Source organism: Mucor mucedo (assembly GCF_025094135.1).
Source record: "Mucor mucedo strain NRRL 3635 chromosome Unknown EV154scaffold_51, whole genome shotgun sequence".
NCBI classification, from domain to species: domain Eukaryota; kingdom Fungi; phylum Mucoromycota; class Mucoromycetes; order Mucorales; family Mucoraceae; genus Mucor; species Mucor mucedo.
In genome coordinates this window covers 180,627-248,062 of record NW_026252335.1, presented here as the reverse complement: position 1 = coordinate 248,062, position 67,436 = coordinate 180,627, and the positions used below count along the sequence as shown (strand labels likewise).

The 67,436-nt window shown below is 39.0% G+C and overlaps 13 protein-coding genes and 1 non-coding gene across 14 annotated transcripts; 4 read left to right on the top strand and 10 right to left on the bottom strand.

Moving 5' to 3' along the window:
• Nucleotides 1-1,216: 1,216 nt before the first annotated feature.
• Nucleotides 1,217-2,315, top strand: EV154DRAFT_552061 (uncharacterized protein; the record flags this gene model as incomplete). Its single annotated transcript, XM_051605027.1, has 4 exons — nucleotides 1,217-1,255; nucleotides 1,598-1,740; nucleotides 1,861-2,054; nucleotides 2,122-2,315. The coding sequence occupies 4 exons, from the start codon at nucleotides 1,217-1,219 to the stop codon at nucleotides 2,268-2,270; spliced, it is 525 nt and encodes a 174-aa protein (XP_051457192.1). The 3' UTR covers nucleotides 2,271-2,315.
• Nucleotides 2,316-3,215: 900 nt separating this feature from the next.
• EV154DRAFT_510529 (uncharacterized protein) lies at nucleotides 3,216-4,013 on the bottom strand. Its single transcript, XM_051601709.1, is given in 4 exon segments — nucleotides 3,216-3,277; nucleotides 3,333-3,372; nucleotides 3,379-3,472; nucleotides 3,539-4,013. 2 exon segments carry the CDS (start codon nucleotides 3,739-3,741, stop codon nucleotides 3,379-3,381), a joined length of 297 nt encoding a protein of 98 aa, XP_051457191.1. The 5' UTR covers nucleotides 3,742-4,013; the 3' UTR covers nucleotides 3,216-3,277; nucleotides 3,333-3,372.
• Nucleotides 4,014-11,492: 7,479 nt separating this feature from the next.
• EV154DRAFT_481904 (uncharacterized protein) lies at nucleotides 11,493-15,594 on the top strand (the record flags this gene model as incomplete). The annotated part of the gene is made up of 10 exons (XM_051598441.1): nucleotides 11,493-11,561; nucleotides 11,796-12,040; nucleotides 12,107-12,738; nucleotides 12,873-13,674; nucleotides 13,784-14,499; nucleotides 14,619-14,727; nucleotides 15,262-15,263; nucleotides 15,316-15,341; nucleotides 15,372-15,443; nucleotides 15,496-15,594. 10 exons carry the CDS (start codon nucleotides 11,493-11,495, stop codon nucleotides 15,592-15,594), a joined length of 2,772 nt encoding a protein of 923 aa, XP_051457190.1.
• A 1,089-nt stretch (nucleotides 15,595-16,683) lies between these two features.
• On the bottom strand, nucleotides 16,684-16,755 carry EV154DRAFT_t69. The gene has a single exon. It is a non-coding gene; the product is annotated as a tRNA-Gln (tRNA).
• Nucleotides 16,756-22,955: 6,200 nt separating this feature from the next.
• EV154DRAFT_421523 (uncharacterized protein) lies at nucleotides 22,956-25,098 on the bottom strand (the record flags this gene model as incomplete). Its single annotated transcript, XM_051596033.1, has 2 exons — nucleotides 22,956-23,195; nucleotides 24,451-25,098. Coding segments are annotated over 2 exons (888 nt in total), but the record flags the coding sequence as incomplete, so codon positions are not given.
• A 6,332-nt stretch (nucleotides 25,099-31,430) lies between these two features.
• On the bottom strand, nucleotides 31,431-33,002 carry EV154DRAFT_510518 (uncharacterized protein). The gene has a single exon (XM_051601708.1). The coding sequence runs from the start codon at nucleotides 32,765-32,767 to the stop codon at nucleotides 31,496-31,498; it is 1,272 nt and encodes a 423-aa protein (XP_051457188.1). The 5' UTR covers nucleotides 32,768-33,002; the 3' UTR covers nucleotides 31,431-31,495.
• Nucleotides 33,003-33,762: 760 nt separating this feature from the next.
• Nucleotides 33,763-35,028, top strand: EV154DRAFT_603013 (uncharacterized protein; the record flags this gene model as incomplete). Its single annotated transcript, XM_051607325.1, has 1 exon — nucleotides 33,763-35,028. One exon carries the CDS (start codon nucleotides 33,763-33,765, stop codon nucleotides 35,026-35,028), a length of 1,266 nt encoding a protein of 421 aa, XP_051457187.1.
• A 6,364-nt stretch (nucleotides 35,029-41,392) lies between these two features.
• On the top strand, nucleotides 41,393-42,830 carry EV154DRAFT_481900 (uncharacterized protein; the record flags this gene model as incomplete). Its single annotated transcript, XM_051598440.1, has 5 exons — nucleotides 41,393-41,689; nucleotides 41,746-41,917; nucleotides 42,290-42,366; nucleotides 42,645-42,679; nucleotides 42,767-42,830. 5 exons carry the CDS (start codon nucleotides 41,393-41,395, stop codon nucleotides 42,828-42,830), a joined length of 645 nt encoding a protein of 214 aa, XP_051457186.1.
• Nucleotides 42,831-46,623: 3,793 nt separating this feature from the next.
• Nucleotides 46,624-47,022, bottom strand: EV154DRAFT_589793 (uncharacterized protein; the record flags this gene model as incomplete). The annotated part of the gene is made up of 1 exon (XM_051606856.1): nucleotides 46,624-47,022. A coding segment is annotated over one exon (399 nt), but the record flags the coding sequence as incomplete, so codon positions are not given.
• Nucleotides 47,023-47,335: 313 nt separating this feature from the next.
• EV154DRAFT_564057 (uncharacterized protein) lies at nucleotides 47,336-47,788 on the bottom strand (the record flags this gene model as incomplete). The annotated part of the gene is made up of 1 exon (XM_051605820.1): nucleotides 47,336-47,788. The coding sequence occupies one exon, from the start codon at nucleotides 47,786-47,788 to the stop codon at nucleotides 47,336-47,338; it is 453 nt and encodes a 150-aa protein (XP_051457184.1).
• Nucleotides 47,789-47,843: 55 nt separating this feature from the next.
• Nucleotides 47,844-49,163, bottom strand: EV154DRAFT_564056 (uncharacterized protein; the record flags this gene model as incomplete). Its single annotated transcript, XM_051605819.1, has 1 exon — nucleotides 47,844-49,163. One exon carries the CDS (start codon nucleotides 49,161-49,163, stop codon nucleotides 47,844-47,846), a length of 1,320 nt encoding a protein of 439 aa, XP_051457183.1.
• An 84-nt stretch (nucleotides 49,164-49,247) lies between these two features.
• EV154DRAFT_564055 (uncharacterized protein) lies at nucleotides 49,248-50,996 on the bottom strand (the record flags this gene model as incomplete). Its single annotated transcript, XM_051605818.1, has 3 exons — nucleotides 49,248-50,610; nucleotides 50,667-50,777; nucleotides 50,827-50,996. The coding sequence occupies 3 exons, from the start codon at nucleotides 50,994-50,996 to the stop codon at nucleotides 49,248-49,250; spliced, it is 1,644 nt and encodes a 547-aa protein (XP_051457182.1).
• Nucleotides 50,997-61,800: 10,804 nt separating this feature from the next.
• On the bottom strand, nucleotides 61,801-62,493 carry EV154DRAFT_421557 (uncharacterized protein; the record flags this gene model as incomplete). Its single annotated transcript, XM_051596039.1, has 1 exon — nucleotides 61,801-62,493. One exon carries the CDS (start codon nucleotides 62,491-62,493, stop codon nucleotides 61,801-61,803), a length of 693 nt encoding a protein of 230 aa, XP_051457181.1.
• A 2,222-nt stretch (nucleotides 62,494-64,715) lies between these two features.
• On the bottom strand, nucleotides 64,716-65,706 carry EV154DRAFT_552057 (uncharacterized protein; the record flags this gene model as incomplete). Its single annotated transcript, XM_051605026.1, has 2 exons — nucleotides 65,105-65,706; nucleotides 64,716-64,854 (listed from the first exon to the last, which is right to left on the bottom strand). Exons 1-2 carry the CDS (start codon nucleotides 65,386-65,388, stop codon nucleotides 64,716-64,718), a joined length of 423 nt encoding a protein of 140 aa, XP_051457180.1. The 5' UTR covers nucleotides 65,389-65,706.
• Between the last annotated feature and the right edge of the window lie 1,730 nt (nucleotides 65,707-67,436).

Here is a 67,436-nt window from a genome sequence, read left to right as displayed (position 1 = left end):
AACCGCAACACAACCAACTACGTGTAGTACAATTCCTTCAGCCAACCTACGATTTTTTACTGCATTCAAAATTATGATTAATTTATCCAGCCTATAAGATAGCTTCCACGTGGATATCACGTGATTTTTAAAATATCTAAAACAACGCCTTTAATATTTTTAAATCCAAAATAAGAAAGATATTTGGTTTAGTGAGGTGGTAATAAATTACGTAAAGTCTCAACCGGCCTAGGTTCGAATCCAGCCTAAGGCGTAACATTTCTTTTTTAACAATTTTGAATTTTGTAGTGTTCGTAGTTCTCATTTACCTCCACATTGTATTCGACATAAAACTAAACAACTTATCTTTTAGCAACTAGCATGGGATAAAACAACAATCTCTGAATAAATTGGTTCCGTATATATTGTTAAAAGAATAAAAACTATGGATATAAATTCAACATCTTCAAAGTTGATCGATGCTATTCAATAATTTAGTCCACTATTATTTTTAGCTTTAACAACAATAAATATCTTTTTTTGCATTGACATTTATTCCTCAATTTTAATATTTATAATTGTCATATCTATGATGTGATACAAAAGGCTGCGTTGCGGATCCACGAGAGCGTTTTCTTTAAAACCATCAATTATGATACCACAAATATCCAGACATTCTTAAGCGTTGTTTTTATAGGATGTTTTTGTGATCATTCTTTTCGGAAAAACTTATCGTCAACCGTCTTTAAATAAGTCGCATTCACTCCATGTGCGCATCTAACAATGGTTCACAATAAACTAGTAACTCTGTTTCCTACCCCTACTATCAAATGTTTTGAAGATTTGTAAAAAAAATCAAACTTACAAGACAGTTTTAACCAAATAAAAGTGGGTTTTCATACTACCATAATTGCAGATGTTGACAATACAACGATAGTACACTTATCCAGTACAAAGAGGCTATAAGAAGATAAAAATAAAAATAACATCCAACCCGTTTTCTGGTTTATTAGTACAAAAAAGAGGGGGAAATAATTTCCTTATAAATAAAAATACGTAATCTTTTTATTATTTAAAGGGTCATATCGAATCAATTCTGTCTATAAAATAAATGCTATGTATTTAATTGGAAGTATTTATAAGAAGTATAATTAAGATTATAAAACAGAACAATTAATAAGTCCAGATAGAGCACTAAAAGTAAATACAAAAAAAAAAAAAAAATGGTTAATTCCCGATGCAAAACGGAGGTCGAAATTACCGCAACGAAGTGGAGGTCAAATTTCGGTCACGTTTTGTCTTGGGAATTAGACAACGCCTGAATCGGTCGGCTACTTACTCCGCGGTCTTTACTGACTAAGAGCACTATCCGTTTCTCGGTTGACTAAAATGACAGTGATGTGCTAAGTGCACTATCGGGGGGGGTTTTTTTTTTTTTTTTTTTTTTTTGCCCACTTTCGGTGTTTTTTTTCTTTCTTTGCCTAACCCAGTACACTAACAACACACAATGTCAGGTCAAAACATTGTTATAACAGAAGATTACATTCCTTAAGAAATGCCGAATTATATTAAGACGTAAGATGTAGCCGATTGCTAAATAACTGAATATGATTTTTAGTTCACAATTTGCCTCAAGCTTTACGGAGAGTGGAACAACAAAAATACTCATAGGCCAAAAAAGGACTACACCCCGTTATTGTATGCTGGAGCAAGAACCCATCTAGTCCTCATTGTGGGAACACGGAGAAGCCATCTATCAGGGTTACGCCTAGTGGAGACATAAATTATAGACAGGCTGCACTCGAATATAAACAAGGTCTGATTATCTGCTGCTGAGGTTATAAAAAACAAGAAGACCCGACTTGATTTTATTTGATGTAGCTTATTCAATGGTCAAAAACTTAAAGGGTGTGAAGACTTTAAAGACCCTGGTTTATCTCTTGAAAATCAGACTGATAATATCCTAAAAATACAAAGAACCTTGCTTTTCGAAGAGCAGGGTAGACGATTTAAATGTAGTAAACGTAACGACAATCACTTTTCCGAAGTCTTTATGCACACAAACTCTGTATTCGGTAATGAAGATATGTGTCAAATAAAATGCACTACCAACATCGTCAATTATATTTTTTTTTGTTGTAGGTAAATTGGCTTACAGCGGACACTTTTTGCCGTTATCCGATGCCGAACATTCTGGTAGCTCTTTTATGTTAAATAATTTACGATTCTCATGCACTACTTCACCACCAAAAACCCTTTATTATTTTCATTTCCCCCATTCACAAAAATAAGAGTAAACCATTTTTGTTGTTCGTATATCACGATAAAATAGTACCTAATCCATCGGTTGATTTAAACTTAAAGTCACAAATGATCTTCAAAGAGATAAACAAACCGCCATATATCTTGATTAAAGGAATTTAAATTATGTTTAATAAGTGCACATATAACATTTTCTTGATCGTGATGATGCTGCAACCAAACGTTATGCAAGAACTCCATCTTGATTTGATTTGAACCCCTTTATATCCTTCTGTGCCTTGATTATGTAAATAAGCTGTAGCAGTTTATCCAGTGCCGATGTATGCCTTCTCTGATTTTTGGTCACTGCCCATTATGCGTGGTGAAGTAATTTAATAATTAAAAGAGAGGGAAAAATTACGTCCATTTAACACATAATTATTGATCGACATTGTTATCCATAGAAACGGAAAAGGTACTGGATCATTTATTTCGCGTGTTGGTTTGCCTTTTGTTGGATTTAAGCTTGTTGAATGATTAGAAACCAGTTTCCAAAATTTTCTTTTCCAAACATGGAAGAGGTGGAATATACGACATGAGGTGTAACTGAAGCGTTTTCAGGTCATAACGTCGAACGAGTGCCTTTATCGGTCACAGCATAAGGAGTGCCAGGGGTTGAAATTTCAACGCTGCTTTTCCTTCTATTTTTGTACACCAACCAAAAAGAAACAGCTAAGGAATGACCATCATCGCAAGAGAGTAAGCCAGATCTTGTTCAGAACGACGTTGGTGTAAATTAACAGTTTTCGCCTTTATGGTAGACAGTCAAGAGTTTAACGCCACCAAGTCCTTCTATGTTCGCCGTTTCTGCGTATAACAAAGGTTTTGCAAAAGCGGAAAATAATATTTGAAGACTGCCTGATGTCCTTTTGTGACTTGTCTATTTAACCGCCAACAAAAAAAACCCCGCACGTATTTTATTTTCTCATATTCTCACAAGAAACATTGTAGGAAAGATGTCCAACGTCATGCCATCTTTGAAAACTAGATTAAACAGGTAAATATATTTGTATGGGTGTTCGCAATCCTTTTTGTTCTAACTTCATTTTTAGCTTCTCAAATTTTAAAACACTTTCCGCCGTTTATTAGGTATTTATCCTATACTTTGATATAAGTTTGGCTACTTGACCTTGAGATCAAAAAGCTCATAACTGCAGCAAATCGACAACAAGTTCTTATAATAAAACCATCACTTTTGGTAAAGGATCCCAAGCAACATATTGGAGTTATAGGCCAATGTTAGCGTCAGTCTCTAGACGATGCAGAAGAAGATGAATTGTTATTGAGGATCATGAAAAAATTCAACGTCGATATCCGTTTTACGACGTATTTATTTAAAATAAGCAGTACAATAGGTCTAATTGCCAAAGGAGACCTGGAGAGGTCAAGGTCAAAACATATTGGTGAGTTTAAACATGCAGCAAATACAATAAAAAGCAGCGGATTTACACGAGAGGGCATGTAGAGCACGAGAGGACCGAAGATTACAACGCATACAAAAACCAATATTTCGTGGATAACGGTGTGCTATTCCAACAAATAAAGGTATATTTCGACTTGATGATACGAGGATGATAAGAATAGGAAAATAACGTGTTAAAAAAGTAATGCGGTACGAATGAAAACAAAAGACGTACGTCTACGGTAAATGTACTTCATAATGGCAGGAAAGGATACAAAAGTAGTGTTGGATAAAAGTGTGTAATTGTTTTGATTGTAAATTGAGTTGGGGGGGGTGAAATATAGAAAAATGACAACAGCAATAAATTAGTATATAAAAAACAAAGAATGTGTTTGTTTTGTTTTCTCTTGTTTGTTTGATTCACTGAATCTGAGTTGGACACGAGAGGAACTTTCAACTGTAACCTTAAAAGATTTAATAATTGAATCCAGGTAAGGCAGCTGCTGTTATTTATACAAGTTAATTTGACAAGAGGTCAGTTAGCCCTTTGGCAAAAAGGACAAGGCATTTAAAATCACATTCATAAGGATCTACGATGCGGTAATTATTTTCGTGTTTTGTAGATTTATTTCCTCTTACGGAATTCTCTTTTATGAATGACCAAGTAATGATAAGGTCAACATTGTGAAGCTTTCCATACACGTTCTATAATGAGCACACCAAGTCTCTTTTAAAAACTCCAGCGAACAAAAATTGCCTTTAAGGCTATTTTGATTGATGTTGTTATCCTTATTTTACTAAAAAAAAAAGAATCTTTCCAAAAGTAGACGGTCTACCTCCGGTTAGATGTTGTGCCATAGTCACAGCCTAAGATTCGATACTTTTTTTGGCTGTGCCTAGGAGATCACATGCTGTAGTGGTTGTCCCTTATGCGCCTTCAACCATGCAAAAATAAACAAATAAATATTGACCTGAAACTTTTGAAAGTGTCCGCTCCTTAGCTATCATTGCAAACAAATGCTACCAAAGAGTTCATTACCAATCTATTTAAAGCTTTACCCCCAAACCAACATTAACACAGTAATCATCAAGGTCAAAAGAACATTTCCAAATGTAATTGTACCTATTACAACAAATAAAAACCGCCGAAAATGAGGATTTTCTCTTTCTAAACTCAACCTATCGCGAATGAACGTTTAAAAAGGCTATAAGAAAAATAATCTTTTGGGTAGTAATGGCAACAAATAAAAAAGTTGCGTCTTACTTGTTAATAGCGTACTGAGCAGAATATAAAAAGGATCACAAACACAAAAGTGAAACGTTTGGCGACGAGGTTTAAGGGGATGAAAAATACTTTTAAATGCCTTATCTCAACAGTGAATGTCTTACACGTTCCGGTAGGTAGTATATAAGAGAAAGTGTTGTATATGGTATACCTCAAATGGTGTATACGGAGCCGCTCAAAAATGTTTGAATATTATGCAGCTTTTAGACACAGCCACAAAAACACGTCTTAGGCTATGATTAAGCGTACTTTGGCTGTTCCTGAACGAAAGTCTTGGCGGATTTTCTGTTCAAACGTTCTATCGCAGTTGTATTTTGAGAAATTTAAAAATGGCTGTACCTGCGTCAGTTTTTGTGTGTTTTTTTTTTCTTGGTTATATTTAGTTTTTCAGGTGTGCGATGTACGGTTTCACATCAATAATGAATTCATTTAAAAGAAAGAAATGAGGACTTTAACTTCGTACAGATACATGAAAAAGGTGCAGGCGCTAAAAACGCAATAAGCGGATCCTAATTGTAAACATTATATACCCATAACGCTTTTGCGTACACACATTAAAAAAGTGGAGGGGTATAAAATTGGTAACAAGCTCAAGTAAAGCTCCTTCTAACCTACGTGAAACTGGTTGGGCTTACAATCTTTTGTTACCTTCTTTTAATTAAAACTCAATTCCCCAAGGGTTTTGACATAATCAAAACCCACGTTGGCTTTTAGATTCTAAGGGAACACCTCCCCACACTACATTAAAAAATTGCGTTGTTATCGGAAACAAATATTTTTCCCCAATTTTTGAAAAACGTCACCTGCTTTTTACAAATTGTACAACCAGCTTTTCCAAATTTTTTTGTAAAATCTATTTACTTGACGAGGATAGTTTTAAGAAGGTGGTAGAGGTAGAGCGTAGATGCATCTAGAGAAAAAACATCTATTTTTATGGTAGAACCTTCATTTCGTATGACAACGTAGAATTAGATAGAAAATAAAAACGTTATCTCTAAAAGATGAACCCATGGCATTTGACAGACAGACTCTAGGAAAAAAACACACACAATGATTAACAACTACTACACGGACCAAGAGCAATTTTGCTACTTGCCTTTTTTTCAAGAAAAGCTCGTGGAACCTTTTGAAACGACCAAAGCTGTAAACGTCATTAATCAGAAAGTGAAAAATTAAAAAGATGCCTGTAATCAAAATCGAGTTAAGTCATGCCTTTTTAGGAATTGATCGTCAAACAGACAAATTTGATAACCCCCATTGCAATGATAATTCTATTGAACATCCACAAAATTTTATACAGCACTCTACCAATGTTTGTTTCCTAGAGGCATTAATAAACGCTTTTTAAAACATTGGTTCTAACATACGTTTGGCCATTCAATTTATAAAAAGTAGGGCGAATCAAGTTTTTTTTTCTAAGCAATCTAACTTCAAAAAAGCAGGTGGAAGCACAGTAAGCTGGTAATGTTCTCTTCAAAATCAGAAAATGGGTTTAAGTTATTTTAGTATACCCTATGAACACACAAATGGGTTTTAATCACAGAAAGAAAATAAAAGTTGTTAAGCCCTACGATATTCTCGTAAATAAGCGGTTATCGTTAAACAAATCTCATAAGCTTGTTACTAATTTTATCTTCCCCCCCTTAATTTTTTTTGAGTTTACAAATGCGTAATTGGTATATTATTTTTATTATTAGATCCGCAGCAGTAGTGGTTTTAGCATCTAGCCGTTTTCATGAATAGCTGCTTACACTCGCACTGTTTTTTTTTCCCTTTAAGGAATGGATTAAGGACAGATTTTTTTTAATATGTGTTATTGGCCTAGAGCCTCGGAATAGATATCAACCGTAAACTTAAAAAATTTTAGTCCATTTTTTTTTTTCGTGGGGGGATCAAGCGATGTAGCCAATTACGTCCGTGGCATTTTTAACCCGCGTCAAAAGCATTTTATTTTTCAAAAAAAATTACATGTGTTTTTTATATGGAGGCATGATTGCAAACGACAGACCAGAAAGAGCCGAACTTAGACACATTAATGACACGAATGTCAGCAGCTGCATCAAAGACGAAGCTTATGTCCATTACTTCTTTACACGAAAAGGAATCATCGACAGCAACAGTAGAATGAGGTCTAATGAAGACATTAGCCTCTGCATCCGACAGTGTACCTGGCAACCAAGAAGAAGAAGAACCAGCAACGTTGTGTGCAAATTTGTATCGACGTAGGATCAAATCGCCATCGTCATCAGTTTCAATTTGACCTAACATCAAGCCACTGTTAGTCTCGAACAGACCTGACAGGTTGGCGACCATCTTTGACTTCAAAATATAGTAGCTGTCAGAAACGTTCTCTCTAGCACCAAAGAAATGCTTCTTGAAATCCGGATTATTGTTTATCAGGGCTTTGATGGAGGAACTAGTTTCACCACGAAATAAACAATGACGTGAAATGCCGTTCTCTTTCCATCGCTTGATCTAAAGATACGAAAGCCCACTAAATACCTGACGACAGATAAATTGTTTTCCAAAACGAAATGCAACAACGCGAGACGTATATAATCTATTCGTCATGAAAAGATGCTCACGGATAAACTTGTTGAACTGTTCAGAACTTTAAGTCTCGTATTGAAGATGGCATCCAAACCGTTTGATGTTGTCCAGTAAATGATGCAACATATGCACCTTTGGTCTCAAAGAAAACATGGGTGCATTATCTCTGTTCTTGACCAGGTAATCATCTAAACAGTTCAGGTCATTAGTGAAGACTATAGTAGCATTACTCAACATTTTTTTTGTATTCTTCAAATCGCCAATCAACGTTTCGCGTATAGATCAAAGAGCATAACTGACCAAGACTTGCAAATGCTTGCGTAGAAAGCTTCAGAAGCGTGTTTGGATTTGGAAATACCTTGCGCATAATGATAGACAGTACTTGAATCAATTGCTTGTAATCTCTTCCAACAAATGAACCATAATGGCGAAGATTGTTTATAAATGTTCTGGAGTATGCCTGGTTGTTTCGTCTATTCGAAATAGCATTACCAAGACGCTCTCGCTTTGCAACGGATAGTATCGGCTTAATCAAATAATCTACAAGGTATTTGATACACCCAAGAGGAACAGTACGAAGTACTTCGACAGGACAATCCAATGTGGGGTCGAACTACTGCAGGCGTAGAAACTCTTCACTACCATTTTGAGAAAAACAGAAAATATCAGTGTAGGTTTTGTATCTGGGCTTGTCTTCTTCTTGACACCGAAGTACATCCTTCAATTGTGCTAATGTTCTTCCATCATACCTGTGTAACATGTAAGGCTCCAAGGTGTCCGGATCAGAGCGAAGAATGTCTGACAGGTTTGTTGCTTTTGGTCGGAGACATTTGCGACAGGGAAAATTGGAGCTGGTACCTTTATGTATAGCTAATTTGAGTGTCGAGGGTTGCCCGCCATAAACAAAAGCAAATGAGCGACGAGAAGGATATATTCTTGGTGATCATAAGAATACACTTCAATTCCTTGTTCGAGTTTGGACAGATCATCCACAATTGCACCCAACATATCCACCGCTTGCAGGTTCTTGTTTGATGTACAAATGAACATGGTATTTTCCTTACGGCTTCGCTTCTCAACAGACAAGCACCAAGGTACATCAAATAACTGTCAAAAACATTATATTGCTTCGACTTGTTACCAGATGTGTCATCAGACCAAAGAATGATAGGAGCAACAACGACCTTCAGAAAGTTTGGGCTGTTGAGTGGAGAGCCAGGGACAAGACGCTTATAACGGTTGGCGAAGTTTGTGTCGAACCAGAGGCGAGATAGTTCATCATCAATGCCATAACGAATCAGATCAAAACGGCCTTGATTGTATTTGACAGTGCAGCCTGACCCTTGTAAGTTGGGATCCTTAGGAACAGTGGCAACAATATCATTCAAAGGGAGCATAACAGTTGAATTGACAAAATCAAAGTTGGTGTTCGCACCAGGCAACAATGGCATATCACCACTTTTACCGAATTCGTTACAGATTACTGGAACTGCCTCAGCAAAGACACGCTTTACTGAATGGTCTTCTTCTGTAATTGTTTCTCCCGCAGAAAAATATTTCTTGATCAGCCAGTAGCCATCACATGTATCCTTGATAAGGTCGCCAACCCAAAAATCTTTACTGCCATTGGTAAGCATTGATGTTTGAAATTATTGATGGTTGAGAAATTCGAGAAATAAAACTACGAATTAAGAATAAAAATAAAGAAATTTGACGAAGTAAAATTATCAAACTGCAAAAATAAACTAAAAACTCTATTCTACAATAATTTGGGTTCTTTATATACATATTCAGGACTGGCTGAATATCAATCATCAAAGTGAAACCTGTCAAATATACAATAGGCGTATTGTCAATTAAAGATCGAGCATCTCATGGTACCTTCGAGAATCTTGTTATTGACGAGCGATCATATTATTGGATTGTATTATCTTGAATAAATGTATGACTATTGTTTTCTATATGTTGATGAGTAATCGATGCATAGTAAATAGAGTGTAATACCATGTATTTGATTTAAAGAGTAATGCAATAATGATTTATAGAAAGGTTATCAAATAAGAAAGAAAGAATTGATGATAGAGTTATATCTGTATATAATCTCGATCACAACAATGGTCTCTCCATTTTTCACCATGATTTAGATTAATGCATCGGTCTACCGTAACATCAGGCAAATTCGGCATCTCCTTGATCATATTTGGTGTTGCAGCCAAGTGCTTCAGAAACTCGGAGGGCGTGTTCATGAAAAAGGACTTCAATTCACCCTTCTTGTTCTTTGCCCCATGCTCTACTGGCTCGAAAACTGGGACCTTTGTCTTCAGCCTTTTGTGTAAGTTGTAGATCCTGTCAGGCTTTGGAAGCACCAAGGTGGTCGCCGACGCTTCTTGCAACTTCAACAAATTTTTCAAGAGATAAACAATCTGCTTCACCATCCTTTCAGAACAAAGATCTTCATCACCATAACAAAACGCATGAAGAAGACCTTCTACAGTAGACATAAATAGATTAGGCATATCAGGTAGATGATCCCTCTGTTTCATATGACTTCTCGCATAGTTCAATCTTATCTAGATCTTCTTGAGCCGTTTCAGATGGCGAGCCTCCAGATTGTTGCTCAAAATTACGAGAAGTGGGTAGGATCGTGTTCATCATGTAACTCTCGGTGATATCGTTCAAAGAATTATCATTGTCCCATGAAATAGTCAAATACAAATGTGGTTCTGTAAGTCACATGTATATATACATAAATCTGTTAACTTACATGTCAAGATTTTCTCGTTCTGCAGGAGGACTTTCATCAAAAATTTTATCGTCTGAATCCTCATTAGCGTTGGGATTAACAGTGTAGTAGTGTGCCACTAATTCATTACTTCCAAATAACAAACTAGAGTTGATTGAAATAGATTTAGCATCTTCCGTAGAAAACCGACCAGCTCTGTTCAATATTTAGGGGTTAGTTACGGGATACGCAAATTAGTAAGTATATATTACCTTCTGGTTTGTCGCAAGTCGCGAAATTTGCAATACGTATCGGATCCTAATTCATTTGAGTGTTTTCTAGAAGCGTGCTTCGCAAAAGCAGTCGAAGAAATTTGTCTTATATCTTCAGGACACCAAGGACAAGTAATATCTGATCCACCACCGCAGATTTTTTCAGTGATGAGTAAAATTTCTTAATTTGAGCGTTTGTGTAAGGGAGGATGAAAAAATTGCCTTATAAAGAATTATAGTGTAACGGTTTATTTTTAAAAATAAAATACTAGAATTTCAGTGCTAGTATTGGCAGGTAGCCGGGTTCTCCAGGTTGCTACCCGCTCGTATGGCAGTATCGGTAGGTAGCTGGGTTTTCCAGGATGCTACCAGCTCGGATACTAGGCAAACGGGGACTATCCTAACCAGTTGGGCAGCCAGACACCAAATGTGCCATTTGATAGATTCAGAAACCAGATATAATGACTGGTACATTGATTGGCAAATAAAAACTATACAAGCTTTGACCAGGCAGACAGACGGTTGCAGAACCAAGCAGTACGGCTTACATCCCACTAAGAAAAACACTGGAATTGGATTACATAATCCAGACGGTAACGTATATGGCCAAATTGAATGATCTATAAAACAAATAGGAGAGATAAGCGATCATGACAAACGATTATATTATCTTACATACCTCTACGATGGTTATGTTATCTTGCTTGTCTACAGTAATCAAATTTATATTAGAAAATTTTCACTTTGAGCGATTACATGTCATAAAATACCTTATAAATCATTTGGTCATGGGCCGAACACGAACGTGATTCTCTATAGTGTTAAATAACAATAAGATAACACATTACTTAGATAAGTTATTCATATTTACCAGTTAATTGCAGGTTATGGTCTATACGGGTGAAACGACATTGGACTTTATAAAGGGACATGTATTGTCTTACTATTCTCCTGACATTCTTATAATATTGATCGGAAGCTATGAAAATGTTAATCTATATATTCGGTAGCAGTAGTTGCTCTAAATACCTCGTAATAAGTTCAATCAATGTAAAAAAAAAAAAACGAATGAAGGTTATTGAAGAAAAATTGATAAAAAAATTTTACCTTTATGCCAAAAACAGTCACCATTAAGAGTATTTGAAAGGTCAAAGGCCAAAAAGAGAAGCTGTTCCTTTTTCTTAATTCAAGATGTTCGAACATAAATTCCGTGGAATCAAAAAAACTGAAAAGGCTCGCCAAACAATTTATTGTGCTGAATGCCAATAAACAATAGTTTCACAGAACATCAAGCGTCACTGTCGTACTACTGGTCACCAAAAAGCACTGTTAGCAAACGTCACTCCTATGACTCCCAGTAACATTTTCATTTCTGAAGATAAGGACCCCGAATCAATTGTTGATTTATCAGATGAAAACATTCAAGTATCCGAAGATCTGTTATTGAACAGTATTGAGGATCAGTATAACGAGGAAGATATTGAAATTTCTAGTGAAAACGATGATAATAATTCTGATGATGAATCAGAGTCAGAAAGAGAGCAAGTCAATTAAAGCACACTCGACAACACTGCTGCCGAATTTTTTGTTGGAAGATTTAGTGCAGTTCAAAACGAAGCTAATACTGAAGATGCAACCAATGATATTAATACATTTAATGGTATGGTACCCATTTGGGAGGCCTCCTCTGGTGTTGAATGGAACAACTTCGTTGAATCAAACTATCCTTTCAACACTACCCAAAATTTTGTTTTGCAAGCTCTTGTAAATGGAGACGACGACCAGTTATCCAGAAGACAATTAAAGAAAATGCTTTACACCAAGAACTTGTTGCTCAAATTGAAAGATAATGCTGTAGAAGAGAACAGAAGTTTCGAACTTCCGGCTCTGGACAATCTTTGGAATTATCAATCTCGCAAAGGCAATAATATCCATGTTTTTAAAACGGATACAAAAACTACCACTGTCAAAGCCTTTAATAAGCACCAAAATAAAGATGAAATGGTCGAAAAAAAAGTCTTCTTGAATCTGCCTTCTGAGCATATCAGACTAGCAACGTCGAAGCCAACGAAGGCCAGTAAAATTACCAAGCTTCCCGATCATACACCTGATCAATCGCTTAATCTTCATCAAGATAAAAAGTGGAAAGAAAACCCTTCATTCCAACACCCTATGGTAACTGAAATGGGAAAAGATTACTGGGTTGGAGACTTTGCCTACTTGAGAAGTAAATACCTTTTCTTGGTCAAGTCGTTTCACACAAAGAATCAAATTCGACTCGCTGCAGGCTACCGTGTTTTTGAGCAAGACGATTGCTTTGGAATTTCAACAATTACCATGGAGATTCCCTTGGTCAATTAGGAGGACATTACGAATCCAATGTATGCGGTAGCAAATGCTTTTCTTTGGATGGTGATGGTCAAGGACTGGATTATTTGCATGAATCTTTAGTTCTTAGCAAATCTCCTTTGAAACGTAACAAGTGTGACAGCAATGGAAACGTTGTTCAGAATCAGTATTATAAAGTCAAGGTAACGCCAATTACTTTATTTTCTGATGACTATTCAGGAAATATGTCAAAGCAGCACAATCCGTACGAAAGTTGGTCTATGAGCTTTGCTGGATTGCCTTTTGAAGACAGATGGAAATGGGAAAACACCTGCTTCATTTGGACGGTGCCCAAGACAGATGGAATTAATGCCTTAAGTATTATTCCTTTCATTGTTGATGACTTAAAGATACTTGAGAAGGGTGTACTAATGTATTCAGCAGAAGAAAATGAAATGGTTCTAGTAACTGCGCCATTAATGTTCATTATGGCCAATAACCCAGCACATTCAGACATCTGTGGCATACTTGGGATGACAAAAGTTTTTCCGTGTAGAAAATGTTACTTCCGTAACATTAAAAAGCGCAAAAACGAGATTTACGCAGTCACTCCTGAACAGTTACTCGCCAAATATAATGTTAGAACCAAAGGCGACTATGTTCTCGCTTTGGATCCCAATGCAGTTATCACCAATGCTGTAGAATTCCTTTTTGCAGCAAAGCTTGTGAGCTATCGAAATCTTGGTGGGAGTGACAGATTACTACAATTGGCCAGTTATTATCCTGCAGAAGATACACCAAGTAGAAATTCTTCGCACAACTTTGCTTGGTGTTCGTAAGTATCTCGTAAACCATTTGATAAAGGTTACACTTTTCAAGAACAAATCGGCCATGGGGATCTTGATAACTGCAGTGTAACGCTATGAATTCTGCAAAAATTACAGCCGTAATTTCTCAAGACAGCTCAAACATTGTGGATCGTTTCTTGGCCTAGATTATAAACAATTGCTCCTAATTCTGCCATTGATCATTTCTCAATTATTTGCCGATCCAGTTCGTGATGCTGAAATCGTGGAATTTAACAAGCCGTTGAGCAAGTTGGGTGAGCTGTGCTCATTAGTTTTTGTCCGTCGTGTGCACATGGGGTTTAATAAGTATGTGAATGATGTGCATGAAGTCATACAGGATTTAAAGAAGAGAATCCATGCTTTTAATCTTGCAATCTCAAACCCCACGCCATATCCATGTAAACCTACGATGCACTTCTTGCATCATCTTCGTGATGATCTGATCAATTTTGGGTGCGCTTTACATTATGAAACAGAAAAAGGTGAGCAATTCAACACGTTTTTACGTGAACATCTATCCCACACCAACAGAAAAGATACGTCCAAAAGCCTTGCGCTAAAATTTGGTAAGCAAGAGTTACTTAGACATATTGTCGATGGAGGGTCTTGGGTGAGCAAAGATATAAAGAGGGTCCGGTACGGCTCGAAGCTCAAAAAATATATTGATATGGCAGGTGATGACTTTTTGTTGGAAATGTTTGGTAGCTCCCGTGAGGTTGCCGATAACAACTACTCGGGGGTAAAGACCTTTTCAATGGGTGTTTGTGATTTGTTTTCTGTCTGCATAGATAACAACACATCAGTATTTGTAGGTGAGATCACCAAAAGTAATGGTAAATTGGTTACTTTGTAGCGATTTCAACCTGATGTTACTGGTAGAACCAGACAGCCGATTAGCTGCACAAGTGATGGGTTTATCAAAATTGGGCAGATAAACTTATTCCAAAGGGTGCTCTTGATATGTTCAACAAAGATGTCAATGGAAACAAGATTATGAACCCATATAAATTTAACACAACTATGCTCCTGACACAGCCTAAGTAAAGAACATCTAAATATTTCAAAGACAGGGATTTCGTGCAACAAACACGCCTATTTATGAGCATTCTAGTTGTACACGACCATTGTATTTTTAGCTTTTTTATTATTTTCTATTTTTTTATTTTTCAGCCAATCAGATCATGAGGATACAAAAATTTACTTATAATCCACTAAAAAATCCGCGGTGGTGTCTGTTATTGCTTGGTCTTAAATTGATAACACCTGTTTGAGGTAAATGGTTGCTGTTCATGTTTTACTTTTAAAAATGAGAAGTAGTAGGAGAGCTAAAAAAAACGCCAGATGGTAGGCTGTATTTATACCCGGAAGTATGTCATGACGGACTTAAATTCTGGCACTATATTAGCCTGTCATTTTACATCGTCCTTTTTTTTTCTCTTTCTTTCAGTTTTATTTCGTTTATTACAAAGGTAAAGTAAAAAGAATATTTTTTAATGTCCATACTGACTGGAACGTTTAGCTTTTACTACCCAAGATTCTTGAGGTGATCATACATTGATGGTTGTTTTGAATAGAGGTAAAGCAAATACATGTTCCATATTGGTTATTTCTAACACATTCTCTACTAGTCAAGGCGCAAAAAATCTATATAAAAGTAAGTACTTAACAATACCAAATTGAAAAGGCATCAGTATCTAAATCATTGCTATATAGTTCCCAGCTCTACCACTACTATCGATATCATTTGAAACTAAAGGTATGTAAAATTTATTACGCGAATAAAAGCAGAAACTGACATAATTATCTAGGTAAGTCCCTCCATCGTAACTTTCTCTGGTATCCGAAGTACTATGCTTCAACGCGTAAATAAAAACGTATCAAGCATGTGCAAAATTGCGCAGCGTTAATATACTGCTGGGGTGTCAGGCCGTAATTTAGGATAGGGGTGTTAAAGCTCAGGTCACATGATTATAGTTTATGCTACTTAAAGTAGTCAAAAATATATTTTAATAAAAACAACTTTCTTTTGATCAGAAGTTACTTGAGACTCACATTGAGACCGACAGGGGCCATGCTTTACGTTATAAGCGCTAGTTTAGTGTCAAATTTTGCTAGCAATATATAATATTTTAAACCAATAAAAGCCAAACCATTTTTACCAAAAATTCATTTTGCATTCAAACCCAATTTTTAATGATGAACCCCCAAATATCCACAGACCCCCCATCAACGGTACCCCCAATCCTCCCAGTTGTCTAAAAGAGGAAGGAGAAACGGATGTCAGATATAATTTTATACTAAACTCCGTACAACTTCAATTTAGATATAACCATTTCACAAAACTATAATTCAATAAAGATCATCTTTCACTTAATATATTTAACTTTACATAAGCACATATATTAAAATTACTCTGACATGGACAACCGCCAAATCGCTGATACAATCTGGATAGTGATTGCGATAATTTTATTGGCAGAGGTTAGGAGTTAGATAGAGCAAGAATATAAATAATGATTTATATTTCAGTTCTTAAGTGAGCACCACGTTATTTTATATAAATACTTGAAAGATATATATGGTAACGAACCAGTAAAGATAAATAGAATAAATGGGATGTTAGATTTAAGTATTGACAGGCAAGATATGGTAAGAGTTTATAAGATAAATATAGATAAAAAGCGGAATAGTTTATTTAAGTATAATGTTTTTATTGGTTTATATAGTTGTATGTTGTCGCAAGGATCGGTAAGGATACCCTTGAACAAATGGATAATAGATAACTAATGATATAATAACTAATGAATTTAAAATAGAAAAGGAAAAGGTTATAAGCTATTGCAACACAATGCTAAGAGTTAGCTTAATAGATAATAAATTCGGTTGAGTATAAATTTTAGGTTTGAAGTCAAAATATAGCTGTGGGAAATCCGCATTGTAACATCGCTTCGGAAAATCAAAAAAAAATCCTTGGGCGTGATCGAAAAATGAAAAAAAGGTCTCACCGAGAATCGAACTCGGATCACCGGATTCAAAGACCGATATGATAACCATTACACTATGAAACCAAGTTGTTTATGTCAAGCCCACAATTGTTAATGGTTCTGATGCTTTTCTAAGCCACATTCCGACCCGGACTCTTGAACCCGACCCGGACTCTACCATGGACGTTGAAATGCCTCTGGAGATCGAATTACGATTAAAGAAAGCTAAACTTCTAAAAAGGAAGTTTGTACCCAAGATAACCAATGCCAATAGAAAACGGCCAAAGAAGTAACACCACTTTATTATAAATATCACAACACTACTTCTACATTCAATAACCTGATTACTTATATTTATCACAATCAATCTTTATATCTATCACCATACTTTTATTATATTATCACCATACATACCAACATCATATTATCACATTATTATCACATTCTATATATTCCCCAAACTAGTATAAATAGCTCCTAGCTTGGTATCAAATAAACTTTATCTTCTATTTTATATATTAAAGTATATATCTACTTATTAACTGATTAACCACTGAGAGTTGAATCTTAACCCTATTAAACCTGTTACAAGACTGATATATGTCAAGCCCACAATTGTCGATGGTTCTGATACTTCTCTAAGCCACATTCCGACCCGGACTCTTGTACCCGACCCGGACTCTACCATGGATGTTGAAATGCCTCTGGAGATCGAATTACGATTAAAGAAAGCTAAACTTCTAAAAAGGAAGTTTGTACCCAAGATAACCAATGCCAATAGAAAACGGCCAAAGAAGTAACACCACTTTATTATAAATATCACAACACTACTTCTACATTCAATAACCTGATTACTTATATTTATCACAATCAATCTTTATATCTATCACCATACTTTTATTATATTATCACCATACATATCAACATTATGTTATCACATTATTATCACATTCTTATATTCCCCAAACTAGTATAAATAGCTCCTAGCTTGTATCAAAAAAACATTATCTTCTATTTCATAATTTCAAGTACTTGCTTACTTACTTACTGATTAACAACTGAGAGTTGAATCTTACATACACTACTTAACCTATTACAAGACTGATAGTTATGTCAAGTCTGTAAATGTCGATGGATCAGATGTCTCAAAGATTCACGTGACCAGCCGGTTAGTCCGACCCGAAGTCCGGACATTGACGTAGACATGCCTCTAGAAAGCAAACTTAGGCTCAAGAAGACCAAGATCCAGAAAAGACGATTTGTACCACTCAAGAATAATCATATGAATCGGAAAAGGTCAAAGCTGAATAACACCACTTCGGGTTCACCTATTTCATATCGATAACCTGTTTATATTATTCATAATAATTATCATTATCATCATCATCATCATAGTTATTATTATATTTTTCACATCACCTATATCTTTACATTTAGTATATATATCCCTTAACATTAGAACAATAAACCATTATCCTCTATTTGAATATTAAATACTTCTTTACTACTTTGCCATTCTAATTAACCACTGAGACTTGAATTAGAATAACATTAAACTTATTTTTTTTTTTTTGTATGAACTGTAAGTTTATTAAATTATGTACAAATTATAAATTAGCCCGAAGGCGTGACTAAACTAATCTTTGGAACTGTTGACTTTGCCAAGGTCGAAGCAATAAGAACAGAATGGTCTTGTTGGAACATGTTAAAAGCCGCGTGAGAGCTCCATAGGCCATCTTCCATAACACACTGCCAATGGTATTTCCAAAGTGTACTAAAAGCTGAACCTAATAGAACCAGAATATCAGGCTTTAGACGTTTGGACTTAATAGAACAACGAGAAACCATGCCAGACCAGACGTCGTATTCGTTTTGAAAGTCGTCACCTATTTCAAGAAGCGAAATGACGTTGCACCAAAATTGTCATTTATCAAAACAGCCGACTACAAAGTGAAAAAGATCTTCTGAAGAAGACACTAGGCATATAGGGCAGGTAGCACTAGGAAACTTCAAAGGAGACCATCTATGTAGCTTCGCGCGATATCCAATACAGTCTTGTAGTAACCGCCACCAAGGTGTAAAAGCCTTACTGGTCAAATTAAGAGTCCAGAAACGACGCCACAAACCAGGTTTCAGCAAGCATCGTGTTGGTACAATCTCCGGGACCTTAGGAGGATAATCAAACTTTGAACGATCCTGATGCCAAAACCACCGAATCTCACGTGGGAGGGTACCAGCGACAGTACTAAAGTTCCAGGGACCATTTGGCACACACCATTTGGAGAGGTCAGGTAACCAACTAGGCGTTAGAAGATCACGCTGGGCCTGAGGAAGCATGGCATTCGGCAAAAAGCCAGTCGCAGCAAACCAACCTTCAAGGGGGAACAAGGCCCGAATAGTTTCACGAACCTTTGGCTTGGTAGACGCGTGATTATGAACCAGACTACCTTCTTCTTGATCCCAAGAGTAGATATCAGATATCAGATACCGAAGTGGAATACTTGATGGAACTAAGGTGGGAGCCCGACCATTGACGGCCGTGGATACAGAAATAACACATTGCAATGGAAGATCCTAGTACCAGCGGGAGCACCAAGTAGAAGAGAGTTCCAGTGTCGGTAATTTTGCCAGTAAACCAGAAAGATGAGTCATAGCTGGAATAGGTTGCAGACTTGACTTAAACTTGGTGGGAAACATGAACCATGGTAAAATAGAGGAGTGACCAGAGTATATTTGGAAGCATCGAACTATCCAGGGAGAGACAATGTCGGTTGGAGTGGGACCTGACACTAATCGTTGCACATATATGTGATGAAGACTAAAGCTTTGATCATGAATGTCAACAAGGCCAACACCACCAAATTTACGAGGTAAAGTCAGAGTAGACATTGCAGGCCTAGGCCAGAAAGGTAAGACGTAGCCACGAACAATAGACTTAACCGAGTCAAGCCACTTAGTTGGTATAGGAACCACTCGAAGAAGATGCCAGAGACGACTAAGGAGCAGAGAATTAGCTACCAGGCCAGAACCACGCAAAGAGAGGGGCCTACCACGAAGCATTTGTGTGTGCCGAAGTATCTTGACCCGAATATCTTCCAAAAATGATTCCAACTGACTCGTTGTATGATATAGAGGATAGCCTAAATACCGGACCGAACCCACAGAAGAGGAATCATGCCATTCGACTTTGGCGGAATTAGTGATGTCTACCCAACAAGCATGCCGAACACCCGACAAAGATAGGACGACAGTTTTGTCAAGATTAACTTTGGCATTAGAAGCAGATCCATAAGATCGAAGAAGATCCAACAGGATATCCCATTCACGAGGACCAGAAAGGAAAACCTCTAAGTCATCAGCATAACTCAAAAGCTTAAGCCGGGGAGGTGGATTCAACACAGATTGGCTAATAAAATCGCGATCGGAGGATGAAGGAGTATCCAGCCATACCGGACGCACCAACGGAGAGGAACTCGACCCAGCTATACCACTACGCAGAGAAACACCAGAAAGATCAGCACAACACAAAATTGACCTAAGGAGAGGTTCAAAGGCCAAGTTAAACAAGAGCGGCGAAAGAGGGTCACCTTGTCGAAGACCACGTGACTGGGAAATAGGCACACCTAACCAGCCATTAATGGATATAGATATCTCAGTACCAAAGAACAGACTACCAAGACAATCTACCAATATCAAAGGAAAACCAAACCGAAGAAGAACCTTGCGGAGATATTCCGGATGGACCCTATCATAAGCTTTTTCTTGATCGAGTAAAACTGAGACTTGTGGAAGATCAGGATCTACATTACGAGCATTAGCCATAAAAGTTTGGTTTAGCCAGCCATTGTCAGAGATTAACCGATTTGGCATAAACCCAGTTTGATATGGATTGATTAGTTGAGGCAGGACCACATTAAGACGATTGGCCAGAAGTTTCGTAAACAGTTTAGCATCGCTGTTGATTAGAGACAAAGGCCGCCAGTTTTTCAGCGTCATTGGATCGCCTTTGTTATAGAGCAGAACCATACGAGTCTGTTGCCAAGAGATTGGATACACACCTATGAGTGCATCATTCAGAATTCCTAATAGCATGGTACGAAAGTCAGCCGAAGTTTTGAACAGGTACTTGTACACCTCAAACGGAAGACCATCTAAGCCAGGACTTCTACCAAGGGGAGTGTGACTGACCAGATCTTGAAGAGTGTCCATAAGAATAGGTTTCACCAAAGATTCAGAATCATCAGGGGATAACACCACATCATCAGGGATACTAGCCAAGAGAGAGTCAACAGCTGCATCATCAATTAAATCGGGTGTGTATAGCGCCTGGTAAAAACCTCTTGCCTCCCGAATAATATCATCTGATTTTACTAGGACCAAGCCAGTAGTGGAACACTTCAAAGACTGTATAGTTTGCTTAGACTGACGCTCCTTGATAACCCGGTAGAAATATTTGTTGTTCCGTTCACCTAGCTCGTGCCAGCGAGTGGCAGACCGAAGCATGCATTCACGCGTTTCTTTCCGAATCCGAGTATCAATAAGCTGGTCGAGTTCATCAAGTTTGACAGTATTATCAACGTTACTGGGAGAGCCGTTATCGCCGGTGACATTGGCTAGCAGAAGAGTACGCTCATGTTGTAACGACGCGACCTTATTCTGGAAGCGACGTTTAGAACCACGAGTATAGTTTTGAGCACAACATTTAAGTGACGACTTAAGAGATTCCCAGATATCCTGAACAGGGACCGGTCCATCGTCTTGACTTACACCCGGATTATCAACACATAACACTGAGTCATAAAAGACCGCCACGGTTTTGTCGAGTAACGCCAAGAAGTCAGCATCATCCAATAAAGTTGGGTTAAAACGCCAGCAACCGGGACCAATATCAACACGGGCAGGAACAAGATCGATTGAGAGTAGACAATGATCAGAGTACGCCGAAGGGACTTTTCGATTCATACCGTTCACTAGTCGAGTAGCCAAAGATCGGTGACCAAAGACATAATCAATAGTAGTTCTAGAGTTACCCTGCGTGTGAGTTGGGAGACCAGACGGAAAACAATTGTCGAAATGACTACGAACCCAATCAAACCATGCCGAGACAGTGGAATGACTAGTAACCTTGACATTATGGAGATTCAAGTTGAGACCACCCATCAGCAACCAAGGAGTCGTAGATATGTCGGAGAAGAAAGGTAGAGATAGAAAATTGCTCAGAAAGAGAGGACGATCCGAAGACTGTGCCGGTACATACACAGAGGCAACACGACACAAGACATTATGTTGAAGATCCATTACTGAGCCAACAACACAACGCTCATCCAATGAAATAGCAGTGTCATCCAGGTAGAGACCAGAGTTAAGACATACAATGGCACAATACTTGGAGACAACCACCGAGCAACGAGGAAAAAGAAAGGTACAAAATTGAACAATTTGATCATCAGAAAGATGGGCCTGATGAAAAGAGGAAACTTCTTGAAGACAAAGAACATCCAGAGACAAAGAACGATTACGCAGAAAAGAAATAAATTCTTTTCGTATTTGAGGGCTCGTCGACTTGAAAATGCTGCGCGCATTAAGTGAGCCCAAGCGAAGAGGTTTACTTAACAATGCGCCTTATCGGCATTATGTTTAGTTTGGTTCTTAATATAGTTAATCATAGCCGGGGTTTTACCAACCCGAAGTTCAGGTTCGCCAAATTGTTTGAGCTTGCCTAGCGGTCGAGTAACAGTTTTGTCCTTTTTACTTATAGCATGCTTATTACCATTCACTTTACTACCAACTCCAACACCATGAGGAGCCGTACCAAGACCCGCAATCCCCTTACGGCGACCTCCAGCACCACGATTGTCACCAGGAGCAGGACCAGGAGTAACACCATCACTACGGTTGACACCAGCACCAGGACCAGGAGTAGCACCATCACCACAGTCAACACCCGAGGCAACAACCATATCAACGTCATCAACAGTAGCCGAATCATCCATAGCATTCACGTCATCATCTGCTATGCTATCAGTAAGATCAACCATGTCTTGGTCAATGTCAAATACGTTTTCCGCCAAGTCGGTCACAGTTGTCTTGGATGACTCGCTAACTTGATGGTCAGACTCCTCAATGATTTGTACATCCATATCAACATCTGGGGAATAATCCGCCCATTTTGAAGAAGAAGCGCCGTTAGGTTTAATCGAAGAATTTGCCTTCTCAGTCGAAATATTCTCCATATCACGACTCGTATCATTTGGAGTCTCATCAGTGCGTGGGTTACAGGAACGAAGATACTCGTGCAAGTCGATAGAATCCGAGGTTTTCTTGGTCTTACAAAACTTCGCAGTGTGCCCACGACCATTACATTTGAAACACACTCTTTTGGCAAGCTCCGGGCAGTCCTTACGCATATGACCAGCTACTTTACACCAATGACATACTGGAGCAGCACCCTTGTATGACGCGGCAGCAAAACAATCCCATTGTTCCAAGTATAAACTGTTTGACAAAGGTTGGACCGGCATTGTCTCGCCAAGATCGTTAACATAACCAGCGGAAACATCCAAGATAACGGAGATCTAACCCTCAAAGAACCCATGGTAGGTGAACTTTTTAATTTGATACACCATACCGTAATAACGCAATGATCTTTGAAGATCGGCCACAAAATTTTCTTCATCGGGAATACGAAGCATGCTTAGCTTGACGTGCACCAAGTTACTATTCGACATGCTATCACTTGAAGGAGATGCTTTGAAGCACAATTCGCCAACCATGACCCCAACAGATACAGCCTTAGTAGTACTAGCGGCATTAGAAAACTTCACTTCCACGAGAAGATCTCCAGAAGACTTACCACCGTACATGCTAATAGGTCGGACACCAGCAATTTTACCACAACTTGCTTCAATTGCGGTATAAGCATCAGCGCGAACCTTGAACAAGGCAGTGGGAAAGGAAAAAAGAACAGAACCAGGAGTCAAGGCTTGACGAACAATAGCTGCAGCTTTACGGGCCAAAATTTGAATCTCCAGGTCAACATGCTGGTAAATTACCGCACCAGAAAGTTTTTTTTTTTTTTTTTTGTATTAACAGTGAGTTTATTTAGCAATGAAAAAATTATAGAAAGCGAAAGGGAAAATTAAAAAAAAAAAAATATTTTTTAACAACCTTTGTCTTCGTGAACAAATTATGACCTTTTAAATTGGATGGTGTGCGAACCACCAATTTGGGAAGCGGACCTTTAACGCCTGATTTCGGGACAGAATGCTTACCTAAAACCGAGCGCTTGGCACCACCAACTTTTATAGCGCCACTAGTAACTTCGACCATCGGACCAGCCGTTGAAGAAGCAGGAGTGGTAGTATTCATGTGATTGTCAACCTCCATGGATACACTAGCAACAGTGGTTGCAAACTTAGAAGCTCCAGAGCCACTTGCTTCAAACTTGGGGGACGTAGACACGTCAGAAATATCTGTGTCCGAGTCAGACAGCACTTGAGCGTGGAGGCTCTCAACGGTGGGGGAGGGAAGATCAGTTGAGATCTCATCCATAACAGGCAGTTCTGTAACACCAAGATTTTTCTTCTTACAAAACTTGGCGGTATGTCCACTACCATGACACGAGAAACATTTGGTTTTAGCCAAATCCGGGCATTTGGACCGTGCGTGTCCAGCCAAACGACACCAGTGACAAACCGTGGGTGCACCTTTAAATGTTGCCGAAGCAAAACAGTCCCATTCCTCCAAGTACAAATTATTTGTAAGTGGCTCATTCTTGACCTTGTCACCAGAAGCATCAATATAGCCAGCCGAGATATCAAGGATAACCGACAGCTCACCTTCAAAGTACCCACCGCAAGTGTACTCTTTCACCTGGTACACTTCACCGTAATAACGCAGAGATCTTTTGAGATCCGCCAGAAACGTATCCTTGTCCGGAATTCGCAAAAGAGTCATCTTGACATGCACAAGTGTATTGTTGCCACTAGGAACGGAAGGAGAGCCTTTAAATAACAAGTTCTTGTAACTAACACCGTGAGTGATTGCCTTTGTAGTGCTTGTTGGCATTACAAACTTAACTTCAACCATGAATTCACCAGCAGAGCGAGTACCATAATTGCTAATAGGACGAAATCCCTGAACAGCACCACATTGAGCTTCAATGAGTTCATAAGCTTCTGTCCGATGCTTAAAAAGTGAAGCGGGGAACGAAAACAAAACAGAACCAGGCGTCAGTGCTTGCTTGACAATAGAAGCAGCTTGGCGTACCATAATCTGGTAATCAAGTTCAGGATGATGGAAAAGGGTGTTACTTTTCAACTTGAATTGAGAATCAGTCTCGGCAGAGACAGGAAGTGGACGCAGGACTTTCTTGGAGGCACCGCGAGAAGCCACAGTTGACCAGGAAACATGATCTTGAGTTGACATTGTTAAATGATCCAGAGGAAAAATTAAGAATGTCGATTTTAAATGTGCAAATACGAGAGAATGTTTTCACAAATGTCTTAAATGTCGAAATTGAAGGCGAGATCGAAGAGATTGGTGAAAGCGTAGTAATTGAAAAAGATAGAGCTGATTGAGACGCGTCGAATACAACAAAAATTTGAACGGATCGAACGATTTTTGATGTCGGATGGATGGGATAAAGATTTGGATGCAAATACCTTTTGTAAAAATTCTTTTTTTGTAAAAATTCTTTATGCGTTCACCGAGATATCGTCGAAACAAGTTTTTGGATGCAAATACCTTTTTTTTTTTTTTTTTGTATTAACTGTAAGTTTATTAGATATAGAAAGAAATTATAAAATTAGCCCGAAGGCGTCACGAGACTATCACTACGAACTAAAGGGGATTGAGTTTCTAAAGTATCAGCAATAAGTACCGAGTGATCTTGTTGAAACATGTTAAGAGCAGCTTGAGAGTTCCACAGATCACCATCAATCACACAGCGCCAATGGTATTTCCAAAGTGTTGCTAATCCAGAGCCAAGAATAACAAGCATATCCGACGATAAAGGCTTTTGGTTTTGACCGCAGAGAGATACAAAGCCAGACCAAATATCAAATTCAGTTTCGAATGTGTCACCAATGTTGAGAAGAGAGATCACGTTACACCAGTACTGCCACTTATCGAAACATCCTACCACAAAATGGAACAAGTCTTCGGAAGAAGAGACTAAACATATAGGGCAGCTGGCACACGGATACTTAGTAGGAGACCACCGGTGTAATTTAGCCCTGTAGCCTATACAATCCTGGAGTAGCCGCCACCAGGGAGTGAAAGCCTTACTCGTCATATCCAAAGACCAAAAGAGCCGCCATAAGGAAGGCCGAAGTAAGAACCGGGTTGGAACCACCTTAGGTATGACGGCGCGAATCTCAAACTTATCACGATCTGGATGCCAATACCAGCGAAGATCACCTGGACGTATACCAGAAACAGTAACCATGTTACCACGACCTTGGGGGATAGTCCAATGATAAAGCGCTGGAAGCCATGCCGGGAGCAGAACATCGCGGTTTGATTGATTATGCAAAGCTGTTGGAAGAAAACCAGTTGCAGCAAACCAGCCATCGGATGGATACAAAGCTCGTCGAACTTCTTTGACTTTGCTAGCATTGACGACACGTGTATTTTGCAAGTTGTCGGTAGACTGATTCCAAGAAAAGATATCGGAGACCAAATACCGGAGGGGCACAGAAGAGGGTACCAGTGTCGGGGACCAAGTATTAACTGCATCACCAACAGTTACAACACATTGAAGAGGCAGATCCAGAAACCATCGAGCAGACCATGTGTTGGACAAGGACAGTGGAGGAAGCTTCTGTAGAATTTTGCCTAGTTGAGCCCAAGGGACTATCCGTTTCAGTGAATTTTGAAATTTAGTCGGATATAAGAACCAGGGTAAAATTGAGGCATGACCGGTATATAACTGGATACCACGAACCAACCAAGGAGAAACAAAATCAGTTTTTTTCGGGCCGGAGATCAACCGTTGAATGTAGATGTGTTGCAAAGCTAATTGTTGTAGATGCACATCCACCAAGCTAACACCACCGAATTTTCGCGGGACAGACATAGTAGACATGGATGGCCGCGGCCAAAAAGGAAGTAAATAGCCACGAACCAGAGCTTGGACAGAATCGAGCCACTTAGTTGGAACAGACACCACACGCAAAATGTGCCAGAGCCGACTTAAAAGCAGAGAATTGGCAACAAGACCAGATCCACGCAGAGAAAGATTGCGCTGACGTAAGATATTGGAGTGCCGCAGTATTTTAAGACGAGCTTCATCCAAAAACGAATCGAGCTGCGTGGAGGTATGGTACAGAGGGTAACCAAGATATCGCACCGCACCAACAGAGCTAGAATCATGCCATTCGAGACCTTCAGATTGAGCAATGTCGACCCATTCAGCATGACCAACACCAGAGAGAGACACCAACACCGTTTTACTTAGATTTACTTTGGCATTAGAGGCTAGACCGTAACAATCTAATAAAGATTTCAAGACCGGCCATTCACCTGGACCAGTTAAAAACACCTCCAAGTCATCAGCATAACTTAGTAATTTGACAGGACGAGGAGGGTTCACCACCGACTGACTGATAAAATCGCGATCGGATGAGCTAGGAGTATCAATCCACACCTTTAGAACCAGAGGACACACCGCCGAAGACACCGCACCACCACCAAGAGAGACACCAGAGAGACCAGAGCACGCTAGAATGGACCGAAGAAGAGGTTCAAAGGCCAAATTAAAGAGCAGAGGAGAGAGAGGATCACCTTGCCGTAGACCTCGAGACTGAGGTATAGGCATTCCTAACCAACCATTGATAGAGATGGATATCTCCGTACCAAAGAACAGAGTACTTAGACAATCCACCAGCGTCAAGGGAAAACCAAATCGAAGAAGCACCTTGCGGAGATAATCCGGATGGACCCTATCATACGCCTTTTCTTGATCCAGCAGAACTGCCACCTGAGGAACATCAGGAGCCACATCACGAGCATTAGCCATAAACATTTGATTTAACCAACCATTGTCCGAGATCAATCGATGAGGCATAAAACCAGTTTGGTAAGGATTAATCAGCTGAGGAAGAACAGAATTAAGCCTATTAGCCAGAAGTTTTGTGAACAACTTTGCATCGCTATTGATGAGAGAGAGCGGGCGCCAATTCTTGAGTAACATTGGATCACCTTTCTTGAAAAAGTAAGACCATCCTAGTTTGTTGCCAAGAAGAAGGAAACACACCGATAAGAGCATCATTTAAAATACCTAGCAGCATCGTACGAAAATCAGCCGAAGACTTGAATAGGTATTTGTACACCTCAAAAGGAAGACCATCCAAACCAGGGCTTTTACCAAGGGGAGTATGACCAACCAAATCTTGCAGAGTATCCATCAGAATAGGATCTGTCAGCGAGTCTGAATCTTCTAGAGACAACACCACATCATCAGGAATACTTGCCAAGAGAGAGTCAACAGCTGCATCATCAATTAAATCGGGTGTGTATAGCTCCTGGTAAAAACCTCTTGCTTCCCGAATAATATCATCTGAATTCACCAAGATAGAACCAGTAGCGGAGCACTTTAAGGATTGTATAGTCTGTTTAGACTGACGCTCCTTGATAACTCGGTAGAAATACTTGTTGTTACGTTCACCCAGTTCATGCCAGCGAGTAGCAGAGCGAAGCATACATTCACGCGTTTCTTTCTGTAATCTGATTGTCAATCAGTTGATCTAGCTCTTTCAGTTTCGAGGAATCAACCAAGATACTTCCAGAACCAGACTGAGTTAACACAGCATCACTAGTGATAATGCCCGACGCAGTTGATAGCAGAATTGTACGTTCCTGTTGTAACGAAGCAACTTTGTTCTTGAACCGAGCCTTAGCACCTCTAGTGTACTTCCGTGCGCAGCACTTCAGTAACACTTTGAATGATTCCCATATGTCTTGTAACAGGCACAGGTTCACCCCCACCACCGTCACCAGGATTATCAACACAAACAATGGAATCAAAGAAGAGCGCCACGGTCTTATCCAGCAGAACCAGGGACTCAGCATCATCCAATAAAGTAGGGTTGAAACGCCAACAACCAGGACCAATATCAACACGGGCAGGAACAAGATCGATTGATAGTAAACAATGATCTGTATACGCCGAAGGGACTTTTCGAATCATACCATTAACCAGTCGAGTAGCCAGAGAGCGATGACCAAAGACATAATCAATAGTAGTTCTTGAGTTACCCTGCGTGTGAGTAGGAAGACCAGAAGGAAAGCAATTGTCGAAATGACTACGCACCCAATCAAACCAGAAAGACACAGTGGAATGACCAGTAACCTTGACATTATGAAGATTCATGTTGAGATCACCCATAAGTAGCCAAGGCGCAGTAGACATGTCAGAGAAAAAAGGAAGAGAAAGAAAATTGTTCAAAAACAGAGGACGGTCCGAAGACTGTGCCGGTACGTAAACAGAGGCAACGCGACACAAGACATTATGCTGAAGATCCATAACTGAACCAACAACACAACGCTCGTCCAATGAAACAGCAGTGTCATCCAGATAGAGACCAGAATTGAGACATACAATAGCACAATATTTGGAGACAACCACCGAACAACGAGGAAAAAGAAAGGAGCAGAATTGAAGCATTTGATCATCAGTAAGATGGGCTTGATGAAAAGAAGAAACTTCTTGAATGCAAAGAACATCCAGAGACAAAGAACGATTGCGCAGAAAAGAAATAAATTCCTTTTGAATTTGAGGGCTCGTCGACTTGAAAATGCTGCGCGCATTAAGTGAGCCCAAGCGAAGAGGTTTACCTAACATTGCGCCTTATCGGCAGTCTGTTGGAGTTTCTTTTTCATATGAATACTGGTATATGGCGGAGGCACACCCATTTTCTTCGAAGAACTAGATACTTTTTTCACACTACCGCCAGCAGGCTGAACAGTCTTTCCTTTCTTTGAGCCAAGAATTCGACCACCACCACCAACAGAGTTCCTTCCAGTTAGACTAGCACCAGCAATAGAACCAGCACCAGCACTAGCACCAGCACCAGACATATCACCACCAGCACCAGACATATCACCACCAACACCAGACATATCACCACCAGCACCAGACATATCACCACCAGCACCACACATATCACCACCAGTTCCATAGGAAACAGCACCAAGACTAATATCACCGACCTGAGACACCTCACCAACATCAGAGTTCACACCGGAACCACCACCAGACCCAGAGGCACCAACCGACACATCACTAGACGTACCACTGCCATGTCTTCATCTTCACTCATGTCATCGCACATGCTAGACCCGATTGTCTCAGCTGACTCGCTAACCTCAAGCTGCACATGAGGGACAGACTCCATGTCCACATCAAAAATTGTAGGTACCCGAAGCCCATTTCGAAGATTTGGTGCCTTTATCAAGTGTGGCAGCTTTTTCACCAGCTATAGAACCATGAGGATCAGCCGTAGATATATTAATACCATCATCTTTTGCGCGATTGCAGGCGCGCAGATACTCGTGCAAATCAACGGCGTCGCTGTTCATCTTTTTGGCCTTACAAAATTTTGCGGTATGACCATGACCATTACAACTAAAACACACCCGTTTGGCCAGTTCAGGACAGTCCTTTCGAAGATGACCAGCCATTTTACACCAATGGCACACAGGAAGAGCACCTTTGAAAGAAGCAGCAGCAAAACAATCCCATTGTTCCAGGTACAAGCTATTCGACAGAGGTTGGGCTTTTAATGTTTCACCAAGATCATTCTGATAACCTTCAGAAACATCCAACAAAACAGACACCTCACCCTCAAAAAAACCGTGATAAGTGAACTTCTTGATCTGATACACCTTACCATAATACTTTAGAGACCGTTTCAAATCGGCAGCAAAATTCTCTTCATCAGGTATTCTTAGCATGCTCAACTTGATATGCACCAAATTACTATTTGACATACCATCATGTGAAGGGGAAGCTTTGAAACAAAGTTCACCAACCATTACACCTGTTGAGAGAGCCTTTGTTGTACTTTCGGGGCGCGAAAACTTCACTTCCACCAGAAGATCACCAGTTGACTTACCACCATACATACTAAGGGGTCGAACACCCGAGATCTTACCACAACTGGCCTCAATGGCCGTATAAGCTTCTGCCCGAACTTTAAAAAGACGAGCCGGAAAAGAAAAAAGAACCGAACCAGGAGTCAAAGCCTGACGCACAATAGCAGCAGCTTTACGAGCCAAGATTTGAATTTCCAGGTCAATATGTTGGTAAATTACCGTACCAGAAAGCTTAGATTCCAAGTCTTGCACCTTAGAGCGATACATTGGACGAACAATTTTATTGGACGCCCCACGAGCAACAACAGTTGTCCAGGACAACCGATCATTTGATTCCATGTCATTCATTTTCAAAATTGGAATCAAGAATTGAAAATTCAAAATTGAAAAAAGTTTTTTGTTCGAAGATTTCTATAAATGTCGAGATTGTAGTCGAGATCGAAGAGATGAACGAAAGCGTAATAATTGAAAAAGATAGAGCTTGCAAAGACGCGTCGAATGCAAAAAGAAAATTGAATGGATGGATAGAATTCACCGAGATATCGTCGAAACAAGTTTTTGGATGCAAATACCTTTTGTAAAAATTCTTTAAGCGAAAGAAAGCCCTCCCTTGGATGCAAATACCTTTTGTAAAAATTCTTTTTTTTTTTTTTTTTTTTTGTATGAACAGTAAGTTTATTTAGCGACAAGTGAATTATACGTAAAACGAAAGGGGAAATTAAAATGGTTATTTTTTAACAACCTTAGTCTTCGTAAACAAATTATGACCTTTTAGAGTAGGGGGTGTTCGAGCCACCAATTTGGGAAACGTCCCTTTCACGCTCTGTTTAGAGGCAGGATGTTTACCTAAAGCAGAACGTTGTGGACTAAGACCTTTATCGGTCCCACCAGTTCTACCAACTAATTCTGCGTTTGAAGAAGGAAGAGTGGTGGTATCCATTACATGGTCCACATCTCCAGACACACTAGCAACAGTAGTTGCAAACTTGGAAGCCTCGGAACCACGGGAAACAATCTTGGGCGATGTAGATACATCAGAAATATCAGTGTCTGAGTCGGACACAATATTGGCATCAAGACAATCAGTTGAATCCAAGTCAATATCTTGGGATACTTCAGCCAAAACAGGCTGCCTAACAACGGAACGTTTTCCCCTCTTACAAAACTTGGCTGTGTGACCATGGCTATGACATACAAAACATTTGGTCTTCGCTAATTCCGGGCATTTGGAACGAATATGACCAGCAACATGGCACCAATGACACACAGAAGGAGCACCTTTAAAGGTTGCAGAAGCAAAACAGTCCCATTCGGATAGATACAAGTTGTTTGACAAAGGTACACTAGCGTGATATTCATCATCTTCATCCGTGTAGCCTACCGCCGTGTTCAGAATGACGGACATCTGACCCTCAAAGAAACCACCACAGGAATACTCCGTGATTTGTAATACTTGTCCGTAATACACTAAAGATGCTAACAAATCTTCCAGAAAGTTTTCTTGATCTGGGATATATAAAAACGAGAACTTGACGTGTACGAGAGTATTTTGAACGGAAAAATTCGTTCGAAAACCTTTAAAAATCTTGTCTTGAACAGAGACACCACTGGTGATAGCCTTCATAGTGCTACCATCATCCATAAACTTAACCTCCAACAACATGTTACTGTCAGAAGGAACCCCATAATAACTAATGGGTCTAACGCCGTGTAGAGGACCACATTGGGATTCAATGGCCTCGTAAGCCTCGAAACGATGCTTGAATACCTTAGCGGGGAAAGAAAACAAAACAGATCCATCAGTCAACTTTTGCTGTACGATGGACATCGCTTGCTGTGTCAAGATGAGAGCCTCTAGACAATCATCTTCGTAAATAATGGTACTTGCACGCTTGTATTCAGAATCAGTCTCATCCGAGACATGTATGGGACGAAGAACCTTCTTGGCGTTACTAATAGCTGCAATATCTGCCCAGGTAGATTCTGGTGAAATTGACATAGTTTAATGATCGGCAGTTATACGAAAATCTTTTCACAAATGTGTTGAATGTCGAAATTGAAGACGAGATCAAAGAGATGCACGAAAGCGTATTAATTCAAAAAGATGGAGCAGAAGGAGACGAATCGAATGCACAAATAATTTGAACGGATAGACAAAGATTTGATAACGGATGGATGCGAACAAGATTTTGGATGGAAATACCTTTTGTAAAAATTCTTTAAGCGAAAGAAAGCCTTTTTGTAAAAATTCTTTAAGCGAAAGAAAAGCCTAAAAAAAAATTCTTTAAGCCTTAAATTCAATATCCAATCACTGAAGGATCCAAAGGTCTGAGTAACCCCCAGATATGTTATCCCAGCCAAAAAATTTCAAAATCCAAATTTAAACGCCGATTCGAAAAGTAAATAGGCGCAAAGACCAATTAAAAAAACTAAATAATTTAAAAACAAGCAAATCAAATCTGTAAATTATCTCTAGCCGTTGTTTACACATTTTAAATACATACACTGTTTGTGATCTTTATCATATATACGTTGGCTTTGTCACATATCCCGGTACAGCCAAGTATTTTTCGCGTTGATATCATGTGGTTGTTGCTAAATTTGGTGGCGGTACGATTGTAGTAAGGGGCTGTTTAGCCAATAATCTTCCCGGAACCGCTGTAACCTGCAAAAGAGCCAATAAGACGGCTGGAAACGCTATAAGTGAGCCAGGCAGAACCAAAATCTAAGGCTTTCTTTCGCTTAAAGAATTTTTCATAAAGGTATTTGCATCCAAACTCTTGTTTCAACGATATCTCGGTGAATTCTATACATCCATCAGAAATTTTTATTGCATTCGATTTCTCTCTATCGGTTCTATCTTTTTTATTTATTACGCTCCCCTCCATCTCTTCGATCTCAGCGTTTATCGCGACATTTAGCCAATCCGGCAAAGATTTCAACATTCTCAATTCTCAATCTCCAATTTTAATTTTCTTTCTGGATTATTAAACAATGCCAGAAAATCTTCACAATTCCTGGGCAACAATCGTGTCCCGTGGTAATTCCAAGAAAGTTGTTCGTCCTTTATCTGTCCCTAAAAATGTGGACTCTCAATTTAAGTTACAAAGTAAGGTCATCTACCAAAGTGAAGACCTTGAAGGCCTCATCAGAATGCAGAAGGCTACCGAAATAGTGAAACAGGCCCTGACACCTGACTCCGCTCTTTTCTCCATTCCTGCTTCGTTAATCCAACATCGTACCGAAGCATATAAGCTTATTGAAACGCAATGTGGTCCTGTCCATGGTTTCCGCCCAATCAGTAATTATGGTTCCAGCTTAGATCGTGATCATTTGATTGAAGCCAAATTTGTTGATGACTCAAGTTTTGACAAGGCAATTTCTTCTGGTGTTACAATCAAGAACACCGTTATCAAAGGAACCCATTCAAATGATAGCGAAGTGAAGAAGCATGCCCACGTGAAGATATCTCTTTTATATATTCCTGATAAGGAGGATTTTCTTGAAAAGTTAATGAGGTCTCTTCTTGTTTACGGAGAAGTCTTGCAAGTCAAGGAGTACACTTGTGGTGGATATTTCGAAGGCGAATTATCACTGATACTCGATACGACTACCGGTTATTCTGATGATGATAATGAAGATTATGCCAATGAGCCGCTGTCAAATAATTTATATTTGTTCGAATGGGATTGTTTTGCTTCGGCATCCTTCAAAGGTGCCCCTATCGTTTGTCATTGGTGTCACCACGCCGGTCACATACGCTCCAAATGTCCGGAATTGGGAAAAACCAAGTGCTTCGCTTGTCAAGGTTATGGTCATACCGCGAAATTTTGTAAAAAGAAAACGTTTCAGCCAGTGCAAGCCCATACTCCTAAGGAGGAATCCAATATCGAGCTGCCTACGATTGTTAAACAGGTTATCTCCGATTCTGATACAGACCTGTCAGATGCGTACCAGCCTTCGAAGATTGCTGAAAGTGGTTCTTCAACGTCTAAGTACGCCACGACAGTAGAAATGGTGTCCATGGAAATTGAAGAAGACGAGGGTACATTACCGGTGACAGTTCCGACTTCCCATTTGGCTGGTAAAATGTTTGATGGTGGCAGAAAAATGCTAGGACAAAAGCGTTCCATTTTGGGTAAACAGAAGGCTATCAAGCAAAACTCCAAAGGTCCTGCTCCTAAGTTAGTTGTCCAGACGCAACATGCTCTTAAAGGTCACAAAATGTTTACGAAGACAAAGGTTGCTAAAACGAAATAGTTTAGCTTTCCCTTTTTTACTTCTATATCTAACTTGCTAAATAAACTCACTGTTAATACAAAAAAAAAAAAAGTGAGCCAGGCAGAAGACCAGAACCGCTGTAAACCAAAAAGCAAACTCGACAGACCTACACCGTACGAAAAAAAAAAAGGTTTTCTTTCGCTTAAAGAATTTTTCATAAAGGTATTTGCATCCAACTTCTTGTTTCGACGATATCTCGGTGAGTTCTATCCATCCTTCAAAAATTCTTTTTGCATTCAACGCGCCGTTGAATACTCTATCTTTTTCAATTATTACGCTTTCGTCCATCTCTTCAATCTCGACCTCAATCTCGACATTTAAAGAAATCTACGCAAGAAACTTAAATTCTCAATTCTCAATTTTCAATTCTCGATTCCAATTTTGAAAATGAATGACCTGGAATCAAATGATCGGTTGTCTTGGACAACTGTTGTTGCTCGTGGTGCCTCCACGAAAATTGTACGTCCCGTGTTTTCTTCAAAGACTCAAGACAAAGATTATAAACTTTCTGGTACGGTAATTTACCAGCATGTTGACCTGGAGATTCAAATTTTGGCTCGTAAAGCTGCAGCTATTGTTCGTCAAGCCTTGACTCCGGGTTCTGTTCTGTTTTCCTTTCCCACTGCCTTGTTCAAGGTTCGCGCTGATGCTTATACCGCAATTGAAGCAAGTTGTGGTAAAATTGCCGGTGTCCGACCGATTAGCATGTACGGTGGTAAGTCTTCTGGAGATCTTCTGGTGGAAGTGAAGTTTTCTAATGCCGCTAGTACTACTAAGGCTGTATCTGTTGGGGTCATGGTTGGTGAATTGTGCTTCAAAGCAACTCCTTCAAGTGATAGTATGTCGAATAGTAACTTGGTGCACGTCAAGTTAAGCATGCTTCGTATTCCCGATGAAGAAAATTTTGTGGCCGATCTTCAAAGATCCTTGCGTTATTACGGTATGGTGTACCAAATTAAAAAGTTCACCTACCATGGGTTCTTTGAGGGTGAGATCTCCGTTATCTTGGATGTTTCCTCTGGTTATGTTAACGATCTTGGCGAGACAATGCCGGTCCAACCTTTGTCAAACAGTTTATACTTGGAACAATGGGATTGTTTTGCTGCCGCGTCATACAAGGGTGCTGCTCCGGTATGTCATTGGTGTAAAGTAGCTGGTCATATGCGTAAGGAATGCCCGGAGCTTGCCAAAAGAGTCTGTTTCAAATGTAACGGTCGTGGTCACACCGCGAAGTTTTGTAAGGCCAAGAAAACCTCGGATTCTATCGACTTGCACGAGTATCTTCGTTCCTGTAACCCACGCACTGAGGAGAATCCAAATGATTCGAGTCGTGATATGGAGAATATTTCTATTGAGAAGGCAAATTCTTCGATCAAACCTAACGGCGCTTCTTCTTCAAAATGGGCGGATTATTCCCCAGATGTTGATATGGATGTACAAATCATTGAGGAGTCTGACCTTCAAGTTAGTGAGTCATCCAAGACAACTGTGACCGACATGGCGGAAAACGTATTTGACATTGACCAAGACATGGTTGATCTTACTGATAGCATAGCAGATGATGAGGTGAATGCTATGGATGATTCGGCTACTGTTGATGACGTTGATATGGTTGTTGCCTCGGGTGTTGACTGTGGTGATGGTGCTACTCCTGGTCCTGGTGCTGGTGTCAACCGTGGTGATGGTGTTACTCCTGGTCCTGGTCCTGGTGATAATCGTGGTGCTGGAGTTCGCCGTAAGGGGATTGCCGGTCTTGGTACGGCCCTCCTGGTGTTGGAGTTGGAAGTAAAGTGAATGGTAATAAGCATGCTATAAGTAAAAAGGACAAAACTGTTACTCGACCGGTACCCAAGCTCAAACAATTTGGCGAACCTGAACTTCGGGTTGGTAAAACCCCGGCTATGATGAACTATATTAAGAACCAAACTAAACATAATGCCGATAAGGCGCAATGTTAAGTAAACCTCTTCGCTTGGGCTCACTTAATGCGCGCAGCATTTTCAAGTCGACGAGCCCTCAAATACAAAAAGAATTTATTTCTTTTCTGCGTAATCGTTCTTTGTCTCTGGAGTTTCTTTGTCTTCAAGAAGTTTCCTCTTTTCATCAGGCCCATCTTACTGATGATCAAATTGTTCAATTTTGTACCTTTCTTTTTCCTCGCTGCTCGGTGGTTGTCTCCAAGTATTGTGCAATTGTATGTCTTAACTCTGGTCTCTACCTGGACGACACTGCTATTTCATTGGATGAGCGTTGTGTTGTTGGCTCAGTAATGGATCTTCAACATAATGTCTTGTGTCGTGTTGCCTCTGTATATGTACCGGCACAGTCTTCGGACCGTCCTCTGTTTCTGAGCAATTTTCTATCTCTACCTTTCTTTTCCGACATGTCTACGACTCCTTGGTTGCTGATGGGTGATCTAAACTTGAATCTTCATAATGTCAAGGTTACTAGTCATTCCACTGTTTCGGCATGGTTTGATTGGGTTCGTAGTCATTTCGACAATTGTTTTCCGTCTGGTCTCCCAACGCACACGCAGGGTAACTCTAGAACTACTATTGACTATGTCTTTGGTCACCGATCTTTGGCTACTCGACTAGTGAACGGTATGAATCGAAAAGTCCCTTCGGCGTACTCTGATCATTGTCTACTCTCAATCGATCTTGTTCCTGCCCGTGTTGATATTGGTCCCGGTTGCTGGCGTTTTAACCCAACTTTATTGGATGATGCTGACTTCTTGCCGTTACTCGACAAAACCGTGGCGGTCTTTTATGACTCAGTGTTATGTGTTGATAATCCGGGTGTCAGTCATGACGAAGGACCGGTCCCTGTTCAAGATATCTGGGAATCTCTTAAGTCTTCACTTAAATGTTGTGCTCAAAACTATACTCGTGGTTCTAAACGTCGCTTCAAGAATAAGGTCGCGTCGTTACAACATGAGCGTACTCTTCTGCTAGCCAATGTCACCGGCGATAACGGCTCTTCCAGTAACGTAGATAAGAATATCAAACTTGATGAACTCGACCAGCTTATTGATACTGGGATTCGGAAAGAAACGCGTGAATGCATGCTTCGGTCTGCCACTCGCTGGCACGAGCTAGGTGAACGGAACAACAGATATTTCTACCGGGTGATCAAGGAGCGCCAGTCTAAGCAAACTATACAGTCTTTGAAGTGCTCCGCTACTGGCTCGGTCTTAGTGAAATCAGATGATATTATTCGGGAGGCAAGAGGTTTTTACCAGGCGCTATACACACCCGATTTAATTGATGATGCAGCTGTTGACTCTCTCTTGGCTAGTATCCCTGATGATGTGGTATTATCCCCTGATGACTCTGAATCTTTGGTGGAACCTATTGTTATGGACACTCTACACGATCTGGTCAGTCACACTCCCCTTGGTAAAAGTCCTGGCTTAGATGGTCTTCCGTTTGAGGTGTACAAGTACCTGTTCAAAACTTCGGCTGACTTTCGTACCATGCTATTAGGAATTCTGAATGATGCACTCATAGGTGTGTATCCAATCTCTTGGCAACAGACTCGTATGGTTCTGCTCTATAAGAAAGGTGATCCAATGATGCTGAAAAACTGGCGGCCTTTGTCTCTAATCAACAGCGATGCTAAACTGTTTACGAAACTTCTGGCCAATCGTCTTAATGTGGTTCTGCCTCAACTAATCAATCCATATCAAACTGGTTTTATGCCAAATCGGTTAATCTCTGATAATGGCTGGCTAAACCAAACTTTTATGGCTAATGCTCGTAATGTAGATCCTGATCTTCCACAAGTCTCCGTTTTACTAGATCAAGAAAAAGCTTATGATAGGGTCCATCCGGATTATCTCCGCAAGGTTCTTCTTCGGTTTGGTCTTCCTTTGATATTGGTAGATTGTCTTGGTAGTCTGTTCTTTGGTACTGAGATATCTATTTCCATTAATGGCTGGTTAGGTGTGCCTATTTCCCAGTCACGTGGTCTTCGACAAGGTGACCCTCTTTCGCCGCTCTTGTTTAACTTGGCCTTTGAACCTCTCCTTAGGTCAATTTTGTGTTGTGCTGATCTTTCTGGTGTTTCTCTGCGTAGTGGTATAGCTGGGTCGAGCTCGTCTCCTTTGGTGCGTCCGGTATGGCTGGATACTCCTTCATCCTCCGATCGCGATTTTATTAGCCAATCTGTGTTGAATCCACCTCCCCGGCTTAAGCTTTTGAGTTATGCTGATGACTTAGAGGTTTTCCTTTCTGGTCCCGGTGAATGGGATATCCTGTTGGATCTTCTTCGGTCTTATGGATCTGCTTCTAATGCCAAGGTTAATCTTGACAAAACTGTCGTCGTCTCTTTGTCGGGTGTTCGGCATGCTTGTTGGGTAGACATCACTAATTCCGCCAAAGTCGAATGGCATGATTCCTCTTCTGTGGGTTCGGTCCGGTATTTAGGCTATCCTCTATATCATACAACGAGTCAGTTGGAGTCATTTTTGGAAGAAATTCGGGTCAAGATACTTCGGCACACACAAATGCTTCGTGGTCGGCCCCTCTCTTTGCGTGGTTCTGGCCTGGTAGCTAATTCTCTGCTTCTTAGTCGTCTCTGGCATCTTCTTCGAGTGGTTCCTATACCAACTAAGTGGCTTGACTCGGTTAAGTCTATTGTTCGTGGCTACCTCTTACCTTTCTGGCCTAGGCCTGCAATGTCTACTCTGACCTTACCTCGTAAATTTGGTGGTGTTGGCCTTGTTGACATTCACGATCAAAGCTTTAGTCTTCATCACATATATGTGCAACGTTTAGTGTCTGGTCCCACTCCAACCGACATTGTCTCTCCCTGGATAGTTCGATGCTTCCAAATATACTCTGGTCACTCCTCCATTTTACCATGGTTCATGTTTCCCACCAAGTTTAAGTCAAGTCTGCAACCTATTCCAGCTATGACTCATCTTTCTGGTTTACTGGCAAAATTACCGACACTGGAACTCTCTTCTACTTGGTGCTCCCGTTGGTACTTGGATCTTCCATTGCAATGTGTTATTTCTGTATCCACGGCCGTCAATGGTCGGGCTCCCACCTTAGTTCCATCAAGTATTCCACTTCGGTATCTGATATCTGATATCTACTCTTGGGATCAAGAAGAAGGTAGTCTGGTTCATAATCACGTGTCTACAAAGCCAAAGGTTCGTGAGACTATTCGGGCCTTGTTCCCCCTTGAAGGTTGGTTTGCTGCGACTGGCTTTTTGCCCAATGCCATGCTTCCTCAGGCCCAGCGTGATCTTCTAACGCCTAGTTGGTTACCTGACCTTTCCAAATGGTGTGTGCCAAATGGTCCCTGGAACTTTAGTACTGTGGCTGGTACCCTCCCACGTGAGCTTCGGTGGTTTTGGCATCAGGATCGCTCCAAGTTTGATTATCCTCCTAAGATCCCGGAGATGGTACCAACACGATGCTTGCTGAAACCTGTTTTGTGGCGTCGTTTCTGGACTCTTAATTTGACCAGTAAGGCTTTTACACCTTGGTGGCGGTTGCTACAAGACTGTATTGGATATCGCGCGAAGCTACATAGATGGTCTCCTTTGAAGTTTCCTAGTGCTACCTGCCCTATATGCCTAGTGTCTTCCTCAGAAGATCTTTTTCACTTTGTGGTCGGCTGTTTTGATAAATGGCAATTTTGGTGCAACGTCATTTCGCTTCTTGAAATAGGTGACGACTTTCAAAACGAATACGACGTCTGGTCTGGCATGGTCTCTCTTTGTTCTATTAAGTCCAAACGGCTAAAGCCTGATATTCTGGTTCTATTAGGTTCAGCTTTTAGTACACTTTGGAAATACCATTGGCAGTGTGTTATGGAAGATGGCTTATGGAGCTCTCACGCGGCTTTTAACATGTTCCAACAAGACCATTCTGTTCTTATTGCTTCGACCTTGGCAAAGTCAACAGTTCCAAAGATTAGTTTAGTCACGCCTTCAGGCTAATTTATAATTTGAAAATAATTTAATAAACTTACAGTTCATACAAAAAAAAAAAAAAAAAAGACCTACACCGTACGCAGTTTAAAATATTGCTACACCCTGAAATTCGGCTGGGATAACATACCTCGGGGTTACTCAGACGTTTGGATCCTTCATTGATTGGATATTGAATTTACAAATTGATATTCAGCAGCCAATATATTTCTGTTGCAAAGGCTGTTTTTAAATTTATTGGCCAATACATTTTGAATCCAAAGGCCGTAATTCAAATTTCTGGCCTTAGGCTTATGGGAGGGGACTGAAGAGCCAATAAAAACTTAATTTTTTTAAAAACTAGCCTATAGATTTGCTTCAAGTTAGTGTAAGCGGTTCTTTAATAGTGTGGCTATATTGATGCTTCTGGTGACAAGGTCAAGAATGAGCCACTCACGAATAATTTGTACTTGGAGGAATGGGACTGTTTTGCTTCGGCATCATTTAAAGGTTCACCCACGGTTTGTCACTGGTGTCGTTTGGCTGGACACGCAAGGTCTAAATGTCCGGAGTTGGCGAAAACCAAATGCTTCTCGTGTCGTGGTAGTGGACATACCGCCAAGTTTTGCAAAAAGAAGAATCTTGGTGTTACGAAACTGCCTGTTTTGGATAAGATCCCAACTAATCTTCCCTCCCCCACCGTTGAGAGCTTCCACGGTCAAGTGCTGTCTGACTCGGACACACATATTTCTGACGTGTCTACGTCCCCCAAGTTTGAAGCAAGTGGCTCTGCAGCTTCTAATTTTGCGACCACTGTTGCTAGTGTATCCATGGAGGTTGACAATCACATGAATACTACCACTCCTGCTTCTTCGACGGCTGGTCCGATGGTCGAAGTTACTAGTGGCGCTATAAAAGTTCCTGGTGCCAAGCGCTCGGTTGTAGGTAAGCCTTCTGTCCCGAAATCAGGCGTTAAAGGTCCGATTCCCAAATTGGTGGTTCGCACACCATCCAATTTAAAAGGTCATAATTTGTTCACAAAGACAAAGGTTGTTAAAAAATAATTTTTTCAATTTTCCCTTTCGATTTCTATAATTTTTTTCATTGCTAAATAAACTCACTGTTAATACAAAAAAAAAAGTTTTTTAGTAGTATAATCGGTCGTTGAATAGTTGTCCAGTCAGTCGGATTAGGGTTGGGAGTTGTGTACGAAGTATACATTGACAGCAGTCTACAATAAATAAACATGGAATAAAGACATACAGTTTGAGATTATTACAAAAAAAATATGAAATAGACTGGTGGTTTAAATTTAAGAAGGAAAATCATTTAAGAACTGTGTGGTACAATGCAATGGGTTTAGATGCCGTCAGGGGTCTGTAAATGGTATAAAGGTAGATGGTCTGCGATTTTAAAATTAATATTATATACTTTCAAATGTCAAATAGTAGCGAAAAAAATAGACTAATTGTACGCGCACCATACTTTTTGCTTGAAAAAAAAATCTCGCGCACCATTTCTTTCTGTCCGGTGTTAAGACACTGGTAATAGTTCTTAAAGGATAAGGTGGATATAGGTTATTAACACTGAAGTTAATAATAAAGTAGTTATGAAAGTGAGCACCAGACTGGAAGTAGTCAACTTAAGAAATCTTATAATATAAAGTTTTTAGGATAAGAAGGTAATCAACGATGATTTTAAGACGGCGTAAGTAATATAAATATAAACAAATTGCCAAGATTAAAAAGAAAAGTAATTATGTTATTATAAACAATATCTTATGTACGGTTGTAGTAATAAAGAGATTCGAGTCGAGTGTGAAAATATGAACTTTGAGTTAATTGTTATATGTAAGTAGAGACTTAAGATAAACAAGAAGTATGAAAATTGAGGGAAACACAAAGGAGTCAATTACAAATTATTAAGAAACTAGATTTTTAGTTAAGATAAAACTGGAGGAATATTTTTAAGAAAAAAAAAGGGCGTATTTATAGGAAAGATCCTATCCTGTGTAACACCAAGTCAATTTAGATTGGCTGCAACACCGGTCAAATAATAAAATTCCGGGTCGGACCAAAAATGATTTTTGCACATTGCACTTTTTTCCTGCGCACCATGCTTTTTTCGCTGGCGCTCCATACATTTTTTCGCTGGCGCACCATAGTTTTTTTCGCTGGCGCACCATAGTTTTTTTCGCTGGCGCACCATAGTTTTTTTCGCTGGCAGACTATACTACTTTTTTTTTTGTATTAACTGTAAGTTTATTAGATATATAAAGAAATTATAAAATTAGCCCGAAGGCGACACTAGACTATCACTACGAACTAAAGGGGATTGAGTTGCTAAAGTATCAGCAATAAGTACGGAGTGATCCTGTTGAAACATGTTAAGAGCAGCTTGAGAGTTCCACAGATCACCATCAATCACACAGCGCCAATGGTATTTCCAAAGTGTTGCCAATCCAGAGCCAAGAATAACAAGCATATCCGACGATAGAGGCTTTTGGTTTTGACCGCAGAGAGATACAAAGCCAGACCAAATATCAAATTCAGTTTTGAATGTGTCACCAATGTTAAGAAGAGAGATCACGTTACACCAGTACTGCCACTTATCGAAACAGCCCACCACAAAATGGAACAAGTCTTCGGAAGAAGAGACTAAACAAATAGGGCAGCTGGCACAAGGATACTTAGTAGGAGACCACCGGTGTAGTTTAGCCCTATAGCCTATACAATTTTGAAGTAGACTCCACCATGGAGTAAAAGCCTTACTTGTCAAATCCAAGGACCAAAAGAGCCCCCATAAGGAAGGCCGAAGTAAGAACCGGGTTGGAACCACCTGAGGTATGACGGCGCGAATCTCAAACTTCGCACGATCTGGATGCCAATACCAACGAAGATCACCTTGACGTATACCAGAAACAGTAACCATGTTACCACGGCCTTTGGGGATAGTCCAATGATAAAGCGCTGGAAGCCATGCCGGGAGCAGGACATCGCGGTTTGACTGATTATGCAAAGCTGTTGGAAGAAAACCAGTTGCAGCAAACCAGCCATCGGATGGATACAAGGCTCGTCGAACCTCTTTCACTTTGCTAGCATTGACGACACGTGTATTTCGCAAGTTGTCGGTAGATTGATTCCAAGAAAAGATACCAGAGACCAAATACCGAAGGGGCACAGAAGAAGGTACCAGTGTCGGAGACCAAGTATTAACTGCATCACCAACAGTTACAACACATTGAAGAGGCAAATCTAGAAACCATCGAGCAGACCATGTGTTGGACAAGGAGAGTGGAGGAAGATTCTGTAAAATTTTGCCTAGTTGAGCCAAAGGAACTCTCCGTTTCAGTGAATTTTGAAATTTAGTCGGATATAAGAACCAGGGTAAAATTGAGGCATGACCGGTATATAACTGGATACCACGAACCAACCAAGGAGAAACAAAATCAGTTGTCTTCGGGTCGGAGATCAACCGTTGAATGTAGATGTGTTGCATGGCTAGCTGTTGCAGATGCACATCGACCAAGCTAACACCACCGAATTTTTGCGGGACATACATAGTAGACATTGAGGGCCGGGGCCAAAAAGGAAGTAAATATCCACGAACCAGAGCTTGGACAGAATCGAGCCATTTAGTTGGAACAGATACCACACGCAACATATGCCAGAGCCGACTTAAAAGTAGAGAATTGGCAACAAGACCTGATCCACGCAGAGAAAGATTGCGCTGACGTACGATATTCGAGTGTCTCAGTATTTTAAGCTGAACTTCATCCTGAAACGCATCGAGCTGCGTTGAGGTATGTTATAGATGGTAACCAAGATATCGCACCGCACCAACAGAACTAGAATAATGCCATGCGAGACCTTCGGATTGAGCATTTTCGACCCAATCAGCATGACCAACACCGGAGAGAGACACCAACACCGTTTTACTAAGATGTACTTTGGCATTAGAAGCTAGACCGTAGCAATCCAATAAAGATTTCAAGACCGGCCATTCACCTGGACCAGTTAAAAACACCTCCAAGTCATCAGCATAACTTAGTAATTTGACAGGACGAGGAGGGTTCACCACCGACTGACTGATAAAATCGCGATCAGAGGAGCTAGGAGTATCAATCTACACCGGTAGAACCAGAGGACACACCGCCGAAGACACCGCTCCACCAACAAGAGAAACACCAGAGAGACCAGAGCAGGCTAGAATGGACCGGAGAAGAGGTTCAAAGGCCAAATTGAAGAGCAGGGGAGAGAGAGGATCACCTTGCCGTAGACCTCGAGACTGAGGTATAGGCATTCCTAACCAACCATTGATAGCGATGGATATCTCAGTACCAAAGAACACAGAACTTAGACAATCCACCAGCGTCAAGGGAAAACCAAATCGAAGAAGCACCTTGTGGAGATATCCGCATGGACCCTATCATACGCCTTTTCTTGATCCAGCAGAACAGCCACCTGAGGAATATCAGGAGCCACATCACGAGCATTAGCCATAAACATTTGATTTAACCAACTATTGTCTGAGATCAATCTATGAGCCATAAAACCAGTTTGGTAAGGATTGATCAGCTGACCAAGAACAGTATTAAACCTATTAGCCAGAAGTTTTGTGAACAACGTTGCATCGCTATTGATGAGACAGAGCGGGTGCCAATTTTTGAGTAACATTGTATCACCTTTTTTGAAAAGTAAGACCATCCTAGTTTGTTGCCAAGAAGAAGGAAACACACCGATAAGAGCATCATTTAAAATACGTAGCAGCATCGTACGAAAATCAGCCGAAGACATGAATAGGTATTTGTACACCTCAAAAGGAAGACCATCCAAACCAGGGCTTTTACCAAGGAGAGTATGACCAACCAAATCTTGCAAAGTATCCATCAGAATAGGATCTGTCAGCGAGTCCGAATCTTCTAGAGACAACACCACATCATCAGGAATACTTGCCAAGAGAGAGTCAACAGCTGCATCATCAATTAAATCGGGTGTGTATAGCTTTTTTTTTGTATTAACAGTGAGTTTATTTAGCAATGAAAAAATTTTAGAAATCGAAAGGGAAAATGAAAAAAAAAATTATTTTTTAACAACCTTTGTCTTCGTGAACAAATTATGACCTTTTAAATTGGATGGTGTGCGAACCACCAATTTGGGAATCGGACCTTTTACGCCTGATTTCGGGACAGAATGCTTACCTAAAACCGAGCGCTTGGCACCAGGAACTTTTATAGCACCACTAGTAACTTCGACCATCGAACCAGCCATCGAAGAAGCAGGAGTGGTAGTATTCACGTGATTGTCAACCTCCATGGATACACTAGCAATAATGGTTGCAAACTTAGAAGCTGCAGAGCCACTGGGTTCAAACTTGGGGGACGTAGACACGTCAGAAATTTCTGTGTCCGAGTCAGACAGCACTTGAGCGTGGAGGCTCTCAACCGTGGGGGAGGGAAGATCAGTTGAGATCTCATCCATAACAGGCAATTCTGTAACACCAAGATTTTTCCTCTTACAAAACTTGGCGGTATGTCTACTACCATGACACGAGAAACATTTGGTTTTAGCCAAATCCGGGCATTTGGATCTTGCGTGTCCAGGCAAACGACACCAGTGACAAACCGTGGGTGCACCTTTAAATGTTGCCGAAGCAAAACAGTCCCATTCTTCCAAGTACAAATTAGTTGTGAGTGGCTCATTCTTGACCTTGTCACCAGAAGCATCAATATAGCCAGCCGAGATATCAAGGATAACCAACAGCTCACCTTCAAAGTACCCCCCGCAAGTGTACTCTTTCACCTGGTACACTTCACCGTAATAACGCAGAGATCTTTTGAGATCCGCCAGAAACGTATCCTTGTCCGGAATTCGCAAAAGAGTCATCTTGACATGCACAAGTGTATTGTTGCCACTAGGAACAGAAGGAGAGCCTTTAAACAACAAGTTCTTGTAACTAACACCGTGAGTCATTGCCTTGGTAGTGCTTGTTGGCATTACAAACTTAACTTCAACCATGAATTCACCAGCAGAGCGAGTACCATAATTGCTACACAACCAGTTGAAAATCTTAAATTTTACTGAAATTCTGTCCCAAAAAGTAAATCCGTGAGCAAACTTTAATTTTTTAAAAAAATAGAAGCTGCCGATTGGATGAAAAACCAAAATACGTTATTAAACACCAGATGCATCAAAAAAAAGACGCTAAAAAAATATTGAGGATGCACAAAACCTTTAAATGGGTGTCCTTGAGGGGTGAGGATAGAAGGTCGTGGATTTGACCGTTTTTATTGGATAACAAAAGGAAGTGAACTTCATTTTTTAAAAAAAATGACATGTAAAAATTTCGAAATTATTCTTAAGGTTAATCTTGAGAATCGTTTTTCAACATTTCGAAATGTCTGTCCGTATTATGGAACCACCAAAGAGTACCAAACTTACACTTGTTAATTATTGAGTATTGAACATCATTTATCACAGTTGAATGCGACATGTCCAATAGTTCAACAACAGCCAGCTTGAACACCAGCGTACTTAGAGTTTCGTCCGATTTGACCGCGAGAAGATTGCCACCATCGTCCACCTGGTAGTTTGTGAAGATGCTTGCGTTGTCAGAAAGCACTTGCACTGGTTTTTCAACAAGTGTATAAACCTCCAGTTCGACGAGATCACCGCGTTTCAGCACATCCTTTCCAAGTAAACGACGCTTCCCACCTTCGCCAAGATCGAGATCAAAGACAGCCACCATGTTAAAAGCGACTCTCTTACCGGAGATGTATGCAGCACTACCATACTCCCGGTTGGCGTTAAAGTACATTTTCTGACCAAAACGACTAAACCATTCCCTCACCTTGGAACCACAAGTCTTCGCATCATTGTCCCAGTAACAACCCATCGACATTCCTCAAAGACAGCTCACAACCATTGATCAGGGCCAAGTCACGAGAGGGGTTTTGCTTGTTCGTTTTCATGATTATTGCACGAATGTACTTGTTAAACTGTTCATTCTTTTCAGTAGCCAAAAGCACAGGAGAAGCAAAACGAATACAATCCTCCACCAAGTGAATGATCAAGTGTGTTTTCAAACGATTGCACAGAGGACCACCTGTCTTGGCGTATGGAATGGAAGCACCATTAAGCTGTTCACCAGAACTAGCACCAGCACGAGAACGAACACCAGCACGCGCACCAGTAGCAGCAGCACCAGTAGCAGCAGCAGAAGTTACGTCTTCATCGTCAGAATCTTCACCTTCTTCAGGAGGCACAACATCACCAAACATCACCGATGGCTCATCTACATTTTCAGTTGTAGAAGCTTGATTGGCTCTACGACCGCGACGAGAACGCCTGTTACTTGGAATTGCCGTATGATCAAGGTTATCCAAAGCAACGATTGTATCATTGGCAGCCTTTTGAAGCATCTCAACAAATTTGTGAAAGTTGGTATGAATTTCCGACATATAGGATAGAGAACAAAGCTCACCAAGCTTATCGAAAGTATCGATGATGTTATTCAGCCTGTGGTGGGGATCGTTACGAAAAGTCAAGAATGCCCGGTCATCCTTAGCAAGTCTCAGTACAATTGGAATCATCTGGACCATAAGCTTGAAATCTCTTCCAAGGTAGCTTTTGTAACCCTTCAGATGCGTGGACAAGTTAGTGAAAGCCTTTGAACCGTAAGTACAACATAGAGAACTGATGACATCGACTTGGGTTTTGTTAAAACAACAATCGGCAGCCTTGTTGAAGGTGTACTTGATCAAGCCCAGACATAATCCATGCAATATTTCAACTGGCGTATCTTTACTTCGATCCCAAGAGGACAGACCCAGCAAGCCCTTACCATTAGAATCTTTGAAACCAAGAGTCATCAGATCATCAACAAAAATAAAGTGACCCTGTCTATCACGAACCCGGATCGAAAAATCAGGAATAGGTAAGTTGCTTGTAATAAATAAACTTTTCCAATGCCCTTTTTCCCTTGGAGCTGACACATATTTTTCAGGAGTGGTCCTTATATTTTGATTGTAATTATTGGCATGGCGGCACCAGAAGCACTTTCTACAAGCAAATGTAGCCGTTGAATGTTTTAAGCAAGTTATCTCGGCATGACGAGGATTGTCAGCCTTGATGAACAAAAGAGGAGCGACAACAAATACGTCATCTTTAAGGACAGCATCAAACATCGGCATACCAGTTTCCAGCTGTTTTAGATTACCAACAAGGGAAGGCAACTACTCCATGGCACTGAGTTTGTTACACCCACATAAAAGCAATTAGTTCAAGTAATGATTGGCAATACTTAGGGGCAAAGCAGCAGGATTCATTAACCAAGTATCGAAGCAATTCCATTTTGATATAGAATTACGACTACTGTCATCAGAAAACAAGTTATAAGAAACAACTCTAACAACCTCAACGTTCTTGGGAATAGACGGGTTAAGGACGTTGTTGACAAAGTTGGAGGTAACAGGCAATGGGTGCTTGTGGTCGTTGGCAGCTTTAATCATGTTATAATGATCACGAATAATATTAGTCTCATCAATAGTATAGCTCGGGTTACAGATGATTAAACGTTCAGGAGCCAAATTTTGCATGACACTGGTATAGGCATGGTAATCTTCCACTTCTAAACGGCAAACATCATCAAGATTGAGCTGGGATACATCACATGAGACAACCTTTTCGGAGAGATAGTACATGGAATCATTCATCTTGGTTATTACCGGGAAAAGGAACGCCTTGAGAATGTCGGATTCTTGGAAGAACTTGAATACCTTGAAGTAGGGACGCTGTTGAACAGGAACATTGATATCAGACAGACGAGAGATTCTATCCGACACCCACAATTGCCGAGGGTTGTTGTCATTACCAACAATTATCATGGGAGGCTGAAACAATTTATCCTCAATCCACTTTTTACGTTGACTAAGCTTTATACGTTGGTTACTCGTATAATCAGGAAGATCAGATAAATAGGGGGACATGATTGGATTGGCAATGAGAAGTCGCAGGTGTTCAGAAACATGGTTGATAATCAGATCAGGCTTGTACGGCTTACCAGCAGCGTCACGACTAGAAAGATCAATAGGTGTGGTATAAGGAATACCTTCACGGCTTTTCACATAATATTCAGCATGGGGAAGAATTGGAACAGTGCTTTTGGTAGATTTGTAAAACCTAGAAATACCATGGGGAGTAGGGTAGCCTTTGAAATCATAGTCAGTGTCAGTGGGATCCAGAGCAAGTTGATCTTTGTATTGCCGAATTGCTATTTCAATCAAGTATCTGCCGAATTCAAGGGTGGCTTTAATTTCTTCCTCTGAATACTTCATACTTGAAGGCTTGAAAAAGAGAAGAGCATGCATGTAATATTCATTTTTGAAAGGAAAGTAAGGGTTGCCATTAACATCATCAGGTACTTGAGGTTCATCATCATTGGTATTGGGGTTGATAGATTCACTAACACCAGGACCACCATCCAACTGTACTTCATCATTTAAAATGTCTTCAAAGGGGTCAAAGTCACGTCCGATTTCACTGTCAACCTCCTCAAAACCATGGGAGCTTCCGAAAGCTTCTTCAGGAGTTATGTCTGGTTCAGGCTCAGGTTCAACATCAATGTCTGTCATCATTGGACTAATAGTTTTAAAGGTAAGCATATACATTGGTTAAGTTTTCAATAAAAAAATTACCTTCCAGAAGGTGAATCAATATTCATGGAGGTATCTGCCTCATCTTGAACCTCAGGAGATGGATCAGTATTCATTGCTTCATTTTGAACCTCATTAGGGTTGTTTGCATTTCTAATGTTTGTGAGTAAATTTTCCAATAACTCTCTGATATATTACTTACGAGAGGATTGCATTCGCTACGTTTAGCCGGTGTGATTCAGAGCTGAGATGTCTTGTATAATTGCTGCGTCTATCAGTACCGTATTGACAAACATCACAGCTCAAGGCTCGATCTCGAATTTCGGCATTTAGTTCGAAAAGGTTATGAAATCTGTTTGTATGGTTTGACATAATTGTATAAAAAAAAGTTATAGTGATAGAGAAATATGTTATTGATGCCTTTATATACAAGTTTGGCCATTGAATATGACAGCTGTTTGCATTTGGCGCTAATAAATGATGACAGCTGTTACAGCTTTGGAGCTTAGCCCGAATGACACATGCATGTAATTTGATTGGTGTACAGCCGACTCTGGCGGCAATTTGTCACGCAACTCTCGCATATTTTTTCACGCTATCTTTCTTTTCCTTTTCCTCTCTTTTTTTTTTATTTTGTCTTTGACCATGACGTTTTGTTTGATTCTAAAGCGTGATTTATTGTAGTTTTCGTTGGAAGGGTTGGTATCTGATAGGAAATAGAAATACAAAATCATATTGATGACCTTGTCTTTTTATTTTAGTTACAATCATTGATGTACTCGCGTGTTTTGACACTAAAAGGTAATCATGATATATTGATAAGAACTCAGTTTACTCACAGATGTTTACTTTAGACTTCCATTAGAGATATCAAACAGATACGAGGGTACGTTTTCATTCTTGTTTGTAATAATTATTCCATGCTAACACGCGTTTTATTTTATTTTTAGTCCCTTTTTTCATGTTTTGAAAATGTAAGTTCCATCAACCTCTTCTTATTTGCAGATTATTAACATGATTTTCGTATTTTTAATAGATGTAATATCTTTTAACTTTAGTAAGGTAAGAATTGTCGCTGCTTTCTTTAAATTGTTTTACTTACCATCATCTTCATTATTTAGTTATAAAATGTATAAAACTGTTTAAGACCGTTTAAAAAGGTAAGCCCATCATTCAGCTAAAATATTAGGCAAAAAACTGACATGTCTTTTGTATAGTTTGCGCTTGATTATCAAATGCCTTTAAACGCAAATCTGTTTTGTCTTTGCCTGCGTTCGCCGCAATACGTTCATCAAATTTTGCCAGCACAAGCTTTTAAGCCCTCGTCATCATTTTAATAAACTATTTCTTTTTGGGTAAATCTTGATACACGGTCGATTTACACGGTCGATTTGAAGTACCGACCCAAAAATATTAAAAAGCATGACGTAGACATTAAAAAGTTCAAAAAGCGTGACGTAGACATTCAAAAGTTCAAAAAGAGTGACGTTTCATATTTGAGAGATCGTGTACTGAGCGTGTATTTGAAAAGTGCGGGGAAAGGGAAAAAAGATACAAATTTGGGAAAAAGGTTTTTGCATATAAGCAGTATCAACAAGAGCCATTCTTTGGTTGTGTGCTCCAGTATTTGCTTAAACAATAAAGTTTTGGCATTAAAATAGTTTTCTGAATTCTGCAAACAAACAAAGTGTTTCGTATGGATTAGTTAAAAAGGTACCCAAATTAAATAAATTATGAACAATTTGTAATTGAATTTGGCATAGTTTTCTAATGCAACGAATTGAAGATAATAAGGTAAAAAAAACATAGTGTGTGTGAAGTGATTAAAGCTAAAAAACATTAACTGTTAAAGTAAAGAATCTTTAAAATACGATACGAAATTAAGAAAAAATATAAACAAGACATATAAGTAATACGAATTTTTATTGAGAGTAAATTTTTTTTTTTTTTGAAGAACTAAGAAAAATTGTTTAAGGAAGCATTTAATAAAGGATTGCATAATCTTGTTCGCTGCAGATATCAGGGTATGATCGTCTTAAACGATCATGATCCATATCTACAACAGGTTTTTCAAATTTTTTTATACGTCCTGTTGGTGTACGATGGAACTCGACAACGTAGAAATGTGATGACGAGTAAAGAAGCGTAATTGGTTTTTCAACATTTTGAAGCGGCATGTTGATCAACGGAAAAAAAACTTGTGCCTCACGATTTTCTCTAAATTCTCCAGTTTCTTTCAATGGATATTTGACATACGAAAAGAGGATTACCGGACGTTCGAATGCATCGGCTACAACCTGTGGACAGCTGAACGTACTAAACCATAATATCTGATCCTCTTGGTTGAGACATGGTGATTTAGTAGAGTTCAACCGTTTGACCATCTTGATTCTTTCCAATTCGACTACCTTTTCATCAACTGGCTTATACAAGGTATCATGGTATTTGAGGTAGGTTTCAAGCATTTGATGTTTAACCTTTATCCATTTACTTTGGTCGTTAAATACCTCTAATGCTACAGCTCTAAAGCCACAATTTCCATCAGCCCCGACGTCATGAATTGCAGCAATAACATTTTTAGGTTGGATATGAATCCAATTAAATGCTACATCCTTTTTGGCATTACGGTAAGAAGTGACTCTAACAATCGTTTACATGTAAGTTTATATATAACGTTTTTTATCTGCATTTCTCGTACCGATCATAATGCGATGTTTCTTTTTCAATTTTCACATCACTTTTGGCATAGTTGGGGTCTTGAGAAACAAAAAGGTTCAACTTTCTTTTCTTTTGTTCAAGAGCTACCTCTCTTTCTTCGAGAAACAATTTTTTTCTTTTTCTTTCAAATTCTTCCTCTTCCTTTTCTTTTTTCTCCTTTTTTTTTATCTCCTTCAGCTGGTGTTCGTGGAATAGCTCCTTCGCAATCTTCAGTCTCTCGGTGCTACTTTTGATACCACGCTTCGACTTGCGTCCCTTTCTGTTTGTATTTACAGATGGGGGTTGCAGCTCGTCCATTTTAATTACTGGCTCTTTGATATCCAAATCGGCCTTTTCCAATACTTTAATAGCATCACTTACTTCTTGTTGCGTTCCCAAAGAGTTTATTTTGGTAAACATACCATGCAAAAGCTTCTCAACACGGAGAATCATCCTTTCTCTGTTGTTCTCTGGTCCCTCTTCTGTACGTTCTATAACAATAAAATATTGAGCGTTCCTATTTTTTTTACTTGTGGAATAATTTATTTAAAATTACCTTTGGACGGCAAAGGTGTGTCATTTTTAGCTGGCATACTTTTTCCATCCTCATTGCAGCACTCTTCTTCACTTTTTTCATCCTCATCAACTTTTGTTTTATAAAAAATATGAATTTGTGATTGCCAGCTTTTTATTTGTGAACAAATTACCTTCCTGAACCCGAATAGTGGTATCTACAATTTCGTCGTCTATTTTTGTTTTTGTTTTATCTATTTAATTTTAATGCAGCAATACTGTTTCTGTTTAACTCACCTTCTCTATCAAGATCATACCTTGCTTTTGCTGCATTTGTACTCGTAACTTCGGCCTTGACTTCGTTTTCCACATTCACTTCGTCTATTATTAAATAATTGGGATTATAACTTTATTAGTTTTCTATTTTCTTAAATTACTCACAATATTATAGGATATAATTTCATAAAACTTTTAAAAACACATATCGAACAATAATGATCATCACATACATTTAAGCAACACAACAAAAATTGTAGTGTACCATTTATAATATATCACAATTGATGAAGGATTTCATTTTATTTAAACATATTTACCGAAATAGCAATACAACAATATACAGGTATATCATACCCCCCCCTCATTTTACTTCCCATAACTGCAAGATAAAAAAAGAACTTACCGTTTTTCTTCTCGCTAACATTCTCGGCCATGGCTTTACCTTCATCTTTGTTTTCGTTAGCCTCTTCGTAATTTAAAAGGCAGACATCATTAAAACCATCTATATTTGCAAACATGTGTCTTTCTTTTCTTCTTCTATACAATACCTTCATCACGCTCAAATCTCCAACGTTCATCTACAATCGACAACGGAAGCACTCCGGGATTGTTACTGATAATACAAGGGCATGGTAGATTATATCTAACACGATCCCAGCAGTTACAGTCCTTGCCTTTGGACAGAAACGAATCTTGCAGCGAAACAACAAGGTTTGTTCTTATCTTATCCATCGCGAAACGGACAACTTTAAAGGCGAGATCTTTAAAGCGATAGTCACGACTTTCATCAAAAATAACAGAGCTGATACTTATTCTTTCTATTGCCAATCTTCTGTACCTGTCTTCTCTCTAAAAATTAAAAGTTGGATTATGTTATTTTAACACGTTTCCGAAGACAAATAATTGTAAATCGATCATACCTTTTTTTCGTAATACGCATGCATGCGCTTGGTTGTCAAGCTCATCCTCGAAGCAGATTGGCTTCCCAAAGCTTTCTTCAATCCAGAATGGAAACTTTCGGCTCTACCAGAAGTTCTATTTCCCATATGAACATGTTGGTTGGCATAAAATCCAGCCCATCGTTTCATTTCGTCCTCCTTCATCAAACTAAAATAGCAAAATTAATTTTGATATATAAATTAAGAGCATGTATAATTACAAATACTTACACGTCTCTCAAATAAGACAACGCTATCTGTCCATCTTCCTTAAAATATCCAACAGTTGTGATGATCTGCTGAAAATGATCACTTGCTTTTTGAAACGAAGTTAAATCCGAGCTATTCATCATAGCCTTAAATTCACTTTCGGCTTCAGCGACACGCAAATTATATTCTACCGAAGTGACCTTGCCAATAGCCAGCTTTGTTGACATCGTATTCCAAAGATGCCATGAGCAAAGCAGATGCTGGCTTTCTGGAAAAACTGTCTCAATTGCATTGCGTAAAGCTTGTTCGTTGTCAGTGACAATAACGGAGGGCAACTTGAAACTGGTTTCAGTCGGCCAAACAGCTTCCCTTAATTCTTCCAAAATCCATTGGTAAGTATCCTCAGTTTCGCTGTTCACAAAGGCGGCTGCAACGGAAAAGGTTTGTAAACGGTTTCCTCCTTTGACTGAGGAGGCGTTGCTGGTTCCAACAATGTTGACGAGGGACATTTTGTGGGCATTTGTCTTGTAGGTGGCGTCAATTGTTATAGCCTCGGGCCAGCGTCTAGCTTCAGAAATTGCTTTTTCGTGAATAAAAAACATTCCCTTTACTTCTTGGTTTTCTTTGACCTGGATACGAATAACGTACCCAAGATTTTCCAGCTCGGTGATAAGTGAATACATCTCTTTTCCTCCATTGTCGTTCAAATACAAAGATTGGATGTTCTGGATATCTTTTTTGATTATATTGTTCACATTCAAAGCTTTTAAGGTCTGATAACGTATATATAATGAGCACATGAGATATTTTGTGTTATTAATAAGAATACTTACATCCATGACACTGGTGACAGGGTCTTTATGTCCACTGGCCAAAAGAGAATAAATTCTGGCCATAATTTCGGGGCTTTGCTTGCGATGAATGGCATATGTGGTAACGTCTTGTGAAATTGGATGATTGTGGATCATATTATTCTTGGTTACAGTTAATCCAAACAAAGTAATCGAAGCAGGGCAAAGAAACTTTTGGGTACTTTTTTGATAGACTGTTTTTGTTTCAGGCACGGAAGAAACGTTTTGTGAAAGGTCAATAATTTCTTCGGTAACCTCATCAACAAGTGTCGTATTTTTCTTTCCAAGATCACGCTTAAAGCCACCGTGCTTACAGATGTAAGCATATTGACCTTTACCAGGATGAGAGTCTTTAATGGAAAAGACTACGTTGTATTTTTTTCCAAAAGTACTGATCGCATTCTTCAGTTCTTCCCTTGTTTCAAAGTGTTTATCTACAGCAAATGTACGATTGAATTCAGCATGCATGCTGTCACGCACATTTCTAGTTTGAGAGAACATTAAAATTAAAGCAAAGAGAAAGCAGTAGTGCCAAATTTGTTCATTACCCCACATATTTCAAATACACGCTCAGTACACGATCTCTCAAATATGAAACGTCACTCTTTTTGAACTTTTGAATGTCTACGTCACGCTTTTTGAACTTTTTAATGTCTACGTCATGCTTTTTAATATTTTTGGGTCGGTACTTCAAATCAACCGTGTAAATCGACCGTGTATCAAGATTTACCCTTCTTTTTTGGCATTTTTATGCTCTCAACAATATTCTATTTTTACATTTTTAAAATTTGGGAGCAGTGTTTATTTGTTTATTCGTGTGATTGTTGTGGGTCGCACAAAAATTGCTAAAACGAAAAAGGAATATTTCTGCTCGCTCCGTTTTTGGAAGATTTGAGAAAAAAAAAGCTGAGATTTTCAACTGGTTGTGTACTAGAAGAGTTCTTTAAGAAGTCTTTCATCGAGGACTGATTATCAATCTGTTTTCTTTTACGACCAGCGTTATGACCACTCTCATTTGTCTGTCCAGTTGGTCGTCCCCTCGTATTTTTGATACTGCTTGTATCCATGGCATGAATATTTTTTGGCTAATTATACGCGCACCATACTTTTTGCTTGAAAAAAAAATCTCGCGCACCATTTTTTTCTGTCCGGTCAAATAATAAAATTCCGGGTCGGACCAAAAATGATTTTTGCACATTGGACTTTTTTCTTGTGCACCATGCTTTTTTTGCTGGCGCACCATACTTTTTTTTCGCTGGCGGACTATATTTTTTTTCGCTGGCGTACCATACTTTGTGATGAAGAGAATCAATGTGGTTTTGAGTATAAGCTCATGCTTTTAGTCTAAATTTTATTTTGTTTTTGGGTTTTGATTATTATGAGATAAAATATAAAGTTTGGGAGAATGTTAAGGATTCGGGAAGCAAATTATAAAATTATCCTGTCTAGTTGTTTTGAAAGTAGTGAGACACGTCGTTGACACAAATGTCTCGGTGCGCGTCGAATACTTTTTGGTGTGAAAAGTTTAATGTTGGCCATTTTTTGACTTTAAAAGCTTTCTTCGTTTTGTTGTCGATTTGAGGTAAAATCATATAAAAATGACTGTTGGCAAACAAAAGTTGAATAGGATCATTCATTGTTTCGAAATCCAGACCAAGAAGTGGTAGAAAAGTGATTGAATCTTTGGTGTATATGATGTTTCCATCATTATCTCTCGACGTGATTTCATACTTATCGACTTTCGGTGTTGTAGCCTGTAAAATTACTGGTCTTTTGAAAGTGTCAGCAACAATTTGTGGGCATCCGTAACAGTCAAACCAAAGACTTAAGTCATCAAGACAGGGAGCTCTTGTTGATTGCAATTTTTTGAGGTATACGCTTCGTTTAGCGCATATGTGTCACGGACGGAACAGGAACAAGACACAGAAACTACTTGGCGACACGAGGGGGGCGATTGGTTAAAATAAAATATGTTAATTATTAAGAGGGGGAGGGGGTTAGGACTAAGATCCAGAATAACGTTTTTCTAATAAATAACTAGCATCTATTTATACTATTTCTTATACATGGGAAAAACTACGATGGGTTTAAATTATAGATTAACAAGGGACTTTACGGAACAGATACATGAATAGACTATTGACAAGGATGAGTAATTGAGATTTGACGAGTAGTAACAGGCTGGATTTAGTTGACATTGAATAATATGATGGTTCGGGGAATATTTATGGTTTGACACGGGCGGGAAAACTGGATTAGGAATAAAAGTAAAGGATGATCGGGAAAAGGTTTACTAAGGTTGAGTCAGACAGGAAGCGGGAGTAATATTGAGAGGCAGATTAAATATATGTTTTACAAGGAGTTCGGTGGCGGGCAAGATATACTGATATGATTTTTGGTACAAGGTTTTACAGCGAGTTTGGTAGCGGACAAGATATACTGATGTGATTTTTGGTACAAGGTTTTACAGGGAGTTTGGTAGCGGACAAGAGATACTGATATTGATTTCTAGAACAAGGTTTCACAAGGGGTTTGAGATCATGGTTAAGTTATGCAGGCACTAAACAGGGCGAGTAAGTTCATGACACGCATTCCCATTGGTGATATCGCCCAATTATCGATTAACGTTTATACGCAACGCACAGTAGAATCTGCAACTCCTTCTCGGGTTTTAAAAGATGCGTTTCACCTTATGGATATGTTACCATTGTCGCAAAAGCACGGGATGTATAGAGACTTTTACCGAAGATATCGAGAGACTCTATTTGTGTATGATCCAATCGATAAACAAAACGTTGAAATTTACCTGCGATCTATTGGGACAGATTTTGAATCGTATATGTCAAGTAATTCAAGTTTTATTTTGAAAAGGGTCAAAAGAAAAATTTCACCACCAGCTGAACTGTTTCCTGCTGTAAAGCTATTGTTTGAGTTGTACGGACCACTTCCTTGTGCCAAAACAGGATTACCTTTATTTAATCAAGAATGCGAAAGGTTTTCTAAGAACATTCTTAAATCAATTGAATTAGGGCGTGTTTCTGATAATGAAAATGATCCACCCTATTATAGAGAAATAGGGAAAGACAAGTATAGCCTAATGAAATATGCATGTGCTAGAGGTACCATTTCTGTCCAGGGATACCACCAAACCATAATAAGGAAATTTTTGTCAATCAACGCTGGCCCTCGTCTTCCTGATTCATTTCTAGCTGATTTTAGATTGTATCATAATATTGAGGTACTTTATTTGGCATTTGATAAGCACTTATTTTAAATAGTAACGTATGTAACATATAGGTTGGGGCCAGAAACAGGGAAGGTATAGTTCATAAAAGACATTATAGTCCTTGGGTCACTCAGTGTACAAATATAATGAGGCTCTATCTTCCTCATAATCCTGTAAAAAATTATACTATTCACCATATCGAAAAGCTCCCGGTTGACTTTATGGGGCAATCAGTGGAAACATTTCGTATAACAGCACTGGATATGTCTTTTTTGACCATGTATGCTATGAAGCCAAGCTTAAAACGCCAGGTTTCTTAACACCTTTCAACAGAAATGGTTAAGCAAAAATTGCTGCAGTTAAGCTTTTGACCTATTGTCAATTTTCCAAGCCAACGTTACTTAGCTCTAAATTTTGTCTATCGTTATCTAGCAAACAGACAACACACCCTCTTTGCAGTAGTACCGATTCATACAAAAGAAGAAGTAGTATTATATAATGAGCTGATTTCAACTAGAAACGAAGAATTATTCTTAAATAGACTTAGTAAAACTCCTGATTTTGATGCTTTCGCTAAATTATGGTCCTCATTTGCTGACGGTGTCAATATATACTATAAAACACCAGAACATATAAGGCTTTATCATAACAAACGGATAGAAGCAAGTTTGTTTACTAATACGACCTTACTGAACGAGAATATTTGCAACACCGTCAAGAATGCATTGATTCAATCCAGCAGAATAATGAACCCTGTCACAGCTTTAAAAGCTCCTACACCTATAAATCATTACTCTAGTTAACAAAAAAATATTCTTCCAACAACTGTGCTTCTTTAACTACATAACATCATGAGCGGCATTTGCTTCCCTCTCCAAGCCCCATTTTAACTTTGTCACCGATTGTATCGAGTCGTGTAGATTTACAGACAATCCACGCCGCCTCACCTCGTATTCTCCTTCCGTGTGATTCTCGGCCTAATTCTCCAATTGTTGTAAATCAAATAGACACAAGGCTTCAACCGAAAAAGATAAAAAGATCACCTAGAACTTGTTTCGTCTGTAAGGATACATTTTTATGTAGTGGCAGATCAAAGCCACAATTATGCATGAAAAAATGCGGGTTGTGTCGTGATAACAACTGTCCTGGACGGTACAAAAGCACACCTTGTAAATTCATTGACAATGTTTAAACTAAACCAACTTTAAAACCCCCACTAATAAGTGAACCCTTGTTTTTTTTATTTTTAAAAAACAACCAAACCCATTACAGAAAACCTTTTTTTAACTTTTTATACTAAAAACATCACTCAAAATCTCTTTTTTCAAAAAAAAAAAAAATTGGGTGCCACAAGGCACCCATAAATAAAAGAATTAAATCATTTTGTTAAAACGGTCCCCACCTATGGGTATAAGGCCAAAATTCTGTAGTTGTCCTTCATATTCCCATTTATGGTTTTAATGTTTGTGTGTACAATGCCGCATGCAGATCGTAAAGTATGAAGCTTTGATGATAAAAATTTAGTATAAACTATTGATCATATTTAATAAATTGTCTGTGCAATGGATGGTTAATAAATTCACGAGCTAATGCACAGTTTGCAAACTTTAATAGGAAATATGGCATTAGGAATAATCCCCAATATGGAATCTTCATGGGATATATTGTAAAGAAACTTAACATATGCTTTTATTTCTTTAACCAGTTACTTTTAAATTTACTTATGGTTAAATAATCCAACAAAAACAAAGTTAACAAGAACAAAGGAAAATCTGTGGACAGACAAAGTGCAACGCCTGGAACTGAGAATTTCGAGAGATTTTTTTCTTGTATGTAACAGTGAGTTTATTCAACAAGATAGATATAGAAGTAAAAAAAGGGAAAGCTAAACTATTTTGGTTTAGCAACCTTTGTCTTCGTAAACGTTTGTGACCCTTAAGAGCAGGCTGCGTCTGGACAACTAACTTAGGAGCAGGACCTTTGGAGGTTTGCTTGATAGACTTCTGTTTACCCAAAATGGAACGGTTTTGTCCTAGCATTTTTCTTCCACCATCAACCATTTTACCAGCCAAATGGGATGTCTGAACTGTCGCGGGTAATGTACCCTCGTCTTCTTCAATTTCCACGCACACCGTTTCTACAGTTGTGTCGCACTTAGACGTTGAAGAACCACTTTCAACAATCTTCGAAGGCTGGTACGCATCTGACAGGTCTGTATCAAAATCGGAGATAGCCTGTTTAACAATCGTAGGCAGGTCGATATTAGATTCCTCTTTAGGAGTATGGACTTGCAGAGGCTGAAACGTTTTCTTTTTACAAAATTTCGCGGTATGACCATAACCTTGACAAGCGAAGCACTTGGTTTTGGCCGATTCCGGACATTTGGAGCGTACATGACCGGCGTGGTGACACCAATAACAAACGATAGGGGCACCTTTGAAGGATGCCGAAGCAAAACAATCTCATTCGTACAAATATAAATTATTCGACAGTGGCTCATTGGCAAACACTGCATTATCATCATCAGAATAAACGGTAGTTGTATTGAGTATCACTGACAATTCGCCTTCGAAATATCCACCACAAGTGTACTCCTTGACTTGCAAGACTTCTCCGTAAACAAGAAGAGACTTCATTAACTTTTCAAGAAAATCCTCTTTATCAGGAATGTATAAACGTGATATCTTCACGTGGGCAAGCTTGTACATTTTGCAATCAATTGAATAAGTTCCTTTGATAACGGTGTTCTTGATTGTAATACCAGTAAAAATTGCCTTGTCGAAACTTGAGTCATTAACAAATTTGACTTCAATCAAATGATCACCATCTAAGCTAGAACCATAATTACTGATTGGGCGGAAACCATGGACAGGACCACATTGGGTTTCAATAAGCTTATATGCTTCGGTACGATGTTGGATTAACGAAGCAGGAATGAAGAAAAGAGCGAGGTCAGGTGTCAAGGCCTGTTTCACTATTTCGGTAGCCTTCTGCATTCTGATGAGGCAGTCAAGGTGTTCACTTTGGTAGATTACCTTACTTTGTAACTTGAATTGAGAGTCCACATTGTTAGGGACAGATAAAGGACGAACAATGTTTTTGGAATTACCACGGGACGCGATTGTTGCCCAAGAATTGTGAAGTTTTTCTGCCATTGTTTAATAATCCCGAAAAAAAATTAAAATTAGAGATTGAGAAATGAGAATGTTGAAATATTTGCTGGATGGGTTAAATGTCGCGATAAACGGCGAGATCGAAGAGATGGAGGGGAGCGTAATAAATAAAAAAGATAGAACCGATAGAGAGGAATCGAATGCAAGAACAATTTCTGATGGATGTATCGAATTCACCGAGATATCGTTGAAACAAGAGTATGGATGCAAACACCTTTTGTAAAAATTCTTTAAGCGAAAGAAAGCTTCAAAAGTAATTAAATGTCATGGTCCGGAATCGAACCCGGACTAACTGCATGAATATCGCAGATGCTCGCCACATGACCAACAGCAACCAATTAATTCGAGAGATAAAACAACGAATTAAGAATAAAATAAAGAAATTTGACGATACTACAGATTTTCAACTGGTCCAAAATCCTTTGTTGTCGCACAAGTATGACCAATTACGAGCGGATACATGGGTTAGCTATAATTGACCAATTACGAGGGTTAATCTGTATCCTCCTCTGTAGTTCAGAATCATCCCACAGATGTAGTCCACTATGATCTATTGATATAGAATGGAATACAAGTGTTTACCCTGTAGTGGTCAATTATAGGAACAAGGCATAGTAGACGATGTATTTCACCTACATAGGAATCTCGTGATCTCAATCGTGAAAGCTTATTTGCTGGTATTTGACGTATAAAAGTTATTGATGACGAAAAAAGAAACTTCAACGAGTATCTTGATGAAAGTGGTAATGACCATAACAACGAAGCACGCAGAGGAAACCCTATGCCTTCGTCAACTAAAGGTATTTATTATTACAGATACCAATAAAAAAAAATCCGAAGCTAATGTTTATTTTTGTAGAACATACAGAAGACGAGCCAAAGAACAACAGAGAACGAGTGATGCTCCGTGTTGCATGGTATGTTTATGAAAATAAACTCGCTGGGAACACAGCAAGAAATCAGCGATGCCATCAAAGTGTTGGAAAAGGCTAATTTGGATATAAAACATCCAGAAATCAAAATGGATGAGCTGCAACAGCCTTCCGTAAATACAAACAGAAAGGGGCGTAAGTTAAAGCGTAGTGTCAAGAGTAACACTGAAAGGGTCAAGATTGCATCAGAGTTGTTTGAAGAGCATCAAAACAAAGAGATAAAAAAGAAAGAAAAGAAAGAAAAGAAAGAAAAGAAAGAAAAGAAAGAAAAGAAAGAAAAGAAAGAAAAGAAAGAAAAGAAAGAAAAGAAAGAAAAGAAAGAAAAGAAAGAAAAGAAAGAAAAAGAAAATGAAGCATTTGAGAGAAAGAGAAAAGAACTGTTCCTTGAAGAAAAAGAAATTGATCTTCAACAAAAAAAAAGAAAACTTACTATGTTTGTTCGCGAAGATCCCTCCTCTTCTGGTAGCGATATTAAAACTGAAAAATCAGTATCGCATTATGATCGGTAAAGAGTTGCATATTCCTATTAACACAATACGATTTATTTTGACTTATATCTACTTACTTATATTATTTAGCGTTATCACCTACCGGAATTCTAAAAAGGATGTCGCCTTTGATTGTATTCATATCAGCCCCAAAAATGTAACTGGTGCGATTCATAACGTTGGAGCTGACGGAAATTGTGGTTTTAGAGCTATAGCTCTTGAGGTATATAATGACCAAAGTCAATGGTTAAAGGTCAAACATCAAATGTTACAGAGGTATATTCAGTATCATGATACTTTATATAAGCCTGTAGATGAAAAGTGTATTGAATTAGAAAAGATTAAGATGGTTAGACGACTTAATTCTTCTAAATCACCTTGTCTCGAAGAAGAAGACCAACTTTTGTGGTTCAGCACATTCAGCTGTCCCCAAGTTGTGGCAGACACATTTGAACGGCCTGTGATTCTTTTCAGCCATGTTAAGTATCTCTTAAAAGATACAGGAGAGCCTAGGGTGAACCGTGAAGCACAAGTTTTCTTTCCTCTCGTAAATATGCCATTGAAAAATGACGATATGCCAATCACTCTTCTGTATTCGTCCTCGCATTTCTACGCAGTGGAATTCCATCCCACTCCCACTGAACGTTTGAAGAAGTTTGATAAACCTGTCATTGACATGGACCATGACCGTCTTAGGGCCCTCACAAGCGACAAAATTATTTTTTTAAAGATCCCGATTTAGGACTTTATTATTATTTTTTTTTTTATTTTTTTTTGTGAAAGGTTACAATTTTGCCAAATAGATGAAGAAAAAATTTAATGGATTTATATAGGCGATTAACAATAACATCGAATTTTCTCCAGTGCCAAAATTTTCGAAATATCCCAATAAAGGATTAAAATCCAACGACCCCAGAATTCTTCTATCAGATGAAAAATCAGCCAAATTAAGCTACCGAACTCACCAATGATTTTGATTTTTTTTTTTTTGATAAAAGAGTTGTGTTTGTGATCCTCTTCATTTTTCTTTACCAATTCTTAACTATCCAATTTTATTTAACAAAATACCTTTCCAAAAGTACACTACCAACGCCATATGGGATTAAGCAAGCACCAACGTTTTGATCGAGTTGTTTTCCGATTACGTTGTAAACGTGGGTGTTATTCGCTCACCTCAAGCAAAGCTGAATTTGAACAAGGCAACGGAAGATGCTTTTAATGCCAGTGACGCTATCAACGGTAGAAGGAACTTTGCAGCGATGAATAACAAGTGGATTTGCCTCTGTGATACGTTCAGAACCAGACGAGACGATGCTAATTCTACTGGTAGTGACCTCTTCAACACTGGGAGTTTCACAATCGGATGGAACAGGCAACATCGAGAATGCAATAAAACTGTAGTGGAGACTTTGTTGTCGGTAAAGTGTAGAAATGTCTGATTGCATAATCATATTCATATCATCATCAAGTCCAAAAAAAATTTATTGCGATTCAGCAACTACTGTAACAATTTGAGATAGGTTTATTTTGTTTTCTCTAGAAATAAAAAGTATATCGAAAGAATAGAGTCCTTGATAAATAATAACAGATAGGTTAGCATTTTGAGTGAACTTTATATTTTAATCGTTCAAAAAGGGTCATTAAAAAGCAATGTCATGGATTTTCGAAAAAGCTTTCTTTTGGAAGTCTGAAGTAACCTTTCACAAAAAAGAAATAAAATAATAAAGTCCTTAATCGGGATCTTTAAAAAAATAATTTTGTTGCTTGTGAGGGCCTTACTCATGTATTGCTGACGCTTTATTCATGTCACGATCTTAATCTATGGTTTTTTTTCCTTCTGGGTATGCAATTAAAGGTATGTATTGTAAAATAGTTGTAATATCAAGTCATAATTAGACCCAGTTGAGCCCGTTTTATAAATAATATCCATTTTCAACAACAAATAAAATCACAAATACCACATGTAATTTGGAATAAGATGGCGATAACAAACATTCATCTATTGATCAACGGTGTCATTTAGTATCATCGAAAAAATAAAGGCCAATAACAAAGCATCATCTTAAAATACAAAAACCAACGACAGTTTTTTTTACGTCGTATCCTGTGTAATATCGTAGATATCAAATGGGTCTTTAAGAATAATCAAAGTAAAGATAACCTTTTATTAAGAGCTGTGTCTAAACTAATAGTAGATTCAATCGGGATTTACTATTCAATCGTTTATCCATTTGAATTGAATAAATGTTTATCCATGTATTCTTATTCGTTCATAACAATCTTTCCATGATTACGATCTCCAGTCTGTCTACTGAGATCTAATATTGGATTTCTATTGTTTCTATGATTCAATACATCTGCGATATTACATCCTGTATCAAATCACCCAAAATACATGCTATAGTACATGATGTATTCTGTTAATAGTCTGATACACCGATATTGAGTGTCCCATGCACGCACAGAATATTGCGTGTATCATTTAGAAATACGTAGCAGAGTATACGAAATATTTTGTACCGTATTCTGGTTGCGTGGAGTATACCCAAGACAGTTTTAGCAGGATATTGTGAAGGATACGCCGTGTACCCTGTCAATATCACGGTAAAATCACAAAATTCTTCCAATGAGTGTTTTCTAATTCCTAGTGATAAGTAAGCGTTTTAAAATTTCTAGAATACAAAGTTACATTTCAAAAATTTACCTAGCAAGTACTTTGCAACAAATACGTTGTTACTTAGCATAAATTACCCGAAAAAATTAATCCTTTACAGTCCTACTACAGACAATTATTGAGATTTGAAATTGGCAGAAACGGCCGCTAGCCTAATACAAACATCGTCTACAAAATTGAGATTGATCGGACTTTTATTTCATTTAAAAATCAGTTTTTGTAATTTAAAGTCCGAGTTTTGGTCCTCCGGATTTAAAACACACATAGGAGGACGCACAAAAGTTGGCTCTTACTCGACTATCGCAAGTAGTTTTTGGTATTACCATTATTTGGTGGTTAGGAACTACCTGAACGTGTATTCTATCAAAACCACAAAATATAGACATTTGTTTTTATTTTGAAAGTTTAGGCTCAATTCGTGGAATATTTGAAGTAAAGTTGTTTGGGGAACTCTGGTCTATTATCCTTCAATATCCAATACTTTAGGGAATTCTGGTCCGTTATCCGACAAGATCCTATACTTTTGGGAACTCTGGTCCGTTATCCGTCAAGATCCGATAGCTTTTGCTATTCTGGTCCGTTATCCGATACAATCCTATAGTTTGGGATGATCCAATAACGTTTACCGAGTACCCTCAATAAATTAAAATAATCTAGAAACGTTAGTTGAATAGTATAAGTGTTCGTAACCGGTACGGAGATTATCGACGATGGTTACAGATTTAAAGAAACTCGAACTTCATGGCAGAACATCGTCAAACTTGTTTTGCACGGCGAAAACGTACATACATGGACTGGCAAAAAATATGTCCACGATGTGACTTTTTAATG

Bases quoted from the DNA above. Each gene is read 5' to 3' on its own strand.
- EV154DRAFT_510529 (XM_051601709.1), bottom strand. From the start codon at position 3,741: ATGCCCTCTCGTGTAAATCCGCTGCTTTTTATTGTATTTGCTGCATGT. The intron at 3,473-3,538 runs GTCTAGAGACTG...CTTTACCAAAAG, and splicing joins AATTCATCTTCTTCTGCATC to TGATGGTTTTATTATAAGAA.
- EV154DRAFT_510518 (XM_051601708.1), bottom strand. From the start codon at position 32,767: ATGTCAATTTCACCAGAATCTACCTGGGCAGATATTGCAGCTATTAGT.